At 46.6% G+C, this 70,602-nt stretch overlaps 3 protein-coding genes across 10 annotated transcripts; all 3 read left to right on the top strand.

Annotated features, from left to right (window-relative positions):
* Positions 1-6,534: 6,534 nt before the first annotated feature.
* On the top strand, positions 6,535-30,061 carry LOC114776065 (microtubule-associated serine/threonine-protein kinase 1-like). Of its 6 annotated transcripts, none has more exons than XM_028966675.1 (27): positions 9,778-9,984; positions 10,103-10,117; positions 11,536-11,624; positions 11,718-11,793; positions 12,187-12,259; positions 13,599-13,756; positions 13,855-13,930; positions 14,051-14,260; positions 14,338-14,439; positions 15,462-15,594; positions 17,088-17,155; positions 17,629-17,705; positions 19,354-19,562; positions 21,162-21,300; positions 21,373-21,505; positions 21,606-21,771; positions 21,850-21,951; positions 22,052-22,174; positions 22,266-22,375; positions 23,079-23,242; positions 23,562-23,782; positions 23,888-24,118; positions 25,336-25,565; positions 25,648-25,770; positions 25,844-25,980; positions 26,150-26,253; positions 27,032-30,061. In XM_028966675.1, exons 1-27 carry the CDS (start codon positions 9,815-9,817, stop codon positions 28,678-28,680), a joined length of 5,088 nt encoding a protein of 1,695 aa, XP_028822508.1. In that variant the 5' UTR covers positions 9,778-9,814; the 3' UTR covers positions 28,681-30,061. The 6 variants fall into 6 exon arrangements, with proteins under 6 accessions (XP_028822511.1, XP_028822509.1, XP_028822512.1 ...); XM_028966677.1 differs by having other exon boundaries at positions 23,888-24,031; XM_028966678.1 differs by lacking the exons at positions 9,778-9,984; positions 10,103-10,117 and adding an exon at positions 6,535-6,662.
* A 395-nt stretch (positions 30,062-30,456) lies between these two features.
* LOC114776067 (cysteine protease ATG4D-like) lies at positions 30,457-39,419 on the top strand. Of its 2 annotated transcripts, XM_028966681.1 has the most exons (11): positions 30,457-30,595; positions 33,085-33,326; positions 33,409-33,492; positions 34,476-34,649; positions 35,301-35,646; positions 36,041-36,105; positions 36,199-36,320; positions 36,401-36,479; positions 37,412-37,488; positions 37,866-37,985; positions 38,756-39,419. In XM_028966681.1, exons 2-11 carry the CDS (start codon positions 33,122-33,124, stop codon positions 38,903-38,905), a joined length of 1,422 nt encoding a protein of 473 aa, XP_028822514.1. In that variant the 5' UTR covers positions 30,457-30,595; positions 33,085-33,121; the 3' UTR covers positions 38,906-39,419. The 2 variants fall into 2 exon arrangements, with proteins under 2 accessions (XP_028822514.1, XP_028822515.1); XM_028966682.1 differs by lacking the exon at positions 30,457-30,595 and having other exon boundaries at positions 33,188-33,326; positions 34,531-34,649.
* A 787-nt stretch (positions 39,420-40,206) lies between these two features.
* LOC114776068 (trafficking protein particle complex subunit 5-like) lies at positions 40,207-42,099 on the top strand. 2 transcript variants are annotated; one of them, XM_028966683.1, is made up of 3 exons: positions 40,207-40,341; positions 40,870-41,146; positions 41,661-42,099. In XM_028966683.1, exons 2-3 carry the CDS (start codon positions 40,877-40,879, stop codon positions 41,955-41,957), a joined length of 567 nt encoding a protein of 188 aa, XP_028822516.1. In that variant the 5' UTR covers positions 40,207-40,341; positions 40,870-40,876; the 3' UTR covers positions 41,958-42,099. The 2 variants fall into 2 exon arrangements, with proteins under 2 accessions (XP_028822516.1, XP_028822517.1); XM_028966684.1 differs by having other exon boundaries at positions 40,246-40,341; positions 40,809-41,146.
* The last annotated feature ends 28,503 nt before the right edge of the window (positions 42,100-70,602 follow it).

Here is a 70,602-nt window from a genome sequence, read left to right on the forward strand (position 1 = left end):
AACCAAGGAGTAGATGTATGTAGATCTGATCCGCCCGCTTGTTATCCGCAGTCTGGTGGACTTCTGGTCTTCCGGTGGCAGGTCCATCCTTCACATGGGTATTTCCGCTCGTCTACTCCATGCTACACTTCTGAATGTTGATTATGACCTTTAACCTTGGTCACCCCGTATTTTTATAGTGAAAGGAGTAGTACCAGGGACGTTGGTTGTAGGTTCTCGGCTGGTTGTTAACTGTAATAGTAGTTTGGCGTGACAGTGCGGTTCAGTAAAAGTCTCCGTCCCGGTGTCGGGGGAGCTTATGTAAGTTGATTACTCGAACGGTTTATTAAGTTAGGCGGCTTGTGTAATAAACCCTTCCTGGAAGACTGCAGCCTCGAGACCTTCACTGAGAAGGTTCTTCCCACATAGTTTCCTCGGATGGGGCCTAGCGGTTAAGGAAGCGGCCCCGCAATCAGAAGCAAAGCACCGTCCCCACACGCTGCTCCCCGGGCGCCTGTCATGGTGCCCACTGCTCACTCAGGGTGATGGTTAAATACAGAGGACACGTTTCACTGTGTGCACCGTGTGCTGTGCTGCTGTGTATCACATGTGACAATCACTTCACTTCACTTTACTTTATTATTTATTCCTTAAAAAATGGAAAAGCAACCTGCTGCAAAATTCGAGAAGGAACTTGACAGGACTTCACAGCCTCAAATGTGAAAGTTTTCCCAACCAGTACAGCAGCTCTCACTGAATCCTGGGACACTTTCACCAAAGTTCGTCTTTCGTCTGAACTCTCGTGATTCAGTCTGAAGTCTGCTTTGGAACGTCACATATCCAGCCTTGAAAATACTAGTCCTCTCGTAACGGTGACACGATCCAACTCCGTCTGGACACGATTGACATGTTTTATTTTAGAACGAGTTCCTCTGTCTGATGCTCGGACGCCCGGTATTATCTACCACGGAAGCCGCTGAACGTGGAGATGAAAATGCTCTCCACCATCCCACTCATCCACCCGACAGACCTCCTCCCTTCTCTGCAGGAAATGGACCTGATGCATTATTGAACACTATTGATTCGAGGGTCTCGGGGGATTATATATAATTTTATTTTTCATGTCTCTGTGTTAACGCCCTCCACGGTTCCCAACGTGAGTTTGAGAAGAGCCCGGAATGGACGTTTCCTCCTGTCACCCCGCCCGGGGCATGACCTCGCCACCATGACCTCATCCGCCACCGCCCCCCCGTCTGGCGTCCATTCTGATGGTGACGGAATAATGAGGAAATATGGAATAAAAAGGTTGATTTGCCCAGAGTTTTCATTGCAGCAGAGCAATACGATGTTCTTCTCCACCTCTGGTTTGTGGGAGATCGTTCATTAGTTTGCAGAGTTGGGTGAGACCGACACCCAGTTCTTCTAGGGGGTCACCAACCCTGGTCCTGGAGGACACTTGTCCTGCACATGTTAGATCTTGCATGTTCCACACCTCGACTTCTAGGACTGGGTGGTAATGAGTACGACGTTGAGTCAGGTGTGCTAAATAAAGGTGAAGACAGAAGAAATGAGCTCTTCATGTCAATATGAACATTACTGCCACTCTTACTTTTATTTCAGAATTATTGGTGGGTTTTACACATTTGGACAGATGAAGCAGTGCTGTATATTTGTCTCAATGAAGTCACCAGGTGACCTTCTCTGAAGACTCCTGATTCAGCACCATAAGAAGATTAGGTCATTCTTGCTGCGGTTCTTTAGCCGCAGTCAGTGGTGAACCGGCCTGGTTCATCTACAACCTTCTGATCTGGCCTTTCCTGAGAAGACTTCATTTACCGACTATTACCTGATGTATCAGACTGAACCAGTTCTCCCGTCAGGGTCGAAATGCGGTGTTTGTGGTGTATTTACACCCATAAACTGCAAACAGCAGGATAAATTCCCTTCTGGAGACCTTCAGATGTCTGGTGGGGTCTCTGCAGTGTGAGTACAGCGCTGAGGAGGAAGATGATGATGAAGAGGAGGGGGAGGAGCCGACTCCTCCCTCCTCCATCGATCGCGCTCAGCTGTACTACGCTGCAACTTATCCCGTGCTTCGATGCAGCCGCGGACAGGGGGGACGGAGCTGCGGGGACATGGACGAGTCGGGGACCATACACCACCGGAGGCTGCAGGTAACGTCGCATGTCATACAGCCAATGGCAGGAGAGAACAGTGGAGAGCAGATTTTACAATGAAATTACACACACACACACTACACACACTACACACTGCATACAGAGACTACACACACACTCACTTGATAAAATGGGATAGGGAATAATTAGATGTCTGTCTAATTTTACAGGATATTATTAGAAATGCTCTTCCGTACTTGTGGGTGTGGGTGGAAGTTGAGAATTTGTTGTTTTTTATTATAATTCTCCATCTGGGCTCAGTTTTCAGATAATAATACCATGAAAAATAAATAAAATCTCGTACAGTGTCCATATTCAGAGTAATGATAATGCTCCACTGTACACATCATGACGGGGTTTGAGAAGCACTATCATGATGGGTGGTAGTGGCCTAGTGGGTAACAACAACAACAACAACATTTATTTCTTATGTAGCCCAAAATCACATACAGTACGTCTCAATGGGCTTTGACAGGCCCTACAGTTGACACCCCCCACACTTGACCCTTCTGCACACAAGGAAAAAACTCCACAGAAAAAAACTCTAGGAGAGAGAAAAAAAGGTGGGAAGAAATGTTGGGAAGGAGTGATACAGAGAGGGACCCCCTTCCAGGGTAGAGTGAGCCTGCAAATGGTGTCAGTGCAGGGTTGGATATGATATAATAATAAGTCCTACAGTTGTAGGGTTGGAGAAGTCCAGGATGTAGTCAGTGTCATGGTCTAGATTACGTGTCCATAATGATGTTACTGGTCCATTTGAAGATCCCTATAGCTGTAGTTGTAACGGTGGCTGTGGTGACCCTCTGGTTCGTTTCATGGTATGTCCTTGTTAAGCAGTTGTCAGGAACCAGGATTTATTTGCTGGTCTCTTCACTGGGGTCTGCCAGTAGTCTGGGTTAGCTGTAAATGCTGTAAATGTAAATGTATTTTATTAAAAGTGACCGCAAGAATAAAATCCAGACTCCAGGGTCTCGCCGTTCATCACGGTTAATATTAAAGTGTAGTGATTGTCACATGTGATACACAGCAGCACAGCACACGGTGCATTTAACCATCACCCTTGGTGAGCAGTGGGCACCATGACAGGCGCCTGGGGAGCAGTGTGTTGGGACGGTGCTTTGCTCAGTGGCACCTTGGCGGATCGGGATTCGAACCAGCAACCTTCTTAACCGCTAGGCCACCACTGTCCCTATTATTAGTAATAATAATGTTGGTTTGACCCATGTATGGATTTTTTCATTTTTCTAAAGACAAAGTAAATCTGATTTGTTCTGATGTGTGGATTTGGTGAAAGCCAGGACGTTGATGGCCAACAAGAATCCATTAAAGGCTTTACTAACCTGTGTGTGTGTGTGTGTGTGTGTGTGTGTGTGTGTGTGTGGTTGGTTGGTTGGTGAGGTCTATCCAAGTTGTGCATGTTCCATTAGCAAAGTAACGGTTCTTTTAGACCTGAGGGACCTGGGGTCTGCATACAGACAGACCAATGGAGAGTCCATTACAGCATCCCAGGAGACAGTGTGAGGATGTGTGTCTCACTGTGGTTTTAACAGGGACCTAATGTCCCCACAAGGACGTGAAAACCTGAACTGGAGCAGCTACTTTATAATAAATAAAACCTTCTCTTAGATCCTGATGTTGGAAGTAAGTTGATGGTTCGAGAAGTCGTGTTGTGTGTGTGTGTGTGATTCTGGTGGAATTGTGGTGAGTTTGTTTTTGCCAGTGGAACATGTCGGGTTTGTGTGGGAGTTTCTAATTATCCCATCTTAGCGAGGTGCGTCATGAAGAAGAAACAAGACAGCTAATTGCGTGGGGTCAATACGCCCACATCAGCCTTCTCAAAATCCAGAGATCCTGGTGGAGTGGTTCCTCTAACCTCCCGAAGAGCAGCGGATCTTCTCACCGAGTAATGATGCATTCAGTGAGCAACGACTTTAGAATAGAATTGTAGAATAACATTGATGGATATAATCATCACATTTGGGAACCATAAACCAGGCCGTATTTCCTTTATATGGTGTATGTAGCACGTGGGTCACGTTCACTGGGCAGTGGTGAGTTGTGTGGATTGCAGGCAGATGATTGGCTAGAAGCTACTGGGGGGTGAAAGTGATTTCACACTGCAGCACACAGTGACACGGGTGAAACGTGTCCTCTGTATTTAACCATCACCCTTGGTGAGCAGTGGGCACCATGACAGGCGCCCGGGGAGCAGCGTGTGGGGACGGAACCTTCATCAAGGGGACCTTAGTGGCACCTTGATGGTTCGGGATTCGAACCATCCAATTACGGGGCTGCTTCCTTACCCCCTAGCCCAGGGGGGGTGTGGTTATCTATCTGATATGACATCATTTCTGGGATTTCATGCTCTTTTTAGTCTGACCAGGCGGCTATTAACTGCTTAATGGGGTTTAGAGTATCCACACAGCCACACCCACTCCACCATCAACACACAGCCACACCACACCAACCTGGTAACACCCACCCACACACTAGACACTAACCTGCCCCCAACCCACTAATACAGACACATTAAACCACCCCACCCACAAAACACACGCTCACAATCCTATCACCACCCACTAATACAGACACTAACCCGCCCCCACCCACTAACACACCCACAATCCTGTCCCCACCACCAAATGACAGAACACAATAACCTGCCCCCAACCCTACTAAACACACCCACAATCCTGTCCCCACCCACCAAAATACAGACACACCCCACAAGCAGAGCACACCACTATACAGACCAACTAACCGACCCCCACCTACTAACACACCCACAACTGTCCCCACCAACAACTCCAGGACACAAAACCCGCCCCCAACCTACTAACACACACCCACAATCTCTATTAACCATTAGACTCCTGAAATCCAGACGCACACAAACACAGATGAACACAAAACACATCCCATCTGGATGAGCTGAGATGCTGTAGATGGTCGACTGTGTGAGATTAGGAGGATTTCTCCAGGGCAGTGTGTGTTGTGTGTGTGTGTTGTGTGTATTGTGCTCAGAGTTTATTCCCACCTGAATGGGTTAATGACCGTTCAAAATGTGTCAGAGAAGTAACCATACACCAACCACACACATCAATAGTTGATAGGTGGAGCCGGTGCTCCTCAGATGTGTGACAACATGAAACCTAACGTCTCCTTACAGATGACCAGTGGACTTAACTGTGGGATCCCACCACCGTTTACAGCGTCCTCTCTGCTCTTCTTCTTTCCAGAAGGATCTTCCCCTGCCCAGGAAGAGCCGCAGGTGAGCATCATCACTTCGGGTGAAACTGCTAAAACCCTGGACCTATGGGACCTTCTTGCAGTCATGCTCAGCTGCACTAGGGGGTGCTGTGGTGTGTTGAGAAGCATAAAATGGTTTAAATAGAGTCTCCAGTGGTTCGTACACGTAGAAGATCATGCAGAGGACCAGCGTTTGCATCCTCACCACTTCTTTCTGTCACTGGAGGGACATTAGGACGGTGATAATCTGATGGCGTCCCAGACGATGAAGAACTCTCATCTTCCTCCTGAGACACCAGTTCCTCCTCATCCGTGCCGCTCTCCATGGTGCTGGAGCTCAAGCCTGCGTTCCCTACGTTCCGGATCATTCTCCCTCCTTATTTTCCGTTCACATTTACTCTCTGTAATTTATAGGAAATCACGAACACACTCACACACACACACACATACCAGGTTTCTTGGGTTTTTATTTACTTTGTTAGTGGATTTACATTTACGGCATTTGGCAGATGTTTGGATCGGTGAAGATCTTCAGAACCATTTACCATTCTGCTGTTATGTCTCGTTCATGACACACAGAGATAGAGTGTGATGTCAGACTCGTTTACAACGCTCATGGTGCCCAGCTGTCTGTGTGTGTGTGTGGTGTGTGTGTGTGTGTGTGTGTGTGTGTGTCATTCAGCACTGATCCTCTGTCTTCAGGGCCAAAAAGATGATGTCATGTCCAATATGGCATTCAAAGGAAATGCCACCGTTTTATCTTGCATCAGTGAACGCTGTGTGTGTGTGTGTGTGTGTGTGTGTGAGAGAGAGAGAGAGAGAGAGAGAGAGAGTAAAATCTAAACTAAATGCTCATCTGACCAATATGTGATCAGCCCTCAACTACAGCCCCGTCATTCACATTTTTACTTCAGCCTGTAACAGCTGTGCACACACACACACACACACACACACACACACTCAGTTATTCCCATTCTTATTCTTTTTCTCTCTTCACATCCTGCCATGCCATGTTACTCTTGAGATCGGCCACTCCTGTCCACCCCCCCCCCCCCCCCCCTCTCTCTCTCACACACACATATGGCTTGTTCCCTCTGTGTGTGTGTTGTCATCTGATGTGTGTGTATATGTGGAAGAGAGAGCGAGAGAGAGAGAGTGAGGGAGGGAGGGAGAGAGGAGCCGCTGCACAGTCTCTCATTCTCATCTCTCCGAGTGCCAGATTGTTGCCGCTAGCAACATGTTCCGCCGGACGAAAAGGTAAAACGATGATGATGATGATGATAATGATGATGATGCAGGAATCGGCGTGTGTGGTGCTGTGATGATGATGTGATGGGTGAAGATGGGGATCAGAATGGGTCTGGACCGGTAGTGGTTGTCATGGTAACAGTAGTTGGGGTCTCTGCTGGTTGTTGTGCAGGTGACGGTGCGGCCGGTGACGTTGGTGTCATTGTTGAAGTTAACGAAGGGAGCTGAAGTCACCGCCACGTCCGCACTACCTAGTTTACAAACCAAACCAACCAAAGTTGGTTAATTGTCCAACTAGTTCCTGCTCAACGTTGCATTATGGGACACGGTGTCTTTCTTAAACGTTATATATTCTGAGTTTAATAGTGTTTTTTTGCTGCGGGACTCATCTTGGTTACGGAGATTATGCCATCATCTCGCTCTCTCTGTTAAATCCTCGTCGCTAATCTCATTGTCCCCCTGCCCTCTGTCCCCTCCTCTCCCATTGGTCGCTGTGGACTGGGCGTGGCATCTCATTACTGCTGAGGTGGGCGGGGCGGAAAGTTTGTAGATTATATACATCTATATATCATGCGGCGACATCCGTGCGAGTTTCCTCCCGCCATCGGTATTATGGGAAGTTTCTGCACGTTTGCTGCTCCTGGAATCAGTGAGGAACAAGGGAGGTGTGAAGTTCCACCTCCTGCAGCAGCATGCATTTTGCTGGAGACCAGATGGATTTCTCCGAGATGCCAACTGTTGTGTGTTTAATGTGTGTCGTGTGGTTTTACTGTAAATTGTGTGTGTTTGGTGTGTTCTATGTTACTGCTGACGAGACCATCTAGCTCCTGGAAGATTGCTGAGCGTTGAGAAAAGTGTGAAAAAGTAGGATTAACAGAGCAAAGACGGTGTGAAAAGGCTGCACGCGCACACACACACACACACACACTCACACACAGACACACACACACAGTTCTTAGCCATCATTGGTTTAAATAAACCTGTTTTCACACTGCTGCTGAGTGTGTGAATGAATTGCTGAATGGTCTTTTGTGTGTGTGTGTGTGTGCGTGTGTGTGTGTGTGTGTGTGGGTCTCACTTTGCCTCCACCCATAACTGAAAATCCACAACTTCTATTTGTGTCGTCCTCACCCTTCATTGCTTAGCAACAAGACACCATGTGACCTGAGCCCGTCACCGTCCCTTTTAACCACGTTTAACCAGAATCTGTTGTTCACTAGAGACACACACACACACACACACACACACACACACTTTTTCTTCTCTTCCGCCTGTGCCACTTTCAGACAAGTGCTTTTGTTGTGTCCTGGCCTTTTAAGGTGACAGTTCAAGGTCATGTGACATGCTGTGGGGTGACCCCCTGCCGGGCAGCCGATCGACAGCAGTGCGGGAGAGAGGGAGAAGAAAGAAGCTCGTCAATAGTCCTGATCAGAAAGGCCAGCGTGACTCAGCTTAGCTCTAAACTCAGCAGTGTGTGTGTCTGTGTGTTGTCTGACTGACTCTGTAGCAGAATCCTATTTTAATATTTGAAAATGAATTCAAGATAAGAAGCATGTGTGTGTGTTCGTGTTCTCACGTTTCAGAAGAAGAAGAAGAAGATCCTCAGTGGGGGGTATTAAGTGACATTTGCACTTGAGTCAAAGTGACCTCACCATATATCTCTCTCTCATACACACACACACACACACACACACACACATATATATATATATACACAAACACACACACACACACCAATATTTCTCCTCTGTAATTAAATGGAACCTTTGGTCCTTCTGCCTCATTCATTGAATGTTAATGAAGATACTTTTTTAAGACCCTTTACATTTACAGCATTTACCAGACGTCCTTATCCAGAGCACCTTACAGTCAGTAGTTACAGGGACAGTCCCCCCCTGGAGACACTCAGGGTTAAGTGTCCTGCTCAGGGACACGATGGTATGAAGTGGGATTTTAAATTATTTGAAGAGAACCAGTCCAACAAGCAAAACAACAAAGTTGTACATAAAACAGCATCTGTCCATGTTTGGACGTACTGGACAGTGCAGATGTAGGTTTAGTCCAGAGTGTCATGGTCTACACTGCATGTCCATGATGCTACTGGTCCATCTGAAGATCCCTGAAGCTGTAGTTGTTACGATGGTGCCAGGAACCAGGATCTGGGGCCCCTCAGAGAGAGACAGATTCAACTCGGGTGGCCCCGGGGGTCTATCTGGTGCAGTAGTTCCCTGATGCCCCCCTGCCTGAAAAGCCAGGACCCCCCAACACCGGTTCCTTCCCGCGTTCACACGTATTTGTACGTGAGAATTTAAAAACTCCAGTTTATATACCGTACAAGATAGTTTTCATCATCCCATCATTTTGTTAACCTGCTTCAGTGGTTTAGACCTTTTTGTCAGAACTTGACCACAAGTTCTCAGTTGGATTAAGTTCCGGGGAGATTTTTGGGGCGAGGTTCTAACTTTGTTTGGATTGAGGTCATTGAGGGCGTTGTGGCGCTGTGATTTTTGGGGCGGGGGCTCTAATTCTGTTTGGATTGAGGTCACTGAGGGCGTCGTGGCGCTGTGATTTTTGGGGCGGGGCTCTAACTCTGTTTGGATTGAGGTCACTGAGGGCGTCGTGGCGCTGTGATTTTTGGGGCGGGGCTCTAACTCTGTTTGGATTGAGGTCACTGAGGGCGTCGTGGCGCTGTGATTTTTGGGGCGGGGCTCTAATTCTGTTTGGATTGAGGTCACTGAGGGCGTCGTGGCGCTTGTGATTTTTGGGGCGGGGCTCTAACTCTGTTTGGATTGAGGGTCACTGAGGGCGTCGTGGCGCTGTGATTTTTGGGGCGGGGCTCTAGTTTTGATTGTGATAGTCACTGAGGTTGTCACAGCGCTGTGGTTTTTGGGGCGGGGCTCTGATTCTGTTTAGGTTAGGCCCGCCTTGTTTTAAGGGTCAGATTTGAAAGCAACCAGGCAGGGATATTAACTCTGGTTGCTATAGTACTGTTGACGTTTTTGTCGATCAATACATGGTTGGTTGCTACTGTTGCGTGCACACACGCACACACATACACACCACACACACACACACATACACATAGTCTCCAAGTGTTTTAATGTTAAATGTCTGTAATATTTTGAGTGTGTGTCTGTTCAGGACCAGCCGTGTGACTGTTGATGGAGATGATGATGATGATGAAGATAACAGCCGCCCACATTTCTGTCATAGAGGGAGGCGGGTGGAGGGAACACTGGTCCCCTGAGGCCCCCAACTCCGTTTACTGCCACATTACAGCTTCATCATTTACTTATCACAAGGGTTCTGGACTTTGTGTGTGGGTGTGTGTGTGAGTACTGCCTCTTTAGGTTGGTGAAGTTATGCTCATTAGTATTCAGTTGTGCATCAGAGTTATGTTACTTATTGGTCTAAATCTACACAAAACTGTGTGTTCTCCAAACTGGCAGACTGAATGAGGGAAGGTATGATTTCAGTTTCTCTCTCTCTCTCTGGACTCAGTGTGTGCATTAGTGTGTCATGTCACTGAGATCACACACACACACACACACACTCTCTGTGCTTAATGCACTCTCACTAAATATTTCAGCATCCTCGCTGCCGTCCGTGTTTTTTCATGCTGCTGTTTCCTCTGCTGGTTTCTGTAATACACAGATGGCAGAAGAGCTGTGTGTGTGTGTGTGTGTGTGTGTGTGTGTGTGTTTTAGAGGGTTCATTAGGAAGGTTAAGCACTCATTCATATTATAATCTCAGTACATCATTAACGTTGCAGCATCATCATCATCATCATCTCTCCCTCCCTCTCACTCACTCTCTCTCATCCCCTCTCTGTGGATTCGCCTCCTCAGGCTTCCACTTCACATCTCATGTGTTTTCTCACAGTGTCCTTACGAAACTCCTCATGTGTGTGTGTGTGTGTGTGTGTGTGTCATGGTCCCAGATGTGAATGTGGCACGTTGGTAGAACAACCTGAGCAATGTGAGCAGAGACTCACATGACATTCCAAATGCTGCTGAGCTGCAAGTTCCCAGAATGCCTTGCTCAGTCCACCTGAGGGCGGAGTCAGAGCGGGTGTGGCTCAGTAGAGCATCAGTGCTGTGTTTATTGGTATGGGTCAGTTCATGGGGACCACGCCCATGTCCCAGCTGGTTTGCAACATACAGGACCTATTTAAGGCGGAGTTAGGTGGACCCCGCCCCTGCTGCACAGTACTGCACCTTTAATACAAAATGGTGTAAATGGCCCAGAATTCCAGACAACATATGCTGTTCATATTCGTATTAATAACACACACACACACACACACACACACACACACACACTGGCAGGAAGGTCTGTCCTGTTGTGAGGTGGGTAACGCAGTTAGAGCTCAGTGTCTCAGGGCAAATAATCAAATCAATTTCTGAAACTCATATCAGTCCCGTTTCATTACGCTGTGGTTGGGTTAACTGTCTCTCTCTCTCGACCCTCCCCTCTATCTCGTACCCTCCCTCGCTTTCTCTCCCCCTCCGACTCTCATCTGCCTATTTCTCTCTTGCCCCCCCTCTCTTTCTTGCTTTTTTTCTCTCTCTCCCTGTCTCTCCCTTGCTTTATCCCTATCTCAATCTCTCTGTCCCTCTCTCACCTTCCTTTCTCACCCCATTTCTCCCTCTCTCACCTGCCTCTCTCATCCTTGCTTTCTCTCTCTCTCTCTCCCTCTCTCACCGCTCTCTCACCTGACTCTCTCGTCCTTTCTTTTTCTCTCGCTCTCTCGCTCTCTCACCTCTCTCTTTCCCTCTCACTCCTTCTCACCCCCTCCCTCTCTCTCTCCCTCTCTCACCTCTCTCTCCCTCTCCCTCTCTTTTTTCTGTGTGTGTATTTTACGTGTCTCTGTGTGTTGCAGCTGTCGCACCAGTAACAGGAAAAGTCTCATCCTGACCAGCACGTCCCCCACGCTGCCCCGCCCACACTCCCCTTTACCTGGACATATAGGTACACACACGACACACACACACTTACACTTTCTCACACAGACACACGCGCTGATATTTGTGTACGGTGTGTATTATCTGTGTGTGTTTGTAGGCAGCAGTCCACTGGACAGTCCTCGTAACTTCTCTCCTAGCGCTCCTGCTCACTTCTGCTTTGCCTCATCCAGAAGGTACACACACACACACACACACACACACACTCCACCCTCTCCCGTGTTGTTTGTTTATTTGGGGCTCATGATTAATTTGATATATTTCTGTTTATTTTTACATAAGAGGGAGAAAAATGTTCCTCGGAATTTATGAGTCTCGAGGTCTACAAGGTTCAGGCGTGTTTACAAGCACACACACACACACACACACACACACACACATTTACAGCCTCTATCTCTATCTGTTCTGTCTTCCATCTCTCTCTCTCTCCCTCCCTCTCTCACACACTTCCAGTTATGTTAGGGAAGCTGTGAGCCGTGGCCCAGAACAGACTCCTCCTCCTCCTCTTCCTCTCTCAGTTTAGTCCGGGAAGCTTCACCGGCGTTGATATCTGCTTCTCTCCTCTGCAGGTCGGACGGCCGCCGCTGGTCTCTGGCCTCTCTCCCCTCCTCCGGATATGGCACCAACACGCCCAGCTCCACGGTGCGTTCCCAGATCTGCCGGGCTCCTCCCACTGGGCCATCTGTCACCGTCCCTGTCGGCGTGGCTTTCTCTGGCCCACGGGGCCTGCAGGAGATCTTCTCTGATTACTGGTCTGGGACCAGAACCTTCCGCCCGGCGTCCAGGTTAAAGTAACGCTGCAGTGAGGGCTGAATATTTCAGGAGCAGAGGGAGGGTCACTTTTTATTCCGGTAATAAGATATCCAGATATGAGACTTTGCTCTTCTGGAATCGGCCCAGAGTCGGTAAAGTGTGGGTTCGCCAAATGAATATCAATGTTGTTGCATACATTTACATGTTGAATATGAGAGGCATTGTGGGATTGTGGGGCGGGCGTGTCTATCTCCAGCACCACAGCATTGCAGGTTTTTTGACCCTCTATTTAGTCATGGTCCTGTACACTAATTACCACTTCATTAGTAATATGAAAGTTATTGATAATGTATTGGTTTATATTACATGATTACTTCAGGTTGTATTTAATTACTGAATCTTGTCATGAACATTTTGAGATCAGACTTTTTCAAATCAAATAAGGTCAGATAAATCTTTATTGTTATTGTCACTTTTCAAGGAACAAAAAAAATTAAGGTGCAGTCAACTCAGTGAGGCATATAATTAAAAACAAGAATAGAATATGGAGAGCACAATACATTTATATGTGACACAAATAGACAAGCAGACAAGAATTAAAAGCAATGGGTTTTCGTGGTTGGGTTGGATTAGGTTTGGTTCCTTGCTGGGTTGGTTTGGATTGGGTTTGGTTCCTGGTTGGGTTGGATTGGGTTTGGTTCCTTGCTGGGTTGGGTGGGTTTGGTTCCTTGCTGGGTTGGTTCGGATTGGGTTTGGTTCCGAGTTGGGTTGGATTGGGTTTGGTTCCTTGTTGGGTAGGATTGGGTTTGGTTCCTTGCTGGGTTGGGTGGATTTGGCTCCTTGCTGGGTTGGGTTTGGTTCCGGGTTGGTTTGGATTGGGTTTGGTTCCTTGTTGGGTTGGATTGGGTTTGGTTCCTTGCTGGGTTGGGTGGGTTTGGCTCCTTGCTGGGTTGGGTTTGGTTCTGGGTTGGTTTGGATTGGGTTTGGTTCCGGGTTGGGTTGGGTGGGTTTTGTTCCGGGTTGGGTTAGATTGGGTTTGGTTCCTTGCCGGATTGGATTGGGTTTGGTTCAGTGTTGGGTTGGTTGGGTTTGGTTCCGGATTGGATTTGGTTCCTTGTTGAGTCGGATTGGGTTTGGTTCCTTGCCGGATTGGATTGGGTTTGGTTCAGTGTTGGGTTCGGTGTTTTGGGTCAATGGTGAACGCTTGAGTTCTTCTTCCCTCCCTCAGTCCTCCAGCTCCTCTCAGGAGCGGCTACATCAGCTGCCATTCCAGCCCACAGCAGATGAGCTGCACTTCCTGTCCAAACACTTCGGCAGCAGCGAGAGCGTCACTGACGACGATGGCCGGCGCTCACCACACATCCGGCCACGCTCACGCAGCCTTAGGTGACCACGAACAGTAAAAACTACAGCATGTTTTCTGATTGGTGGATGGCCACTAGATGAACGAATGGCCGTAACGGGACTCTGTTTCTGCTCTCTAGTCCTGGGCGCTCACCATCCTGCTACGACAATGAAATCGTCATGATGAACCATGTGTACAAGGAGCGCTTTCCTAAGGTCGGTCAATGTAAAAAAGTCAATCATCTATAGATGTTCTGCTCAGACACAGAATCGTCTGAAGCAGAATGCCCGTTTGGGAAATATATAAATTCTGAAAATGTTCCCGTTTGCATGCAGGCTACCGCGCAGATGGAGGAGCGGCTGGCGGACTTCATCCAGACCAACGCTCCAGAAAGCCTCCCTCAACTGGCTGACGGGGTCCTGAGCTTCATCCACCACCAGATCGCAGGGCTGTCCAGAGACTGCCTGACCAAATCCCACCAGGGGCTCATCACCTCCGACTACTTCTGTGAGCTGCAGGAGAACCTGGAGAAACTGCTGCATGACGTACGTTGCTGCTTGTACTTTTATGTTTTTGAGCTTTATGGACTGATAGTGCAGAGCTTCTCCTTTCTCCTTCCCAGGCATATGAACGATCAGAAAGTTCAGAGTTGACCTTCGTCACGGAATTAGTGAAGAAACTTTTCATCATCATCTCACGCCCAGCTAGACTACTGGAATGCCTGGTATAACACACACACACACACACACACTGCCAAGGAGACAGCTTGTGCTGTACGATGATATTAGTATTCAACAGCTGCGCTTGTGTCCATGTTCCCTTTCAATGAGCCCGGAGGGGGGACAGGGAGAGACGTCTGACTTTGTCCCTGTCAGATGGGTTCATTACCTTCACCCAGAACTGAGAAAAGATTCTCCAAATTCTTCACGTTACCCCGTCAGACAATATATTCACACCAACTCGCTTGATCAGAGAGCTAAAAAATCGCCCTGCAAACGTGTAAATGAAACCACGGAAACAGACATTTCAGAGTCAGTCACACCAAACTATCCGGCAAGTATGAAATATAAAGCTGTGTATGCATGTATATATATATAATATCAGGGAGTCAAACCCCAGTCTCCCATTAACATGGATTCTAGGGTGGTAGTAGCCTAGTGGGTAAGACACTTGCCTATGAACCAGGAGACCCAGGTTCAAACCCCACTTACTACCATTGTGTCCCTGAGCAGGACACTTAACCCTGAGTGTCTCCAGGGGGGACTGTCCCTGTAACTACTGACTGTAAGTCTGGCTAAGGGCGTCTGGTAAATGCTCTAAATGTAAATGGATTCTCACCACTACACTGACAAGGAGGTGATAGGCTGGTAGTAGCCTGGAGGGTGAAGCACTCGCCTATAAACCAGAACACCTCAAACTCACAGGTTCAGACCCCACTTACTACCACTGTGTCCCCCTGACCCCGAGTTTCTCCAAAGGGGACTGGCCCTGTCACTACGGAATGTAAGGCCATACACGTTTAAACTATTTCTTATTACAATTATTACAATATTTCTGCCAAACCTTCATGAACATGTTACAGTTAATTCTGAACGTTAATTCTGAAAATCCCTGATCAGAGCAGCCTGCTGTATATGTATATATATAAAATGCAGTAACCACAAGGACCGGACCCATGTCTGGATGCATGGATCAGTAACGTGGACCAGGAGCCAGGGTCGTGTTTATATCTGTCCCCTCTCTCAGGAGTTTAACCCGGAGGAGTTCTACCACCTGCTGGAAGCAGCAGAGGACCATGCTAAAGAAGGCCAGCTGATGAAGACAGACATCCCTCGCTACATCATCAACCAGCTGGGTCTCACCAGGGACCCGCTGGAGGGTAAGGTCCAGCTGTGAGACGGAGAGCTGTGTACTGTTATAAGGTGTGATAAGAACGTCCAGACGAGTTGTAGGCACACGCAGGGCTTCTGGTCCTAATAATATAAAAACAAACAGGACAGGAAATAAAACCCCGCAATATGAGAAGAGGACAGTCCGCTCTGTAACGCCTTCCAGAGGCCAGCAGCTCAGATAGGTAGTGGGTGGGATGGTGGTCTTCTCAGAGGAGGTTCTACTGAGGTAGCGAGATGTACAGGATCTTCTGCGTTGCCTTGGGGCCATGGTGGCATTGCGGGGAGGAAGCAGAATCGTAAGCAGAAGGTTACTGGTTAGAATCTCGAACCGCCAAGGTGCTACTGAGGTCCCTTACCGTCCCCACACACTGCTCGCCGGGCGCCTGTTAAATACAGAGGACTCATTTCACCGTGTCACTGTGTGCTGTGTTGCTGTGTTTCACAATGACAGTCACTTCCACTCTTCTGGAGACGTTGTAGATCTATAGAGGAACGATAGAAGGTAACCAGCAGGTTTTGGATGATGTTATTCCTCTTCCGCAATCTCAGGAAGTGCAGGTGCTGCTGTGCCTTCTTGTCTACAGCTCTGGTGTTAGCAGACCAGGACAGGTCATCAGAGATACTGGTGCCAAGGAAGGTGAAGGTACAGGCGCTCTCACTGGGCTGCTGTAGATGGAGAGAGAATATGGATCTGCCCTGTGTTTCCTGAAGTCCAGGATGGTCTCTTATGTCTTTTGGTGTTTAAAGCCAGAGCTTGAGTTTGACTGTCTGTGATCAGTTAGTGAGACGTAAGACCAAGGCTAGACAGGGATGATGGTATTAAAGTGGATGAAGTTCTGACAACGTTCTGCTAATTTTCCAGGAGACACGGCGCATTGTAAAGGTGGATGTCTATGGTCTTCTCTGTTGATCTGTTTACCGTATATCTGGTGGGGATCAGGCAGGCTTGAATGTGTTGGAGGACCAACCGCTCCAGGCACTTGGGGAAGATGGGCGTAAGGACGAGTGACAGGGCGGTGGTCGTTGAGGCTGGTGGCGGGTGTGTTTGTAGGACTGGGGATGATGGTGGAAGACTTCAGGCAGGACGGGATGGAGGCCTGAGCCAGAGAGAGGTTTCCAGGTACACCACCAGGTCCAGTCGCTTTTATGGACTCAACTTTGCTGAGCTCCCATTTCTCATCCTTTATCTGCACAGTGAGTGATTAGGAGATGGGGTCAGATGTGGGTTTCGCGGGTCCAGACTGTTGGGTTGGGATCTCAAACGGTGCTCCGCTCCTCTGCCACATTGTTCTGGACCCTGAAGTTGGTGGCTTTAGCTCCTTCATGGCAACCTGATTGCTGGATCTCCTCTTTGTATTTTGAAGAACGTAACAAGGCCACGTTGGTTTTCCACTGTGAACAGGTTAGAACTGCAAACGTCCAGTTGTAGGGAAGATCTCCTGTAGAACTTGCATGTGTTTGTCTTTCCTTGTGTGCACAGAGATGGTGGCTCTGGAGAGCTACGACAGCGAGGGTCCACACACCCCGGAGACGGATGACTCCACTGAGGTGAGCTCGTCGCTTTAAAGCAGTGGGAACGTGGGAATATTTGGATCTGTATACCTTGATGATCTGGGGAGGGGATCTCCACACTCACGACCGCTCGTCCCTAATAGATAGACGGATAGATATGTAGATAGGTAGGAGGGTGGGTGAATGGATGGATGGATGAATTCTTTATTGATCCAGGCTCACCTCAGGCATCCCGATCACTTACCAGTGTGCTCCTGAGGAAGGACAGGACAGAACAGGAGAGGACAGGACTAGAATTACACAGAACGACGGAAACTCTGCAGACTTCCAGCTGGTGACCTTGTGTATTTCTATATTACATCTTCATGTTTCAGGCGCTGATCTATCAGCACAACTGGTCATAACAACAGGACATTTTGTCAAAAACAAGCATAAACGGATGAAAAAATGACACTGACTTACAATCTAGTCTTGTTATGCTCACTGTTTCTCTCTCTCTGTCTCTGTAGGGAAAAGGAAGGATGAAAAAGCCGCCATGTGAGTCAGACTTTCAGACCATCAAACTCATCAGCAACGGAGCCTACGGGTGAGGAGGCGTCACACTGCGGTCCACGGTCTCGGTTCCCACTCTGGAAAAAATGGAACACATTTCAGTTGTATATGGACAAGTGGGCCAGTGGTGACCTAGCCGTTAAGGACGCGGCCCCGTAATCAGAAGGTTGCCAGTTCGAATCCCGATCCGCCAAGGTGCCAGTGAGCAAAGCACCGTCCCCACACACTGCTCCTGTCATGGTGCCCACTGTCACCAAGGGTGATGGTTAAATACAGAGGACACGTTTCACCTGCAGTGTCTCACAATGACGGATCACTTCACTTTCACTTGAAATCAATTTAATCATGTTTGATCAATGTTGGCTACCACTGAAAGGAAGTGTCATTGGATGGGAACAGTGCCAGTTCATTTGCATGTGCCCACCTACTGTGGACCTGCGCCACTGTTGGTGATGTTGTGGGGACAGTAGAACCCTTTACCGCATCGGTTGTATTGGAGAAAGGGAGGAGGCTTCCAGCGGCGTGCACTGTTTGGGCGATTGCTGTTTTGCAAGTTCGATGTCACTGCCGCAAAAAAAACCCCCCAAAAACCCCACTCTCACATCCACCCGTCAGGAACTATTCATACTGGACCGCCACTGCACAGCAGCCAAAGTCACTACCGCACTGTGTAGTACCGCATTCACTATGTTAATTCGCCTTTTATCGCGAGATTCTGGAGGGACCGGCTCATTGTAACTCATACGGTGGAATATGGGCTTTTACGTAGCACAGTACCTTTGAGGGATGTTAGCATTAATAAACTGACCTGACAAATTTCAAATTCTAATTTTATTTGTCACATACACGGTCATAGACGGTATGATATGTGGTGAATTGCTTTAGCGACTGTTATAGACCACAGTATTGCAAATATTGCAAGTAAACAGTGAACCAATATGCAAATATTGCAAACATAACCAAATATTACACTTTTATGTCTTTAACATAAAATATGTGTAACTGGTAGGGTGAAGGTGTGCAAATGAGTGAAAGACAATGTTAATGATAAAAGAGTGAAAAGAGCAGAGGTCTGGTGCAAAATGTCTTGGTGCAAAGAGTCCAGAGTGATTGGAGGTGAAAGTGCTGGAGTTCTATGTACTGTTGATGTTGAGAACTCGGACAGCCTGCGGGAAGAAGCTCCTCCTCATCCTCTCTGTGTTGGACCTCCCTGATCGCAGCAGAGAGAAGAGTCCATTGTTGGGGTGGGTGAGGTCCTTCACTATCTTCCTGGCCCTGGTGCAGCACCGTTTGCTGTAGATAGATTGAAGGTCAGGGAGCTTGGTACAGATGATTCGTTCAGCTGATGGAACCACCCTCTGTAGGGCTCGCCTGTCCTGCATGGTGCTGTTCCTGAACCAGGTTGAGATGTTTCCCGTCAGGATGTTCTCCATGGTGCAGTTGAACATCTCATACTCTGGTTATTAGTTATTAATTCTTCATTGAGAAAAAGGGAATAATTCATGTCAGTTGGCTGCATTTCGATCAGAGCTCTTTATTTCACTGTTCCGGTGAGGAACGTGTTAGATGTGCTGAGTTGATGCATGATCAGCAGCACGAGAAACAGAGACCTTCCCCCCCGGACATGGACCTCCTGTCCCCTTCCTGGGATCTCATTGCCGCCCTCTCTCTCCCTGTGCCAGGGCGGTGTATTTGGTGCGGCACAGAGACACTCGTCAGCGCTTCGCCATGAAGAAGATCAATAAGCAGAACCTGCTGCTGCGGAACCAGATCCGGCAGGCGTTCGTGGAGCGAGACATCCTCACCTTCGCCGAGAACCCCTTCGTCGTCAGCATGTTCTGCTCGTTCGAGACGCGCAGACACCTCTGCATGGTGATGGAGTACGTGGAGGGTGAGACACACACACACGTCCACCCAGGATGTCCCCGTAAAAGGATCTGCGGTGTGGCTTCAGTGTCCATTTACATTAGAAGGTCATCGCCGGATCATCAACCTAATCAGCACTAATACAGCCTCATTCCACCAAAAAATCTAGAATTACTATTTATTATAAAATGGTGAACGTAAGCAGGTCCGGTTCATATTTTGTATGGATGGTAGTGGAACACAGGGAGTGGGGTAGTGCGGTACAGACAGCCTAGTGGGGTAACACACTCGCCTATGAACCAGAAGACCCAGGTTCAAATCCCACCTACTACCATCGTGTCCCTGAGCAGGACACTTAACCCTGAGTGTCTCCAGGGGGGGACTGTCCCTGTAACTACTGACTATGAACCAGAAGACCCAGGTTCAAACCCCACTTACTACCATCGTCCCTGAGCAGGACACTTAACCCTGAGTGTCTCCAGGGGGGGACTGTCCCTGGAACTACTTACTATGAACCAGAAGTCCCAGGTTCAAACCCCACTTACTACCATCGTGTCCCTGAGCAGGACACTTAACCCTGAGTGTCTCCAGGGGGGGACTGTCCCTGTAACTACTGACTATGAACCAGAAGACCCAGGTTCAAACCCCACTTACTACCATCGTCCCTGAGCAGGACACTTAACCCTGAGTGTCTCCAGGGGGGGACTGTCCCTGGAACTACTTACTATGAACCAGAAGTCCCAGGTTCAAACCCCACTTACTACCATTGTGTCCCTGAGCAGGACACTTAACCCTGAGTGTCTCCAGGGTGGGACTGTCCCTGTAACTACTGATGGTAAGTTGCTCTGGATAAGGGCGTCTGGTAATCTGGTAAATGCTGGAAATGAAGTATACACACATGCTCATTTCATCTCTCTCTCACACACACACACACACACACACACACTGCTGAGGAGGTCACACCGTGTCAGTCCACACGCTGTGAGTCAGCGCTGCTCCTGCCAGACAGCCAGAGAATCACATCCTGTCTGTCTCGCTCTTTTACTTTCCTTTTATCGGCCGGCTTTACAGGACTGTCCTCGTCTTACTGTTTTATTCACATTTACATTTACAGCATTTACCAGACGCCCTTATCCAGAGCGTCTTACAGACAGTAATTACAGGGACAGTCCCCCCCTGGAGACACTCAGGGTTAAGTGTCCTGCTCAGGGACACGATGGTAGTAAGTGGGGTTTGAACCTGGGTCTTCTGGTTCATAGGCCAGTGTGTTACCCGCTAGGCTACTACCACCCTTCACTGCTATTCATAAAAAGCATCAGATCTCCAGACAGCTGGACAGACCTCAGCGGCGCACAACGTTCTGACAGAAACGTAGACGTGCGTAAAACATCTTTAATCCATTTTTTAACGTTTTTCACCCACTGAAGGTGCCTGATTCAGACCAGTTACAGCAGCAGACACCTTCACTCAAACCGACATGTCATCACATCCAACAAATTCATTTATTACATGTTGTGTCGGGGCCTGTGGTGGCCTAGCGGGTTGCGGGTTCGAGGTGCCACTGAGGTCCCCACACACTGCTCCCACTGGGTTCCACAATGACAAGAACACTCCCTTTCCTCAGGCGGGGACTGCGCCACCCTGCTGAAGAGCATCGGGGCGTTGCCGCTGGAGATGGCGCGCATGTACTTCGCCGAGACCGTGCTGGCGCTGGAGTACCTGCACACGTACGGCATCGTTCACCGCGACCTGAAACCGGACAAGTGAGTGGCCATTTCTTAACCTCGCGGAGCCGGTCCTGGTGAGAACCGTACGAGTCCTGTTTCCGTCCACAGCTTGTTGATCACGTCCATGGGCCACATCAAGCTGACCGACTTTGGCCTGTCCAAGATGGGCCTGATGAGCCTCACCACCAACCTGTACGAGGGACACATCGAGAAGGACGCCCGCGAGTTCCTCGACAAACAGGCAGGTCTCCTGCTGCCTGTTAAAGCCCACTGTGACATGGTGGCCAGCGTGTAAGACGAAAGGAGACCAATGTCTCATGCCGGAACATTCCCTCTGCCAGGTGTGTGGGACTCCAGAGTACATCGCCCCGGAGGTGATTCTGAGGCAGGGCTACGGCAAGCCGGTGGACTGGTGGGCCATGGGCATCATTCTCTATGAGTTCTTGGTCGGCTGCGTGCCCTTCTTTGGGGACACGCCCGAGGAGCTGTTCGGACAAGTGATCTCAGGTGAGCTCAGGAGTCCACGCGTCCCTCTGGAACCGTGAACTCCACTTTTCCCCATCCCGCCTCCTCTGTCTCCACCAGATGACGTCGTGTGGCCTGAGGGGGACCAGGTTTTACCGGCGGACACTCAAAACCTCATTTCGGCACTGTTACAGACCAACCCGCTGCTGCGACTGGGCACAGGTACGCGATGACCATGAGGACCACCAGCTGGAACTTCATTAGCATTAAAATGACCCAGCACGCCTACAACCGAATCGCGTGTCCTCCTTGTGGTCCCTAGGGGGCGCTTTCGAGGTGAAGCAGCACACGTTCTTCGCCGAGCTGGACTGGAACAGCCTGCTGAGGCAGAAGGCCGAGTTCGTGCCCCACCTGGAGTCGGAGGAGGACACCAGCTACTTTGACAGTGAGATTTGACCCCAGTTGTCCACGTTCGGGCCACCGGTGTACGTGTGTGCGGTTACAGGACGCTGCCCTGTTTGTCCTTCCTCCCTCAGCGCGCTCCGAGCGCTACCGCCACATTAACTCATACGACGAAGAGGACACGAATGATGACGAGCCTGTAGAGATCAGCCAGTTCTCCTCCTGCTCCCCACGATTCAGCAAGGTGGGGCTTTCACGGTGAACCTCTCACCACCCTGCAGACGTGCAAATCTCCACTGCACGAGAGTAACGTTCATATCGGGCTTTTCTGTTTGTTATATTTTATAAGGAAATTGCTTCTCTGTATTTAACCGTCACCCTTGGCAGTGGTGGCCTAGCGGTTAAGGAAGCCGCCCCGTAATCAGGAGGTTGACGGTTCGAATCCCGATCTGCCAAGGTGCCACTGAGGTGCCACTGAGCAAGGCACCGTCCCCACACACTGCTCCCCGGGCGCCTGTCATGGTGCCCACTGCTCACTCAGGGTGATGGGTTAAATGCAGAGGACAAATTTCACTGTGTGCACCGTGTGCTGTGCTGCTGTGTATCACATGTGACAATCACTTCACTTTGAACTCACTTTGAATGGTGCTTTGCTCAGTGGCACCTTGGAGGCAACCTTCTGATTACGGGGCCACTTCCTTAACCGCCAGGCCACCACTGGCCCATGTTAAATATTTCTAATTCTCAAGGTTGCCGGTTCGAATCCCGATCCTGCCAAGGTGCCACTGAGCAAAGCACCGTCCCCACACACTGCTCCCCGGGTGCCTGTCATGGTGCCCACTGCTCACTCAGGGTGATGGGTTAAATGCAGAGGACACGTTTCACCGTGTCACCATGTGCTGTGTTTCACAATGACAATCACGTCACGTTCACTTTCTTCTCTCCAGGTCTACAGCAGCATGGAGCAGCTCTCCCAGCTGGAGCAGAAAACGCAGTCCGTGATACGAAGAGAGCCGAAGGGTCACCGCGATGACCGGGTGGTGAAGAGGGAGAGTCTGGGCAGCTTCAGCCTGAGAGAGAAGAGCTGGAGGACCTCAGGTTCACCTGAGATGTGAGTCCTGGAGCCCATAAAAAATCCTCCAGCACTTTTACCATCAACCTCTCATGGTGATATGGAAAAATGGTCAAAACCTGGTGAAACGTTTGATTCAAAGATTCGTTCCAAGGTCTGTAACAAGCGGACGATGTCATATGTTCCAAAATGGGTTAAGTTGTATTAAGTTGGAAATTTTGCATTAGACCTTTCTCCAAATCTTAAATAATAGAACTGTAAAATAAAATAAAACATTTAAAACAAGGATGGACTAATATAAAATTGTGTATTGAATCCCATGCGCCGTGGTGAGATGTTGTGACTGTGGTCCCCGCAGGAAGCGCCTGTCCTGCTCAGAGTCTTCGTACACGGACGGTGACGCCAGTCCTCCCCTGGGGGCCAGGCGCCGCTTTTCGGCTCTGATGGACACGCAGCGCTTCGCCTCCACCCTGGAAGTGGACGCCGAGCCTCCGTCCCTCCATCCGTCGTTCAGGGCTCGTGGGGTCTCTCTAGAGGGCGCTGTCACGGCCACGCTTCCTACAACTGCACTTAATGGAGGTGTGACGTACAGAGAGAAACAGAAAAAGGGCATAATCTGTACATACATAAGTTATTATAATTATGTCATTAACTTTGAGTTTAATTGGTTTGCCATATTTACAGATAAAGGACCCCGGTCAGGAGAGACCAATGCAGCTCCAGTAGCACCTTCTGTTCCAGTAGAGGGTGCAGTTTCTACCGACCCGCTGACACAGCGGGCCACCAACGACCTGGTCCTACGTCGGGCGTGGCACCAGCAGCTGACAGGTGATGGGGAGAAACGGAACTCGCGTCCTGGTAACAAGGTCATCAAATCCGCGTCTGCAACCACGCTGTCAGTCATGATTCCAGCAGGTACAGTACCACTGATCACCACCAGGGGAGCTCTTCTCATAGGTTCTCTGTTCCAGTCGCGAGCTGTCCTAGATGTCCCAGTTGAGGGGAATCTGGTCCATGGGGAGGGCTGGTGCAGGTGTTTCAGAAGAACTTTTAATCAGCTGGTTGAAGAGGCTCTTCACCCTCATTTACTTCATGGTCGGCGACGCCAAAATCCTGCACCCACTCTGGCCCTCGGTGGACCACGTTGCCTAACTGTGCTCTACGACCCGTGGGTTCATTTGAAATTCGTTTTGGGGTGTAATGTTTGTGAAATATTTGAACCTTTGAGATTGAGACCTGTTGTGCCTTGCTTGTGATACTGTACCTCTGGAACACATCAGCAATACCAAAAATCCAAAAAGCTGCCTACCAAACTGCTCAAACCTGATGTTTCCATTCACATACAACGTGCTTCCATGTCACCATGGATGAAGTGGTCAGTTCTGGTTCACTAGGACCCCCAACTATGAATACAATCTTTTTATTCACTCTGTTCTAGTTTCTATACACAGTCAGACAAGAAGAAGGTTACAAGTTCATCTAAATATTCTCTAATGAGGAAGGTCTTGAGCTGCCGTGTGAAGGTGCTCAGTGACTGAGCTGGAAGTTCATTCCACCACCGAGGGGCCAAGAAGGGGAAGAGTCTAGATGAATGTTTACCTTTTACCTTCAGAGATGGAGGGACCAGGCGAGCAGTACTGGAGGCTCGGAGTATACGAGGTGCAGTGCGAGGTGTAATAAGGGCTGTGAGGTAGGATGGTGCTACTCCATGTTTGGCTTTGTAGGCCAGCATCAGTATTTTGAACCTGGTGCGTGCAGCTACTGGGAGCCAGTGGAGGGAACGTAGCAGAGGGGTGGTGTGGGAGAACTTGGGAAGGTTGAAGATCAGTCGTGCTGCTGCGTTTTGTATGAGTTGTAGAGGTCGGATGGTACATAGTGGTAGACCAGCTAGAAGGGAGTTACAGTAGTCCAGTCGTGAGGTTACTAAGGACTGAACCAGGATCTGGGTGGCCTGGGTTGACCAGGGCGGATTCGTCTGATATTGTAGAGAAGGAATCTACATGTTGCGGGAAAGATGTGAGTGGAGAAGGAGAGTTGGTTGTCTATTTATAATAAATGGGTGCACACTGCTGGTAACCAGAGTGCAGAAACCATCGTCTCATTCGTTTCCGTTGGTTCTTTCTCACCTCCAGTGGAACAGCATGTCAGCTCTCCACTGGCCAGTCCCATGTCTCCACGCTCCATCTCCTCCAATCCTTCATCGCGAGACTCCTCCCCCGGCAGGGACTGCTGCCCCACCGTCACGCTTCTGCGCTCGCCAATCACGATCCAGCGCTCAGGCATGAAATATGGCTTCACGCTGCGAGCCATACGTGTGTACATGGGAGACAGTGACGTCTACAGCGTCCACCACATCGTTTGGGTGAGGAAGGGTGCGAGAGCCTTGTTGTGGTTTTTCAAACGTTCTAATTCCTAAATGAGCCGTTATTTCCCCGTCCACACAGCACGTGGAAGCGGGAGGGCCTGCCCATGAGGCGGGGCTGTGCGCTGGTGACCTCATCACTCACGTCAACGGGGAGTCTGTCCATGGGTTGGTCCACACCGAGGTGGTAGAGCTGATCCTGAAGGTGGGCTAAAACAGTACCGAAGCACTCCTTGTTGGACCAAAAACGATATTACCTTGATTTTTTTTTGGTGTAGAGCGGAAGTAAGGTGACGGTGACAACTACGCCCTTTGAGAACACGTCAATCAAAATTGGCCCGGCACGCAAGATCAACAACAAATGCAAGATGGCCCGACGCAACAAGAAGACCGCTGCTAAAGAAGGACAAGAAAGGTGCAGACGAGCATTTCTCTTTCCAAACAGCACGCCACAATTAAGCATTTTTCATCATGGTTTATTAATTAATGACCTTGGTATGACCTTGGTATACCATCCCGAAACCCGTACCAGGTCTGTCTCCAGGTCCGTTCTCTCCAATATTTCCTTCTCTCTTTCACTGCAGCAAGAGGCGAAATTCTTTATTCCATAAGATCACCAAACAGTCCAATCTTCTCCACACCAGCCGTAGTCTGTCATCCCTCAACCGCTCCGTGTCTTCTACTGAGAGTAAGTCCAATTCAAACTGGATTTGCCGCATACACGGTACGATATGCAGCGAAATGCTTTTAGCGACTGCCACAGTATTGCAAATGCTGCAAGTATACAATGAAAACCAATATTGCAAACATAACCAAATATTACACTTTTACGTCTTTAGCGGCATCACGGTAATTACCAACTGTACCGGTGTACCCATTGCACATGTGTAGATTTCAATTGTACATTTTTTGCTGCTATTACTTCGGTTTCTATCCACTTTCTGCCGTGACAAATGCAATTTCCCACTTGTGGGACTAATAAAGGTTGAACTTATCTTATCTTAACATAAAATATGTGTAACAAGTGGGGTGAAGGTGTGCAAATGAGAGAAAGCCAATGTATAAAGATAAAAAAGCAACAAAAAAAAAAAAAGAGCAGATATTTTGTGCAAAGAGTCCAGAGTGATTCTATGTAGTGTTGTTGTTGAGAGCTCGGACAGCTCATCTTTCATCTTTAGAAGTGATTTGTCACTTGTGATACACAGCAGCACAGCACACGGTGCACACAGTGAAATGTGTCCTCTGCATTTAACCATCACCCTGAGTGAGCAGTGGGCAGCCATGACAGGGGACGGTGCTTTGCTCAGTGGCACTTTGGCGGATCGGGATTGGAACTGGCAACCTTCTGATAACCGCTGAAGGCCGCTTCCATAACCGCTAGGCCACCGCTGAGAGTTTACCCTCACACTCAGATATCAGTTAACTATGACTGATGGTCTCTCTCTCTCTCTCTCTCTCTCTCTCAGGTTTCTCCTCTCAGAGTAGCTCTCCGGCCTCCAGCACGCCCAACTCTCCGGCCGCCTCCTCCCAGCAGCACATTCGTCCCAGTTCCCTCCACGGCCTCTCGCCCAAGCTCCACCGCCAGTACCGCTCTGCCCGTTGCAAGTCCGCGGGCAACATCCCCCTGTCGCCCCTCGCCCACACCCCTTCTCCGACGCAGTCGTCCCCGCCGCCCCTCCCTGGTCACACGGTGGGCAGCTCCCACACGACCCAGACCTTCCCCGCCAAGCACCACTCCTCGCCGCCAGTGATCCGGCCGCGGCCCAAGAGCGCAGAGCCCCCGCGGTCGCCCCTCCTGAAGCGCGTGCAGTCCGCCGAGAAGCTGGCCTCACCTCTGTCCTCGTCCTCGCCCGTTTCGTCCTCGTCCTTGGCCGAGAAGAAAGTGGGCTTACGGAAGCACAGTCTTGAAGTTGTGGGCGGCCTTTTGGACTATCGCAAGGACTCCTTCCACTGTGAGACGGGCCTTCAGAGCCTCCTGGAGACCGAAGGAGAGAACCTGGCGTCGGCCTCCACCACCTCCCCTTCTCCAACCACTGTCAATACCATCACGATGCTTACTGCCCCATTGTCCCCAAGGACAGGCAGACTGGTCAAACCAGTGAGGAAGATTGGCCGGCAAGAGTCGCCCCGAAGTCAAGAAGCACTGCTCGCAAGCCGAGAGAGGGACATAGAGAGAGAGAAAGGGAACGGGCGGGGTTCTCCGAGATCCGGAGGTCTCTTCACAGCCGTGAAGAGTTCCATGCTGCCTGGATCTCCCGTTCCTGAGCCACAGCCGGGAGCAACTGGTGAGATTGCCCACGAAACTGAGACGGCTTCAAGCAAAGGTGCATCTGTTCCCAGCGCGGGCTCTACAACGTCCGTCGTGTCTTCGCAGTCTAGCGCCATCTACAGGACTTCAGGTGCCACAATCGTGCCTTGCGGTGCTAGGCCGACACAGTCGGAGAGAACCGCCAAGCCGGCGAGCCTCCAAACTCCACAGAGACCCAGATGCAGAGAGACTCCGGAGACAGAGAGCAGAGGAAACCGAGATGAAGCGAGACCTGACGAAGTCCAACAGAGTCCCCTGCTTGGGAAAGGTGCCTCAGCATTGCAACTAGAGCAAGTTAAAGAACCATCCAAAGCCCTCAAATGCAGTGTAGATGCAGGGGAAACCCTGAGAATGGGTGCAGCTGATGTTCAGAGCAGATCTTCAGAGACCAGACTGAAAAGAACTATAACTGGTTCTTCCAAAGGTGCCGGTCTGGGTCTCGTGCCGGTCCTGGGTAAGATGAGACAGGAGAAGAGCCTTGGGGTGAACTGCTATCGGGGAATGCTAGACTGGGAAGAGAAGCATCTTTTAGAGGTCGTTGAAGAACATTCACCCTCCCCTTCTCCCACACCTTCTCCAACAGCTCCATGTCCTGGACGGTTACAACCCACGAGTGGCCTTATCCCACAGCCAGGTAGCACCACTGAGGTCGTGCCTGTCAAGGACCAATCCCAGCCAAGTAGCACGAAGAAGGAGATTCCCAGAGCAGAAGAGTCACGGGCTGGAATTCTGACAGGAAGCCAGTCGAGAAGCCTCGCGGTTCCTCCTCAAGCTGGGAAGATGAGCAGCTCAGGCGGGGGCACGTAAAGAACATTCCAGCTTACTTTTGGAGTGGATATCAAATCGTGCAGAATGCAAAGCTTTAGTCCTCCTCTGTTCTTGAACGTGGCAAAGTTGTTAAAATATGCGGCTGTATGGTTCCGTCATTTCTCGACAGAAGCTTGTTGGTGTCTGCTCAGTGTTTGCAAATGTGCACACGAACTCCAAGACGAGAAGGTAACACGACAGGAGAAAACCACAGAACATGTACAGAACGTGATGAACTTCTTCTCACAAGCTTGCAGGAGTGTCCTTCCGCCTTTACTGCGTGTAGAGGAAGGGAAGGACGGGTTGGGCTCGGATCTGAGTCTGCCTCCTGGTGTTCCCACATTCAGGGAGTTCTGCACTTCTACTGATACCGTGGCCACCATTTGGGGACATTTTTTTATTATGTACACTGGCACACATTAGAACAGTAGTGAGCAGCCAAAACTGACACACAGAATAGATGACAGCGTAGACCACCGAGGGATGGACATGGCTGTCCAGAGCGCCACCTGGTGGATCGTATCGGCCTGCACACTGAGAAACCCGAGCGGTCTGGCCGGCCCGGTTCAGTATTTCAGTGGTCATATAATATATTCACTTATATATATGCATTCCACACGTATCCTAGATGTACGTAATGGGCAGAGAGTTGTTGTTTTGCAGCATGCTCACATGAACGGAGAGGGAGGGGGGTCACCATTCCTCATTTCAGTATTTATTCAAATACTCCAAAGTGTCTTATGGGAGCAGCTACTAATACAGAACTTGCTAAACATATTCACTCGCCATAGTCCTTCCAGGTCATCTTGATCATAGTTACAGGTGAAATAAATGTATATTATAAACCGGTAGTTTGTAAGATCCAGGTTATGTTCCCTCTGACAGACTGTTATTAGTAGACGAAAAAAATGAAAGTCTATTTTTATTTTTGCTATATCAGAACAATGAGACCCAAAGTGTTGCTCTGTACTTGATATAAAAATAGGAGAATACATTCAGTGGGAATGGAAATGATGATTTCCCTCTTGTGTCTCTGTGGTGTTAATATGAATACTATTTATAATAAAATGTTTTCTGTCGTTTTATTCCCTATAGCACACATTGTAGTATGTTGGCGTGTCTCCTTTTTTTTTTGATGATGCACTTTATATATTTTTTATTTCTAACAATGTAATATTCACGTGCATTTATGTGCACACACAAGCTGTGGGAAATCTCAGCAGAAACTGAATTTTAAAAATGTAGAAATATCGGTTTGTAACTATATGTGCACTTGCATTTTTAAATGTGTTTAAATGTACGATTTGCTTTGTGTTGTGTTCTATGACACCATACTACACCTTACATGGACACATGTATTAAAATGACCTAAAGCCTACAATATTTGTGTCTAAATCACATTTCTGTTCAACAGTATTAACATTAATCGCGATGGATGAATTGAAAACCTTTATAAATGTTATCCTGATACTTGCTGGGATATAAAAACCTAAAAGCAGGTTTGCTTCAGTAACTAATTTCTTCATGGATTAATGGTGCCCGTTCTAACGTAACTTTGGTTCTTTAAGAAATAAACGTTATTTAAATGTTAAACTATGCGAGCGGAAGCTCTTTTTAAACCTTTAATCCCGTAAATTGGCTCGTTTGTATTGTTTTATCGCGTGCGCGACCCACCCCGTACGTCAGAGTCGACGTCACCGTCGTCGTCCAATCAGCGGGCAGCAGGCCGGGCGCTCGTCCAATCGGCTTCCTTGAGCCGAGACCTGGCCCGTCGTGACATAAACAGGAAGTGTTGCCGCAGTTCCCGGGCGGCTGGGTTCCGTGTCGGTTCTGCTGGGCCGCGGGGAGAACCTCGGCCCCGCTTCTCTCCGTCGGACACGCTGCACCGCGGGAAGATGGCAGAAGTGACGCTGAGGTGAGGCGAGCGAGTTGCCGCTAACTTGCCGGGGACCCGGCGACCCGGCCCGGCCTCCAGCTCGCAGGTACCGGCTGGTTTCCACCAGGTTCGCCCACACGGAGGCAGCAGCAGATAATTCGGCTCGTCCGCTAATTTGGCAGAGAAATTAGATTTAGGACGAGACTCGAGCTACTCATCTTCCAACAATGACGTGTGTGTGTGTGTGTGTGTGTGTGTGTGTGTGTGTGTGTGTGTGTGTGTGTGTGTGTGAGAGAGAGAGAGAGAGTGTGTGGTGTTTCTTGGTGTGTGTGTGTGTGAGTGTGTGTGAGAGAGTGTGGTGTTTCTTGGTGTGTGTGTGTGTGTGTGTGTGTGTGTGAGTGTGTCTCCTTTCTCTCGGGTCACAGGCTGCCTGAAAGCAGATTCCCAGAGGTGCAGCTGAATGGGACTTTTTGCAGAAAGACAAAAAAAGGAGAGAAGCGCCGTTTCCTGCTTCTCTGCTTTTTCGGTCACATTTTCCTGCTCCTGACCGCAGTGAAGCGGCGTCTTCTGTAATTCAGCCAAGTTTCTGACCTCGCAGATCATCACGTGATCAACAGCGCACCTGCCAGCAGTTTCACTCACGTCATGTCCCTCGTACACAATAACTTGTGTACATTAACGTTACGTCTGTCACAGTCACTCGTGTACAATAACTCGTGTACAATAACTCGTACACAATAACTTGTGTACATTAACGTTACGTCTGTCACAGTCACTCGTGTACAATAACTCGTGTACAATAACTCGTGTACAATAACTCGTACACAATAACTCGTGTACAATAACTCGTACACAATAACTCGTGTACAATAACTCGTGTACATTAACGTTACGTCTGTCACAGTCACTCGTGTACAATAACTTGTGTACAATAACTTGTGTACAATAACTCGTGTACAATAACTCGTGTACATTAACGTTACGTCTGTCACAGTCACTCGTGTACAATAACTCGTGTACAATAACTCGTACACAATAACTCGTGTACAATAACATTACATCTGTTATAATAACTCGTACACAATAACTCGTGTACATTAACGTTACATCTGTTATAATAACTCGTATACAATAATGTCACTCGTGTACAATAACTGACAGGGTTTGGATTCAAACCGGCAACCTTCTGGTTACGGGGCCGCTTCCTTAACCGCTAGTATACAACAATGTCACGTCCGCCGCCGTCACTCGTATGTAACAACGTCACGTCCGTCACTCGTGTATAGTGAGGAGGAGCTCAAGGTGTGTAACATCCACCAGCTCCGTCATGGAGGATGGCAGCCTAGTGAACTGGAGAGTTAATGCAGTGCTGGTGAATAATGGCGGCATAATATTGACCCATTTTGTATTTGGATATTTTCACTTAGGGGGGGTGTACTCACTTTTGTGAGACTGAGAATAATTTCTTCTCATACAACAAAATATGACATCGCATACACCACCGTTCAGGAAGTATTATTATTTTATTGATCTCCAGTGGGGTCACCGTGGTCCCCAGTGTGGGCGCCAGCGAACCGCCGCAGCCCCCGTGTCACATGAGAGGCTCGTTTCTGAGGCGGGTAAAAGTGAAACCACTGTTGAAGTGGTCATGGGTTCCGCGTGTGGCCCTGGGGCAACAGGGAGGCTTTTACTGGGCTTCCTAACACAGAAATATTAATATGCTGGTATACACAAATTCAATAACCACGTTTATCTGATTTTATTGCGGTAATGTTAAAATAATTACGTTGAATTTCGTGTTTAGGGGTGTTACCAAAAAATCCCTACAGTAATATATTGTGTTATTTTACATGGTAATATTGTATCGATAAAGGGACACCAAATATCAATATTTGTATACAAATTTAGTCCACTGGGTGGCGCTGCCGAGCGTTTTCGTTAGTAAGGTCCACTGCTGTAGATGGCGCTGTACAGCTGGGGAATTACTGCCTGAAGTATCCTTGCCAATACACACCCCTTGTTGAATCCCGACCCGCCAAGGTGCCACCGATGTCCCCTTGATGAAGGTCCCGTCCCCACACACTGCTCCCCGGGCGCCTGTCATGGTGCCCACTGCTCACTCAGGGTGATGGTTAAATACAGAGGACACGTGTCACCGTGTGCATTATGATGACAATCACGTCACTTGTGATACACAGCAGCACAGCACACGGTGCACACAACAAAACGTGTCCTCTGCATTTTAACCATCACCCTTGGTGAGCCGTGGACACCATGACAGGCGCCCGGGGAGCAGTGTGTGGGGACGGTGCTTTGCTCAGTGGCACCTTGGCGGACCGGGATTCGAACCGGCAACCTTCTGATTATGGGACCCGGGGGACGTCCTTAACCGCTAGGCCACCGCCGCCCCCCAATAGAAATGATTATTGTGTTTGATTAAGCAAAAGAAAGAAACGTACGTTTTCTACACCCCCCCATTTTATAATCCCGGCCACGTCCTCGGTTCTGTTCTTTTTTGTCCCCTTCAGCCGTGATTGTCGCTGATGTTCCGGTTACACCTGAGGGATGAACTCCGTGTCCCCCAGCTCCGCTCAGTATGTCCAACCAGCCGACAGCCCGGAGGGCCGGAGGAGGCGGGACCTGCACAGCGGACACTTCGGCCACGGCCCAGCAGGCGGCGCTGATGGGGGGCGCGAAGGCTCTGGGGAGATGGACGAAGTCGACCGTCTCAAGACCAAACTGATGTCGGCCTGGAACAACGTGAAATATGGTTGGTCTCAGAAGAAGAATCCGGTTCTTGTGTGGGACGGATCTGTTTGATGATTGTTTAATCTGGTCTTGTTCTCCGTCAGGATGGTCAGTAAAATCCAAAACAGTCTTCAACAAGACGTCCCCTCTCTACCTGCTGGGCCAGTCCTACGTCTTCAACAACGAAGGTCAGTGTGTGTCTCCGAGCGACTGGCCAGTCCCCATATACACATCATGTGGTCCATGCGGTGTCTTCATAAACACTAGAAAAATTACTACAAATTTACAGCATTTACCAGACGCCCTTACAGTCAGTAGTTACAGGGACAGTCAGGGTTAAGTGTCCTGCTCAGGGACATGATGGTAGTAGGTGGGGTTTGGACCTCGGTCTTCTGGTTTATAGTAAGTAGTTACAGGGACAGTCCCCCCCTGGAGACACTCAGGGTTAAGTGTCCTGCTCAGGGACATGATGGTAGTAAGTGGGGTTTGGACCTCGGTCTTCTGGTTTATAGTAAGTAGTTACAGGGACAGTCCCCCCCTGGAGACACTCAGGGTTAAGTGTCCTGCTCAGGGACATGATGGTAGTAAGTGGGGTTTGGACCTCGGTCTTCTGGTTTATAGTAAGTAGTTAAAGGGACAGTCCCCCCCTGGAGACACTCAGGGTAAGTGTCCTGCTCAGGGACATGATGGTAGTAAGTGGGGTTTGAACCTGGGTCTTCTGGTTCAGGTGTGTGTGGTTCCCACCAGAGAAAGAAAGTGAAGTGATTGTGATACACTGCAGCGCAGCACACGGTGTCACAGTGAAATGTGTCCTCTTTATCTAACCAACACCCATGACAGGCGCCCAGGGAGCAGTGTGTGGGGACGGTACCTTCATCAAGGGAACCCCAGTGGCAACCTTCTGATTACGGGGCCACTTCTTTAACCGCTAGGCCACCACTGACCCAGGCAGGTAAAGAAGTGGAAGGTTGTGGGTTTGAATACCGATCCCCCCTTGATGAAGACGCTGCTCCCCGGGCGCCTGTCATGGTGGCCACTGCTCACCAAGGGTGACGGTTAAATACAGAGGACACGTTTCACCGTGTCACCGTGTGCTGCGCTGCTGTGTATCACAATGACAATGACTTCACTTTGTCACTTTGGCCTGCTGTACGTATATTTCTGTGTGTAGATGAGGTGGAGCGCTTCTCGCTGGCCTTTGCCTCTCGTCTCTGGTTGACCTACAGGAAAGACTTCCCCCCGCTGGGCGGCTCGGCGCTGACCTCGGACTGTGGGTGGGGCTGCATGCTGCGCAGCGGCCAGATGCTGCTGGCGCAGGGACTCCTGACCCACCTGCTGCCGCCAGGTGTGTGTGTGTGTGTTGTTAGACTCGCGTGTGTGTGTCTGTGTGGTCCAGTTAACAGATGTGTGTGTGTGTGTGTGTGTTTTGACTCATGCGTGTGTGTCTGTGGTCCAGTTAATGGGTGTGTGTGTGTGTTGTTAGACTCGCGTGTGTGTGTCTGTGGTCCAGTTAACAGGTGTGTGTGTGTGTGTGTGTGTGTGTGTGTGTGTGTGTGTGTTTTGACTCGTGCGTGTGTGTCTGTGGTCCAGTTAATGGGTGTGTGTGTGTGTGTGTTGTTAGACTCGCGTGTGTGTGTCTGTGTGGTCCAGTTAACGGGGGTGTGTGTGTGTGTGTGTGTGTGTGTTTTGACTCGCGTGTGTGTGTCTGTGTGGTCCAGTTAACGGGGGTGTGTGTGTGTGTGTGTGTGTGTGTTTTGACTCGCGTGTGTGTGTCTGTGTGGTCCAGTTAACGGGGGTGTGTGTGTGTGTGTGTGTGTGTGTGTGTGTGTGTGTGTGTGTGTGTGTTGTTAGACTCGTGCGTGTGTGTCTGTGTGGTCCAGTTAACAGGTGTGTGTGTGTGTGTGTGTGTGTGTGTGTTTTGACTCGTGCGTGTGTGTCTGTGGTCCAGTTAACAGGTGTGTGTGTGTGTGTGTGTGTGTGTGTGTGTGTTGTACAGGTTGGCACTGGGCAGAATCCCCGCACCTAACAGATGTCGATTTTGAGATCTTGCACCCGCGCTCGCCTTCCCGTACAGTAGGCGGAGTCACCATCCCGACGTGGGGCTCCAGCCCAGTCTCTCGTGGGTCCCAGACCCCGCCCCCCGTCGGCCACGCCCTACAGAGGAGATCTGTCCAGGAAGGCGGGGACTCGCCGGCAGAGGCCCTCCACAGGAGGCTGGTGGGCTGGTTTGGGGACGACCCCGCCTCCCCGTTTGGGCTGCACCGGTTGGTGGAATTGGGCCGGAGTTCTGGGAAGAGGGCGGGGGACTGGTACGGCCCGTCTGTGGTGGCCCACATTCTCAGGTGAGGGTGGAGGTGTGCCCACGGGCCACATCCCGCACGATCCATTTATATAGATTTTTAATACACAAACTACAGATCCCATAATGCAGTGCTTCAGTCGCCTTGCTGAAGGTGAACTTCACACTGTAGATGAGGAGCAGTTTCCATGTTGACTGTTGTGAAGCAGCTGAAAAAAGCAAAATTCTGTTTTTTTTTGCGCTTCAAAGTCACCAAAGTTTGTCAGCAAAGTGTGCACTGCATTATGGGATCTGTAGTTTGTGTGTTATATATGCCGGGACAGAATATTAGATCCATATAAAGTCACCTCGCGGGAGATCCGTGAGTTTGGACACGTGGTCTACAGGACCGTTGGTCCTGATTTCTGCCCGGTCTGGTTCCTGGGGTGTTTCTGTAGGAAGGCAGTTGCCGTGACGACAGAAGTGGAAGACATGGCTGTGTACGTGGCCCAGGACTGTACTGGTGAGTAGCGTCCAGCACAACGTCCAGTCCAAGCTACAGGGGTTTTTATCATTGTGTGTGTGTGTGTGTGTGTGTGTGTGTGCGCGCGTGCAGTGTATAAGGAGGACGTGGTGCGTTTGTGTGAGTCCAGCCCTCGCTGGAAGTCCGTCATTATCCTGGTGCCGGTCCGCCTCGGGGGTGAATCTCTCAACCCGTCATATGTCCAGTGTGTGAAGGTGAGTCCAGACTCGACCTTCTCTGCAGCTTGGAGACCAGGACAGACAGGACATGGTGTGACTCTCTTTTTCATCTCCAGAACATTCTGAAACTGCAGTGCTGTATTGGGATCATCGGTGGAAAACCCAAACATTCCCTGTTCTTCATCGGGTTCCAAGGTAAGACAATCACGCATCTTGCCACAAGTCAAAGTCAACTTAATAAACGAGTACGAGAGACGAAATGCGAAGCTTCGTGGATTCACTGTGTGCAAAAGGACAAATAACACACAATATAACAAAGGACATTGTGCACAGACCCATAATACCGTGCAGGAAGAGACAAACTAGACCTCCAAGCAGCAGCAATATGTACAGTACAGGTTAAGAGTCTGGACACCTTCTCATTCAGCGTGTTTTCTTTATCTTCATGACCATTTACGTTGGTAGATTCTCACTGAAGGCATCAAAACTATGAATGAACACATGTGGAGTTCTGTACTTAACAAAAAAAGGTGAAATAAGTGAAAACATGTTTTATATTCTAGTTTCTTTGCTCTGATTCCTGCTTTGTACACTCTTGGCATTCTCTCGATGAGCTTCAAGAGGTCGTCACCTGAAATGCTTCTCCAACAGTCTTGAAGGAGTTCAACACCAGAGGTGTTTAGTACTTGTTGGTCCAGCTCACCCCAAACCATCTGGACTGGGTTCAGGTCCGGTGACTGTGGAGGTCAGGTCTCCACTTTTTGTTAAGTCCATAACTCCACATGTGTTCATTCATAGTTTTGATGCCTTCAGTGAGGATCTACCAACGTAAATGGTCATGAAGATAAAGAAGACACGTTGAATGAGAAGGTGTGAATGTGAGGGGGCCTGTACTGTGTATATATAGCAGTATATGGGTATATATACAGTATATAGTATGACAGTATTATGATGTCAGTCTTTTTGCTCATGTTGCTGGTATAATTAGTGTTGAGGTACAGGACCTTTTTAAGTCATTTTTTTTTATCTTGACACCTGGTCACTTCATTTTTCTGGATTATACATCTAAAAATGAACTGCAAACGCCTGTGTATCTGGATCAGTCAAATCTGACCTCTGACCTGCAGATGAGCAGCTGCTGTATTTGGACCCACACTACTGTCAACCCGCGGTGGACGTCACCCAGGGCAACTTCTCGCTGGAGGTGAAGCGCCAGCTCCGCGCCACTCGTCGTTCTGGTCCACTACGGTTCTGCTGTAGAGAGCGGTGTCAAGCTCTTCATCCGTGGTCCAGAACCACAATGTATTGTGCAGAATACAATCGGCAGTAAATAATAGGCTGTGTTTGGATTGGTCGCTGCACGACAGACACGCCCCGTTAATGATTTCATATGAACTGATTAACGCATGAATACAGCTGTAGTCAGTAATACTTGTTTTAGGAGTAAAATGGCTTCTTGGTGTGTGTACATATACACATATATAGTGTGTGTGTATATATATGTAGTTAAAATGCTGTTATTACTGTATTGTCATATCATACGTGGGAAATGTCCGGTTTATTTAAGATGTATTTTTACAGTCGTTCCACTGTAACTCCCCCCGGAAGATGGGCGTAGGTCGGATGGACCCCAGCTGTACCATCGGCTTCTACGCCCGCAGCAAGAAGGACTTTGAGACCCTGTGTTCTGCAGTGGGAGGGGTGAGTGCTGGACGAACACCCCGTCCCGGTCCCGGCTCGAGTTGTACGACCGGATCGCAGGCAGTAAAGGGGAGAAGCTCGCGGCTTGTGTACGCTGGACGGTCCGATGTTCACGCCGCACGAGCCGTCTGCATTCAGTCCGGCAGTAATTGGGGGTTTACGAAGTCCGGCTTGTTTGGTAGCCTGTGTGAGAGACGTTATCATTTGTAATGAAACAGCCCACAAAGCGACAGGAAGGTTTTTTTTTATTATTTATTACTTTTTTTTAATTGGAATTAGAGCAATAAAAAGAAGGTTACAAAAGAAAACAGAGCCCGATAATAAAAAACAGAACCAAACAAAAGTAAAACTACACATATATATATATATATATATACACACACACACACACACAGATATAATAAACGAACTGTCCCACCCAGGAACAGAAGGGAGATTCTTACTCTTAACCAGATCGAGAAAAGGACCCCAAATCTTTTTAAATGTCTTAAGGGAACCTCGAAGGGAAAATCTTATCCTTTCCAGTTTTGGGGCAGTGGTGGCCTAGCGGTTAAGGAAGCGGCCCCGTAATCAGAAGGTGCCACTGAGCAAAGCACCGTCCCCACACACTGCTCCCCGGGTGCCTGTCATGGTGCCCACTGCTCACTCAGGGTGATGGTTAAATGCAGAGGACACATTTCACTGTGTGCACCGTGTCGTGCGTTGATTGGCTCTGAAGGCAATACTCAGAAGTCAGGTGACCTGTCACTTTCTCTCTGTCTGTCCCCCAGGCCCTGTCCTCCTCTAAAGAGAAATACCCAATCTTCACCTTTGTTGAGGGCGGGGCCCACGACTACGGCCAGGAGGACGCCCCGCCCCAAATCCTCCCGTCCAGCCACCGCCTCGGCCACAGCGGCGCCGACGAGTTCGTGCTGCTGTGAGGCCGTCCGGGCAGCTTTCTGACTCTACTACTGACCAAGGAGAGGAGGATGATGGGTAATAGGAAGTACAGACTGAATGTGAGGCATCTCTCTTCTGATTCCGCCGGGATCTTCCACTACGTCGCCACGCCTTGTAAAGTCTGAACCCGTCTGTAAGTAGTTCCCTCCACGGCTGCAGCTATTTTTCTGAGCGCCGGTGGAACCGGGTAGAACCCCGTGGAACCGTGTGGGACCGCATGGGACCCCATGTTTTTTCGCTCTGTGTATCCAGTCCCGCCCCGTTTGCTCTGTTCGGTCCCCCTTTTTTCAGGGCTGAGTGGCCTGCGTCCCTGTCACTTCCCCATAATGCATTTACGTTGGTCAGCAGAGGAGCTTGAGGTGAATAAAATGTCCGCGTTTGGTCTTTTTTTTTCGACATTTTAATGTGTGAGGGGACACGTCTGTTCTCTGTTTATTTATGTATATATTTTGGGCAAAAATGATGTCAAACAAAATAAAAAATGAGAGGAAAATACGAATCCTTTCCTGTCATCACACGCCTGTTCAACACAATGAAAACGACATGTAAATGCATATACACCCCTCCAAAAAACAAGAAAAGGAACAGGGTGGTAGTAGCCTAGTGGGTAACACACTCGCCTATGGACCAGAAGACCCAGGTTCAAACCCCACTTACTACCATCGTGTCCCTGAGCAGGACACTTAACCCTGAGTGTCTCCAGGGGGGGAACTGTCCCTGTAACTACTGACTGTAGGTCGCTCTGGATAAGGACGTCTGATAAACGCTGTAAAATGTAAATGAACAGTTAATCAGTTAATCAGTCACACTTAGGAAGCAACAATGATTAATAATCAATTTCACCTCCGCCTAGTAATAATTCGCCGAATATCGTATATAAGAATAATGGAGGATATTGCAACAAGAGTGTGGCAATGTTAAGCCCATGAAAGGGAGTTTTACACGAGGAAATAAAAGTGGTTATTACACAGGAAATGTTGGGATATTGATGACGGGTTAAAGTATCGATCTGTTCTTGTTGGAAAGAGTTTCCATCTGTATGAATGAGCAAAACAATTCATTACGTAGTTGGTTTAGAATATTCTCATTATGATTCTTATGGTCGATATGATGGCGCGTGAAATGCATGGAATATGAATAAATGTAGTTTACACCACTGACCTTTGGGTGGCGCCACCCGCAGAGCAGCGTTTTCTCACCAGTTCCTTGACGAAACGGAGGAAAAGAGATCTGATCTGTCGTGATATATCGTGCCGGCGTTTAAATGTAGAAGTAAAGTGCAGAAATCAACAAAAAAAAGCGCACAAATTAACAGGCTGCTGTCAATCACGTGACGATGACGTAGCAGCCCGGAACCGGAAGTGTTGCTCGGCTGAAGCCTGTGGATGTAAACAGCAGCTTCCTTCAAAGACAACAAGTAAGAGCGACTTTTTACGCTGTAAATGTGACCGTCGCTGATTTTAACAACCAAGAGCTGCATTTAACGCTGTAAATGTGACCGTCGCTGATTTTAACAACCAAGAGCTGTTTTTAACGCCGTAAATGTGACCGTCGCTGATTTTAACAACCAAGAGCTGCATTTAACGCTGTAAATGTGACCGTCGCTGATATTAACAACCAAGAGCTGTTTTTAACGCCGTAAATGTGACGTCCAGCGTTTTATTTTACAGCATTTGGCGCGCAATTCGCTGCGTTGCATGAATGATGTACTTATATGAAATAAATCTGTACGCTGTACATTATCATCATTACTCTGAAATACATATTTATTCTTTCCATGTTTATATAGCGCCGTAATTGTGAAATTTCTGGCACCTTATTGCATTATTTTTTGGCAATGTTTTCTGAAGGAGCTGCTTGTAGTCACATTGTGCATGCGTATAGGTCAGTGAGGGCATCACATGACCCTACACCTTCCGTAGCTGACTGGGATCTGCTCCCACAGAGCGAAGATGGAGACGCGCTTCACCAGGGGCAAGTCCGCCATCCTGGAGCGCGCCCTGACCCGGCCCAAGACGGAGGTGGGCGCCGGCGCCTTCGCCCTGCTCTTCTCCGAGATGGTGCAGTACTGCCAGAGCCGCGTCTACTCGGTGTCCGAGCTGCAGGCGCGCCTGGCCGACATGGGCCACAGCGTGGGCGCCAGTCTGCTGGACGTGCTGGTGCTGCGCGAGAAGAACGGCAAGAGGGAGACCAAGGTGCTCAACATACTGCTCTTCATCAAGGTGAGGCTGGGGCTGTCGGTCACCATGAGCAAAGCACCGTCCCCACGCGCTGTCATGGCCGCGTACTGCTCACCAAGGGTGATGGTTAAATACAGAGGACACGTTTCACCGTGTCACCGTGTGCTGCGCTGCCGTGACAATCACTTCACTTTGGGTGGCTAGTGGCAAAGATCATGATGTATTGTGGTACTGTACATATTGCGATTAATACAATCTGGCTGGATCGTTTCGAAAGTGAAGTGATGGTGAAACACTGCAGCACAGCACACGGTGACACAGTGAAACGTGTCCTCTGTATTTACCCGTCAGCGTGGGGGGACGGTGCTTTGCTCAGAGCCACCACTGCTCCTCATATGCAACATATACAACATAACTCAGAGCTGAATTTTGGACTATATATTGGTATTTGGTGTCCCTGTATCAGTACAATATCACACATATTGCTGCATCGGTGTTAATAGTCATGTGTTATTAATAATTACATTATGGCACGTCTGTTGCCACCTGTCTGCAGGTCTCCGTGTGGAAGGCCCTGTTTGGGAAGGAGGCTGACAAGCTGGAGCAGGCCAACGACGACGACAAGACCTACTACATCATCGAGAAGGAGCCGCTGGTCAACGCCTTCATCTCCGTACCCAAGGAGAACAGCACGCTGAACTGCGCCGCCTTCACCGGGGGCATCGTGGAGGCCATCCTCACCCACAGCGGCTTCCCGGCCAAGGTCACGGTGCACTGGCACAAGGGCACCACGTTCATGATCAAGTTCGACGAGTCGGTCATCGCCCGCGACAAGGCGCTGGACGGCAGATAGAACCCCTTTCCTGGCTGTTTGTTCCTTCCGAGGTAGAACATTGCGCTCGTATTTATTCTGTGGGACCAGTGCAGTCTACGTTGCAGACCAGCTCCAGAGTTTTTTGTTTTGGAATGATTAAAAGTCATTGAGGATTATTGGATTTTGTAATTGTCTGATTTCTTTACTCTCCCTGTTTCATATATCTCGCACCACATCCACGTACTTCTGAAAACAGGCTGTGCATCGGCTGATCAAAAGTTGAAAGGCTATAAATTCCTAAGGAGGCCTGTTTTTTTATTTTTTGATCAGCTGATGAACAGCCTGCCTGAGTTTCATGCTTTTTTTTTATAAATTGCCTCCTCTCTAGGCCATTAGTCTCCAGAACCGTTTCCTCCCAACATATAATAATGCAAATCAGGAAAGAAAACCAACGGTGCCTCGTTTTAAGTTGCTAGACGGCCAGCCCCGCCCACTCGTTCTTGATTGGCTAGAAAGTACCTTCTCTCAGATCCTGGTTTTAATTGGCTGAATGAAAAATGACATCAACAGCCAATCGCGTTGAAGCAGTTCAGAGACCAGCGCTTTGTTCTTAAAACACTCGCTCCTCCAGGTCGGACGTTGTCCAAAAAGCGTGCTCAGTTGGTGGATTGGCGAACAGATCGTAAGTGCGAGAGTGTAACAGGACTAAGAGGTTCGGGAAGGTGACTGAGGGTGGGTACTAATGTGACTATAAATAATAAATGCGCCATCGGTTTCACGCAGTGACAGATTGTTAATACTTTACAATCATTTATTACAATTCTGAACACATGGAGCATTTTGCAGGCACCATCTAGAGAGCTACCACTTAGCCAAGGAGATCCTTCAAGTTCTTCCACCGCTCATATGTGTGCCAGTGGAAGGACATGAACTTGTCTCTTCTCAGGACCACGCAGTTTCAGGCTGTAGACACGTCCTGCTTCACGTGGAGTGTTGCAGGCTACAAGACAGCCTGATGTCAAACCTGGTGTTTCAGATGTGTGATGTTCAAGAAGGGCAAGGAGACTTCATTCAATTTTTTCTTTATTTATTCTTTATTTTTTATACATTTTTAATCATCCCGGAAGAGGATGGCTCTTCCACGGCCAACCCGCCCATTATATCTGTTCACCAATGAAAAACTTTGACCATTTTAAACACGTCAGGACCCCCGGCCAGAGTCCTGACATTTGATTTTCTGATTTTCAATGTAAAAATACATACAGGCTCCGCCCTCCCTATAGGATACCCACCAATCCCATGCTAGCATACTGAGGGAAAAAATGCTTTTCTTCTTAGCTCTTCTTCTTTATTATGACGAGCTGCTTGAAACCAGCCAATCACATTGTTTCTTAGCTTTTCTTCTTTAGTATAATGAGCTGCATGAAACCAGCCAATCACATTGTTTCTTAGCTTTTCTTCTTTAGTATAATGAGCTGCATGAAACCAGCCAATCACATTGTTTCTTAGCTTTTCTTCTTTAGTATAATGAGCTGCATGAAACCAGCCAATCACATTGTTTCTTTGCTTTTCTTCTTTACTATAATCTGCTGCATTTTCTCTATTTAAGCGGCGAGTTGACAAGAATTAAATCATTTGAGATTTACGAGACTTGACTACAAAGCTACAGAAATGACGTTGTGGGAGAAGTTCATTAATTGGATCAAGTTTCCCCACCGCAATATGGATGTTGCTGTTGAGCCCAACATGACCGACCTGATATCCGTTCAGTCGAGGCAGATCGAGGAATTGAGACAACAGATCCACAGGCGAGAGTTAGTGGAGCAGATGTTGAGGGACTCTAATGATAAACTAAGGACGGCTCTTTTTGAGGCATGTGACAAAAATCTGGCTCTTGTTGGAGACATGAAGCGAATGGAAGACAGACACGTTTCCATTGATGTCCTTCAGAGACAAAAAACAGAACAACTGGAAGCGGGCCACGGCCCTGAAACACTGAGAAATGAACTGGAGAAAAGTTTCCAGGCCATAAATAACTCAACTGAGAGTAAGGAGATTGAGGAAACCCTGAAGCTCCTCCTCAAAAGGGAAGGCGAACTGTATGGGCAAAGGGAGAACCTATCAGAGATGAAATTCAAACTAAAAAGTCTTCTATTAACTTCACAAAGAGGCACGAAGAGAAGAAATCCATACAGGAAAGCGGCTGGGCAGAGAGTAAAAAATGGAAGGAAGCGCTGTCAAAAACCCAAGATGCCGGTTATCCTGGAGGAGGAAGAGCCGGACGATGCTATGTGAACGTGACGGGAGGGAGAAGGATGATTAAAAAATAAAGAATAAATTAAGAAGAAATTGAATGAAGTCTCCTTGTTTTCCTTGTAAAAAGACTGTGGGGAGAGAACAGAGTGTAGAAAAACTCTTTCTCTACACCCAAAAGCACTGTAATCAAACCACTCCAACCTGATGTTACCTGGCAGAAAGAGGCGTGGCACAAAAGAGGTTAAAAAATGAACAGTTTCTAATTTATTAAGACCGGTAAATAATTATTGCAGTTACATGTGAATATTGTATGTAAAAAGGTACCAATGTTACAGAGAAAACAAAAATAAGAAGAAAAAGAGAGAGAGAGAGGGAGAGAAAAAGCCATGGGGAAAAATGAGAAAAAGACTCGGAAGCCAGAAGGCTTCCGATGGAAAAAACACTGAGCAAGAAAGCCCAGTCCCTTTTCCACATGTGAACAGATCTTTTATACCCCTGGCCTACAGGAAGTTGTCACAGACCAATCAGAACCTGTTGTTTCTGACGTCACGCCCCCGGTGCCTCCCGTCTGGGGAAGACAAAGAGAGTGGGCATTCCCGACGGCCGAAACCTCACACGTTTGGCTCGGGGGAGGCAAATGTTGCACTGCTGTCCGACAAGAGACATGTAAAACGGAGGTGTTGAATCTTCATGCGCAACAAAGGCTCAGGAATGTCACATTTCTTCTTACAGACGGCCACTATGCAAAATAAAAGCATGGTCCTGCGACGCCCCATCTTACACCTTGAGCATCACACATCTGAAACACCATCAGAGAACCATTAAAATCATTTATTAATGCAATAAAATGAATAAACAACAGCAAAGATAAAACTTGCACTTGCACTGTCCTCTTTCTAGTGTACGGGACAAGACAGGACGCAAAACAGGACACATTTACATCATTTACATTTATGGCATTTGGCAGACGCCCTTATCCAGAGCGACTTACGACGTGCTTAAGTTACCATCGATGAAGAGATCAATTCCGGTTCACTAGGACCCCAACTATGAATACATCTATTTAATTCACTCTGTTGTAGATTCTGTACACAAAGTTCGACAACAAGAAAATTACAGTTTAATCTAAATATTCTTTAAAGAGGAAGGTCTTGAGCTGTCGTGTGAAGGTGCTCAGTGACTGAGCTGTTCTGACCTCGAGGGGAAGTTCATTCCACCACCGAGGGGCCAAGACGGAGAAGAGTCTAGATGAGCGTCTTCCTTTTACCTTCAGAGATGGAGGGACCAGGCGAGCAGAACTGGAGGCTCGGAGTAAACGAGGTGCAGTGCGAGGTGTAATAAGGGCTGTGAGGTAGGATGGTGCTGCTCCATGTTTGGCTTTGTAGGCCAGCATCAGTATTTTGAACCTGATGCGTGCAGCTACTGGGAGCCAGTGGAGGGAACGTAGCAGAGGGGTGGTATGGGAGAATTTGGGAAGGTTGAAGATCAGTCGTGCTGCTGCATTTTGTATTAGTTGTAGAGGTCGGATGGTACATAGTGGTAGACCAGCTAGAAGGTAGTTACAGTAGTCCAGTCGTGAGATTACTAGGGACTGAACCAGTAGTTGGGTGGCCTGGGTTGACAGATAAGGGCGGATTCGTCTGATATTGTAGAGAAGGAATCTACATGAGCGGGAAAGATTGCTGATGTGAGTTGAGAAGGAGAGCTGGTTGTCTATTGTTACGCCAAGGTTGCGGGCTGTTGCAGAAGGAGAGAGCTGCGAGTTGTCTAGGTAAATAGCAAGATCCTGATGTGGTGAAGAATCTGCTGGAATGAATATTAGTTCAGTTTTGGTGGGATTGAGTTGGAGGTGATGGGCTGCCATCCAAGACGAGATGTCTGTTAGACATGCAGAGATTTTGGAAGCAGCATGAAGATCAGAGGGAGGAAAGGAGAAGAGCAGTTGTGTGTCGTCAGCATAGCAGTGGTAGGATAATCCATGTGAGGAAATGACCTCACCAAGTGATCTCGTGTAGAGGGAGAAAAGGAGAGGACCTAGCACCGAGCCTTGAGGGACACCAGTGGAGAGTCTACGTGAGGTAGAGGTGGATCCTTTCCAAGTCACTTGGTAAGATCGCTCATCAAGGTAGGAAGCAAACCACTGCCATGCTGAGCCCCGAATTCCAAGCCTCTTCAGGATTGACAAGAGAGTCTTGTGGTTAACGGTGTCAAATGCAGCAGATAGGTCGAGGAGAATAAGAACTGATGACAGTTTTGCCAATCTGGCTGCATGTAGCTGCTCGGTAACCGCCAAAAGGGCAGTCTCGGTGGAATGAGCTGTTCTGAAGCCAGACTGGTTAGGATCCAGGAGGTTGTTCTGTGATAGATGGAGTGATAGCTGGTTGTAGATACAGCGCTCAAGGATTTTGGATAGAAATGAGAGGAGGGAAACTGGTCTGTAATTGTTAATGTCTGTAGGATCAGCAGTGGGTTTCTTTAGGATTGGAAGAACCCTGGCTGTTTTGAAGGCGGATGGTATGTGGCCAGATGAGATTGAGCTGTTTATGATATAAGAAATGAAAGGGATGAGGTCAGGGGAGATAGTTTGAAACATTGCAGAAGGTATTGGATCTAGTGGACAGGTGGTTGGGTTGCCTGTGGATATAATCTGAATGATTTCATCAGATGTGATCTTAGAAAATTGATTTAGAGTAGTTGTTGAATTTTCAGAAGGAAGAGTAGGATTAGTGGTGGAGAATGTCTCACAGATTTTTTCAAGCTTCCCTGTGAAGAAGTTGGCAAAATCATCAGCTGTTAATGAAGTTGGGGCAGGGGGAGTCGGGGGGTTGAGTAGGGATAAGAAGATGTTGTGGAGTTTTTGAGGGTTGTGGGCAGAGGCTTCTAGTTTTGCTTTGTAGAAAGCAGTTTTAGTAGTAGTGAGGTTAGTAGAAAATTTGCGCAGAAGATTCTGGTAATCCAGTAGGTCTGAGTCAATTTGAGATTTCTTGTATTTTCTCTCCGCTGCTCGAAGAACTTTTCGATTGCTACGCAATGTATCGGAGAGCCAGGGCGCAGGGGGAGAAGTCCTTTTGGGTTTAGTTGATAGAGGACAGAGTTGATCAATGGAAAGGGAAAGTGAGGTGAGGAGAGAGTTAGTACACCTCAACTCATCCAACAACAACACCAACATTTATTTCTTATATAACCCATAATCACATACAGTACGTCTCAATGGCCTTTGACAGGCCCTACAGTTGACACCTGCACTGACACGATTGGTGTCACTGCAGGGTTGGTCCAAGAAGAGAAAAAGTCCTACAGATGTAGAGGTGGAAGAGTCCAAAGTCTAGTATAGAACATCTGTCATCTGTCTGTTTGGAGGTGCTGGACAGGGCAGAGTAGGTTTTAGTCCAGTGTCATGGTGGACATTATGTGTCCATTATAATGCTACTGGTCTAATTGAAGATCCCTGAAGCTCTAGTTGTTACGTTGGTGGTGGCTGCGGTGACCTTCTGGTTAGTTTCATGCTAAGTCGTCTTGTTAGCAGTTCATTGCCAGGAACCAGGATTCATCTGCTGGTCTCTTCATTGGACTCTGGAGGTGGTCTGCAGGCTTGATTCTGTGTCTCGGAGAGAACAAACAGAAGCAGCGGCAGACGGTGGCATCGTACGCCTGGTACTGAAATATGTGGTTATGGTGGTATATTGTGGCTACAGTGGCCCGGTACTCTAACTAGGGTGAATTTAATAATGTCTCTGTCTAACAGGGGGACTGAGTGATAAAGTGGACTTAATAATTCACGCTGTGTCTGGGACTTTAACAGAAGACCAGAAAAAACAGATGTGTTTTTAGTTTGGATTTAAACACTGAGACTGTGTCTGAGTCCCGGACACTGACAGGCAAGCTGCTCCACAACTGCGGAGCTCTATAGTTAGAACTCTGGCTGCAGCATTCTGAACTAGCTGGAGTTTCCTCATGCACCTACTAGAACATCCAGACAGTAATGGGTTGCAGTAATCTAACCTTGATGTAATAAATGCATGGACCAACTTTTCTGCATCGTGCATTGAGATGATGGTTCTTATCTTTGCAATATTTCTAAGGTGAAAGAATGCTGTTCTAGTGATATTATCTTCATGAGAATCGAATGAGAGTCCTGCGTCGATGAGGACACCTAGATCCTTTACTTCTACAGTATTTACCAGACGCCCTTGTAGGGACATCCCCCCCCTGGAGACACTCAGGGTTTAGTGTCCTGCTCAGGGACACGATGGTAGTAAGTGGGGTTTGAACCTGGGTCTTCTGGTCCATAGGGGAGTGTGTTACCCACCAGGCTACTACCACCCCCTGTACTTGGTGAGATAGAAAGTCTATCCAGAGTTATGATGTAGTGGGGCAGCTTACGTCTGGCTGCTTGAGGCCCAAGTACGAGATCTTCTGTCTTATCAGGGTTTAACAGAAGAACGTTGGTGAGCATCCACTGTCTAATGTCCTTCAGACAATTCTCTATTCTGTTCAGCTGCTGCCTCTCGGCTGGCATTGCTGACAGATACAACTGTGTGTCGTCAGCATAGCAGTGAAAGTTAATACCGTGTTTATGCATGACGTGACCTGAAGGTGACACGTAAGGAAAATAATTTTCTGATTTTCAATGTAAAAATACATATAACTGAATATTTCAGTTCTATATTGAACAGGTTCCGCCCTCCCTATTGGATACCCTCCAATCCCAAGCTAGCGTACTGAGGTAAAAATGCTCTTCTTCTTATCTCTTCTTCTTTAGTATAATGGCCTGCATGAAACCAGCCAATCGCATTGTTTCTTTGCTTTTCTTCTTTATTATAACGAGCTGCTTGAAACCAGCCAATCACATTGTTTCTTAGCTTATCTTCTTTAGTATAATGAGCTGCAAAAAAACAGCCAATCACATTGTTTCTTAGCTTTTCTTCTTTAGTATAATGAGCTGCATAAAACCAGCCAATCACGTTGTTTCGTAGCATTTGTCCTTTAGTATAATGAGCGGCATGAAATCAGCCAATCATAATGTTTCTTAGATTTTCTGCTTACGTTTAATGAGCTGCATAAAACCAGCCAATCACATTGTTTCTTATATTTTCTTCTTTAGTGCAATGAGCTGCATGAAACCAGCCAATCACATTGTTTCTTAGCTTCTCTTCTTTAGTGTAATAAGCTGCACGAAATCAGCCAATCACATTGTTTCTTAGCTTATCTTCTTTAGTATAATGAGCTGCAAAAAAAACAGCCAATCACATTGTTTCGTAGCTTCTCTTCTTTAGTGTAATAAGCTGCACGAAATCAGCCAATCACATTGTTTCTTATCTTTTCTTCTGTAGTGTAATGAGCTGCATGATACCAGCCAATCACATTGTTTCTTATCTTTTCTTCTGTAGTGTAATGAGCTGCACAAAACCAGCCAATCACATTGTTTCTTAGATTTATTCTTAAGTTTATGGAGCTGCATAAAACCAGCCAATCACATTTTTCTTAGATTTTCTTCTTAAGTTTAATGAGCTGCATAAAAGCAGCCAATCACATTGTTTCTTAGATTTTCTTATTAAGTGTAATGAGCTGCATGAAATCAGCCAATCACATTGTTTCTTAGCTTTTCTTCTTTATTGCAATGAGCTGCCTGAAACCAGCCAATCACATTGTTTCAAAGCTTTTGTTCTTTAGTGTAATGAACGGCATGAAACCAACCAAACACATTGTTTGATAGCTTTTGTTCTTTAGTATAATGAGGTGATTGAAACCAGCCAATCACATTGTTTCTTAGCTTTTCATCTTAAGTATATTGAGCTGCATGAAACCAGCCAATCACATTGTTTCTTAGCTTTTCATCTTAAGTATAATGAGCTGCCTGAAACCAGCCAATCACATTGTTTCTTAGCTTTTCATCTTAAGTATAATGAGCTGCATAAAACCAGCCAATCATAATGTTTCTTAGATTATCTTCTTAAGTGTAATGAGCAGCATAAAACCAGCCAATCACATTGTTTCTTAGCTGTTCTTCTTTAGTGTAATGAGCTGCATGAAACCAGCCAATCACATTTTTTCTTAGCTTTTCATCTTAAGTTTAATGAGCTGCATAAAACCAGCCAATCACATTGTTTCTTAGCTTTTCTTCTTTAGTGTAATGAGCTGCATGAAAGCAGCCAATCACATTGTTTCTTAGCTTTTCATCTTAAGTATAATGAGCTGCATGAAACCAGCCAATCACATTGTTTCTTAGCTTTTCATCTTAAGTATAATGAGCTGCATGAAACCAGCCAATCACATTGTTTCTTAGCTTTTCATCTTAAGTATAATGAGCTGCATGAAACCAGCCAATCACATTGTTTCTTAGCTTTTCATCTTAAGTATAATGAGCTGCATGAAACCAGCCAATCACATTGTTTCTTAGCTTTTCATCTTAAGTATAATGAGCTGCATGAAACCAGCCAATCACATTGTTTCTTAGCTTTTCATCTTAAGTATAATGAGCTGCATGAAACCAGCCAATCACAATGTTTCTTAGATTTTCTTCTTAATTTTAATGAGCTGCATAAAACCAGCCAATCACATTGTTTCTTAGCTTATCTTCTTTAGTGTAATAAGCTGCATGATACCAGCCAATCACATTGTTTCGTAGCGGCAGGACAGGACCTTTGAAAGAATTTTATAATCGCATGGAAGGAGACTTATTGGCCGGTATGAACCACATTTACGTGGGTCCTTATCTTTTTTTAGTAAAACCACTATGACTGCCTGGGTCATTGTACAGGGCAGTTTCTTTTGGGAGAGAATTTTGTTTAAAAGAGGGGTCAGCTTGGCTGAAAAAACTTTATAAAACTCATATCTGGAGGGGGGACCCCAAAAATAGAAATGTATGGTGTAGGTTCAATCGTTCTATTACATAAAGATGACAAGACTATGCAAATATTTTCCCAGAAAATGGACAATGACTGGCAGTTCCAGAACATGTGGACAAACACAAAACACAACACAAAACTTCTAAACTGTAGGAATCTATAGAAATGAGATTTGGGAATATTGTAACTTTTTTGCAATGTTTCGAATGTCTTAAGAGTTCCTTCAACGAAGAGGTCTTTGATAAAGATCAAGCTATTGTTGTGCCAGGTTTGAAATGCTGCATCCGTTTGGGACGGTAAGAAAAGATGGTTATTCAAAAGGGGAGAAAATAAGCTTAGTTTCTTTATACGAAAATGTTTCCTAAACTTGAGCCAAATCTTAAGTGAGTGTTTTACTACAGGATTAAGGAGGCGTGAGTACGGCTGCATAGATGTAGGAGCGCTCATTAAGGAGATAGGACCAAGCCCTGAATCACCTCGCAATTCCATGTCTGCCCAAGCAGGGCCAGGATTATCACGCATGCAAAGATCCAGTATATTAATTTACTTGTGATTGCTGCCCAATAGTAATACATGAAGTTTGGCAAACCCATACCACCTGGTACTTTAGGCATTTCAAGGAAAATATTCCTCATCCGCGGGACAGATTTATTCCACACAAATGAAGAAATCAAAGAACCTAACTCCTTGAAGACAGACTTGGGTAGGAAAATAGGAATCATTTGGAATAAATACAGAAAGCGTGGTAGGACTACCATCTTAATGGTATTCACTCTTCCAGCCAAAGAAATGGGCAATGAAGACCATCGTGAGAAATCGTTTTTTTTGTACGCTCAAGTAGAGTTTTAAAAATTGCGCGCATTAAGGTCCTTATAAGAACGGGGGACATTAATTCCCAGATTCCCAACCTGCTTAAATGGAAAAGTGTCATTGCCAACTGATTAACCTGCAAAATGGTGCTTTTAGAAAAATTCAGTTTATAGCCTGAAATTAAACTATATGACCGTAATAGTTCCATGAGGACTGGTATAGATTCTAAAGGGTTAAACAAATATATTAGAAGGTCATCTGCATAAAGACACCTTGTGAGTTTTATTGAACCTGGTTACACCTGTAATCCTCTCCTCTTTCCTAAGGGCAATCGCCAAAGGCTCTATAGCTAAGTCAAAAAGGAAAGGTGACAGACAGCAACCCTGTCTTGTACCACGATGCAAAGCAAAATAATCTGATATTACAGAGTTAGTTCGTACAGAGGCCAGTGGTGAATTATACATTATTTTAACCCATGATATAAATGTCGGACCAAAACCAAATCTTTCCAAGACCTCAAATAAATAGTCCCACTCAACCCGGTCAAACGCCTTTTCAGCATCTAAAGAGATAACAATTTCAGGCTGGACAGTAGAGTGTGAACAATATAATATATTGAACAAATAGCGCATATTAAAGAATGATTGCCTGCCTGGTATAAAACCTGTTTGGTCCAAGTCAATTATTTTAGATATCACTGAATCCAGGCGGCAGGACAGGATCTTTGAAAGAATTTTATAATCGCATGGAAGGAGACTTATTGGCCGGTATGAACCACATTTACGTGGGTCCTTATCTTTTTTTAGTAAAACCGCTATGATTGCCTGGGTCATTGTACAGGGCAGTTTCTTTTGGGAGAGAATTTTGTTTAAAAGAGGGGTCAGCTTGGCTGAAAAAACTTTATAAAACTCAACTGGGAATCCATCTGGGCCGTTGGAATTCCATTTTGCATGGAATTTATAGCTTGTGCTATATCTTGCAAGATATTCCAAGGTCTAAACGTGACCGATCTTCACAGGTCTTAGGAATTTCTAACTGATCAAAAAATGTATGTATTTCAGATGGACTGACATGGACCTGAGAAGTGTATAGTTTTGTATAACATTCCTTGAATTGTTCGTTTATGTTGTTGGCTGATTTGATACAGTGCCATGCATCATGTGGATCTCAGATATCATGTGGCTAGCCTGAATTTGCTTAAGCTGATGAGATAATAACCTGCCGACTTTATCACTGTGTTCATAGTATGTGCATCTAGTCTTCAAAAGCAGCCTTTCAGTCTCAGCAATAGAAAGATTGTTAAATTCTGCTTGCAGAAGCAGCCTGTCCTTGTACAACATTTTTTTTAATCTATTTCCAGAATTTTTTTGGACAGGTCCACTAGCTGGCGATTATGCATTTGGGCTGCATATGAAAATATTTGTCCCCTAAGAAATGCTTTAAGAGCCTCCCAAATAGTGATGAATGACATACCAGGCGTGAGATTGACATCAAGAAAGAAGTCAATTTGCTCCGAAATATGGTCTCGAAATGATTTATGAGAAAGCAAGTAATGGGTCGAGGCGCCACATTCGACGAGTTGCGATGTTGCTAGGAAAGCACATGTCGACTTGCACAGGGGAGTGATCCGAGATCACGATAGGGTGGTATTGACTATTGTGATGCAAGAGAGAAACCTACTATCAATCAAAAAAAGTCTATTCTTGAGTATGAATGATGGACAGATGAGAGAAAAGGAGTAGTGGCTGGGAGGTGGGGGTTAGTATACCTCAAGGGGTCAAACCAATTTGTAGGATTCCATAAATGACAAAACAGCTGATGCAGACTTGGACACAATCTTGGACAGTGTGGGATTCGATCTGTCTAGATTTGGCTGCAGGACCAGGTTGAAAGTCCCCCCCAGAATTAAGTGATATGTGTCTAGGTGTGGGAGCTTTGCAAAAAAGGTGTAAAAGAACTGTGGGTCGTCCAGTTGTGGCTGTAGACATTTGTTTAAACTACATTAAATCCACACAGCTACCCTATAACTATGACAAACCATGCCTTTGGTATCTGATATTACAGACTCATTTACAAACGGAACCCCCTTTCTTATCAATATCGCTGCGCCTCTTGATCTGTCCCCATATTCAGAGTGGAAGATGTGATCTACCCAGCCTCTCTTAATTTTGAGTGTTTCATTAACTCGAAGATGAGTCTCCTGTAGAAATAGAATCTCAGGGGCCAGGGCTTTCAGATGGGAAAAAATCCTGCAACGTTTTATAGGGTGGTGCAACCCTTTAATATTCCATCTTACAGAACGCAGTGAGCCCAGCCCTGACCTGTTAAGACCAGCCATATCGTAGATAGCCTAAGCAGTCCCATACACTGAGAAGGAGAAAGGGAGGGAGAAAAAGAAAGTATATAAATAAATAATGATAAAAAATAAATGAATTCTGAAAGCAAACTTAAAACCCCAAACCTATGATGGCCCACCATAAAGCGGGGGACCGCATCAACACTCCTAGTGAGCGATAAACATAGCACAACAGTGCTCAGGGTGAACTACCACGCTGTAATAAGCAGAAACATCAAAACAAAAAAATTATGGCAATTATGGTAACGTCATCGATAACAATAAACAGTCAGTAAACAGTAATAACTGAGCACACCAATAAATCAGCTCAAATTGAACATGTACTGAAACTGTGATATTTTAACCAGAATTTTTTTCAATCATGAATCAGACCAGTTTTACAGAAATACCAAATAGGAGAATACTGTACTTCCTATATGTACAAGATGAATAACTTACAGTCTTCAAAGGATTAGCTGACTTTATCATTCAAAACAGGCGAAAAGAAAAGTCATTCACCACCTGAATGTCCCTCAAAGGCGTCGAGAGATGAAGGCTCAGGCCTCCTCTGGAGAGGAGAACGTTTCTCGGTATTCCAGATGGGTGATTCTGAGTCGAGCAGGATACAGGATGGCAAACTGAGCTGCCTTCTGATGTCATTAAATGCAGCCCGAGCCTTAGCTACTTTAGCCGTAAAGTCTGGGAAGACCGAGATGGACATGTCGTTTATCTGGATACGATGCTTCTCTCTGGCAAGACACAGGATATTTGCACAGTCCTGGTGGACACGGGCCACGATGACGTGGGTGGATTCCCCTGCCTGGGCCCTTGAAGAAAAGATTGCCCTGTCCAGCAGTGGCGCTTCTTTCAACTCAAAAGCCTGCTGAAGTAGTGCCGAGATGAAGGTTGTGGAGCACATCTGAGCCTCAGGAACTCCTATTATTCTGACGTTGTTCCTCCGCGATCAGGCCTCCGCGTCTTCGCACTTATTTTGCACCATTTCAGTCAGTGTTGTAAGGCGACCTACTTCTTTCTGCAGACGTGTAATATCGTCAGTGCATGTCGAGATGCTTTCTTCCATGTTGTTCACTTTAACGCTGAGGTCCAGACAGCTCCGTAGTAACAGTCTCCCTGTATTCCTTCAGGCTCGGACCGGACCGCTCTTATGTCTGATTTAATAGGAGCCAGCTCCCTCTTCCAACACCAACGGTTCAGCTATGAAAAATGCCTAAAATGATACTATTTAAATCAAGCTCGGCGGAGCTCCACACATATGCGTCTACTCCATAACACGCTCAGCAGCGCCCCCCCTTAAAAAGTTTTAAACGAGTCTACAGTACACACATGCACACACACTCACAAAAACCTACGTCTAGCACTTAACAATTCCCCTGCAGGTTCTATTCTTGACAAGTTAGGCCTTATCAGGACTGCTGGTTTTTAACTCTATGGAAACCGAATGAGATTTGCTGGTGTTTTCCTATTGTAAGTCGCTTTGGATAAAAGTGTCCTGCAACGTAAAGAACTTAACCCTGAGTGTCTCCAGGGGGTGACTGTAACTACTGATTGTAAATCACTCTTGATAAGCTTGTCTGGTAATGCTGTAAATGTAAATGGTGGCATGGAACCAGCCAATCACATTGTTTCTTAGCTTTTCTTCTTTAGTATAATGAGCTGCATGAAACCAGCCAATCACATTGTTTCTTAGCTTTTCTTCTTTAGTATAATGAGCTGCATGAAACCAGCCAATCACATTGTTTCTTAGCTTTCTTCTTTAGTATAATGAGCTGCTTGAAACCTGCCAATCACATTGTTTCTTTGCTTTTCTTCTTACTATAATCTGCTGCATTTTCTCTAGTTTAAGTGGGCGAGTTGACAAGTATTAAATCATTTGAGATTTACGAGACTTGACTACAAAGCTACAGAAATGACGTTGTGGGAGAAGTTCGTTAATTGGATCAAGTGTCCCCACTGCAATATGGGATGTTGCTGTTGAGCCCAACATGACCGACCTGATATCCGTTCTGACGAGGCAGATCGAGGAATTGAACACAAACAGATCCACAGGCGAGAGTTAGTGGAGCAGATGTTGAGGGACTCTAATGATAACTAAAGACTGCTCTTCATGAGGCGAGTGAGAAAAATCTGGCTCTTGTTGGAGACATGAAGCGAATGGAAGACAGACACGTTTCCATTGATGTCCTTCAGAGACAAAAACCAGAACAACTGGAAGCGGGCCACGGCCCTGAAACACTGAGAAATGAACTGGAGAAAAAGTTTCCAGGCCATAATAACTCAACTGAGAGTAAGGAGATTGAGGAACCCTGGAGCTCGTCCTCAAAAAGGGAAGGCGAACTGTATGGGCAAGGGAGAACCTATCAGAGATGAAATTCAAACTAAAAAAGTCTTCTATTAACTTCACAAAGAGGCACGAAGAAGAAGAAATCCATACAGGAAAGCGGCCTGGGCAGAGAGTAAAAAAACGGAAGGAAGCGCTGTCAAAAACCCAAGATGCCGGTTATCCTGGAGGAGGAAGAGGAGGAAGAGTCGGAACGATGCTATGTGAACGGGAAGGGAGGGAGAAAGGATGATTAAAAAATAAAGAATAAATTAAGAAGAAATTGAATGAAGTCTCCTTGTTTTCCTTGTAAAAAGACTGTGGGGAGAGAACAGAGTGTAGAAAAACTCTTTCTCTACACCCAAAAGCACTGTAATCAAACCACTCCAACCTGATGTTACCTGGCAGAAAGAGGCGTGGCACAACAGAGGTTAAAAAATGAACAGTTTCTAATTTATTAAGACCGGTAAATAATTATTGCAGTTACATGTGAATATTGTATGTAAAAAGGTACCAATGTTACAGAGAAAACAAAAATAAGAAGAAAAAGTAAAGAGAGAGAGAGAGAGAGAGAGAGGGAGAGAAAAAGCCATGGGGAAAAATGAGAAAAAGACTCGGAAGCCAGAAGGCTTCCGATGGAAAAAACACTGAGCAAGAAAGCCCAGTCCCTTTCCCACATGTGAACAGATCTTTTATACCCCTGGCCTACAGGAAGTTGTCACAGACCAATCAGAACCTGTTGTTTCTGACGTCACGCCCCCGGTGCCTCCCGTCTGGGGAAGACAAAGAGAGTGGGCGTTCCCGACGGCCGAAACCTCACACGTTTGGCTCGGGGAGGCAAATGTTGCACTGCTGTCTGACAAAAGACGTAAAATGGAGGTGTTGAATCTTCATGCACAACAAAGGCTCAGGAATGTCACATTTCTTCTTACAGACGGCCACTATGCAAAATAAAGCATGGTCCTGCGACGCCCCATCTTACACCTTGAGCATCACACATCTGAAACACCATCAGAGAACCATTAAAATCATTTTTAATGCAATAAAATGAATAAACGACAGCAAAGATAAAACTTGCACTTGCACTGTCCTCTTTCTAGTGTACGGGACAAGACAGGACGCAAAACAGGACACCTACACTCATCCAACAACAACACCAACATTTATTCCTTATGTAACCCATAATCACATACAGTACGTCTCAATGGGCTTTGACAGGCCCTACAGTTGACACCTGCACTGACACGATTGGTGTCACTGCAGGGTTGGTCCAAGAAGAGAAAAAGTCCTACAGATGTAGAGGTGGAAGAGTCCAAAGTCTAGTATAGAACATCTGTCATCTGTCTGTTTGGAGGTGCTGGACAGGGCAGAGTAGGTTTTAGTCCAGTGTCATGGTGGACATTATGTGTCCATTATGATGCTACTGGTCCAATTGAAGATCCCTGAAGCTCTAGTTGTTACGGTGGTGGTGGCTGCGGTGACCTTCTGGTTAGTTTCATGCTAAGTCGTCTTGTTAGCAGTTCATTGCCAGGAACCAGGATTCATCTGCTGGTCTCTTCATTGGACTCTGGAGGTGGTCTGCAGGCTTGATTCTGTGTCTCGGAGAGAACAAACAGAAGCAGCGGCAGACGGTGGCATCGTACGCCTGGTACTGAAATATGTGGTTATGGTGGTATATTGGGGCTACAGTGGCCCGGTACTCTAACTAGGGTGAATTTAATAATGTCTCTGTCTAACAGGGGGACTGAGTGATGAAGTGGACTTAATAATTGACGCTGTGTCTGGGACTTTAACAGAAGACCAGAGAAAACAGATATGTTTTTAGTTTTAGATTTAAACACTGAGACTGTGTCTGAGTCCCGGACACTGACAGGCAAGCTGCTCCACAACTGCGGAGCTCTATAGTTAGAACTCTGGCTGCAGCATTCTGTACTAGCTGGAGTTTCCTCATGCACCTACTAGAACATCCAGACAGTAATGGGTTGCAGTAATCTAACCTTGATGTAATAAACGCATGAACCAACTTTTCTGCATCGTGCATTGAGACGATGGTTCTTATCTTTGCAATATTTCTAAGGTGAAGAATGCTGTTCTAGTGATATTATCTTCATGAGAATCGAATGAGAGTCCTGCATCGATGAGGACACCTAGATCCTTTACTTCAGTACTTGGTGAGATAGAAAGTCTATCCAGGGTTATGATGTAGTGGGGCAGCTTACGTCTGGCTGCTTGAGGCCCAAGTACGAGATCTTCTGTCTTGTCAGGGTTTAACAGAAGAACGTTGGTGAGCATCCACTGTCTAATGTCCTTCAGACAATTCTCTATTCTGTTCAGCTGCTGCCTCTCGGCTGGCATTGCTGACAGATACAACTGTGTGTCGTCAGCATAGCAGTGAAAGTTAATACCGTGTTTATGCATGACGTGACCTGAAGGTGACACGTAAGGAAAATAGTGACGGAACTAAGAGATTTATCACTGATTCCCCTTCTCTTCTGACCAAGCTGGACCTGGAATCAAAGGTTCAGTCACTTAAAGTTGCATTTAATTCATTCTGGAAATTTGAAATTCACTCAGTTTGGTCTTAAATTCGCGTTACAACAAAGCCTGTTTGAAAATGTTAATAATTATCATTTATTACAATTCTGAACATCTAGAGAGCTACCACTTAGCCAAAAAGATCCTTCAAGTTCTTCCACCGCTCATATGTGTGCCAGTGGAAGGACATGAACTTGTCTCTTCTCAGGACCACGCAGTTTCAGGCTGTAGACACGTCCTGCTTCACGTGGAGTGTTGCAGGCTACAAGACAGCCTGATGTCAAACCTGGTGTTTCAGATGTGTGATGTTCAAGAAGGGCAAGGAGACTTCATTCAATATTTTCTTTATTTATTCTTTATTTTTTATAAAATTTCTACAGATACATTTTTAATCATCTCTTCACACCCGCTGTGTGGGGCTCTTCCACGGCCAAACAGCCCGTTATATTTGTTCACCAATGAGAAACTTTGACACAATGAGAAACAAAATACATATAATTTTCTGATTTTCAATGTAAAAATACATATAACTGAATATTTCAGTTCTATATTGAACAGGTTCCGCCCTCCCTATTGGATACCCTCCAATCCCAACTAGCGTACTGAGGTAAAATGCTCTTCTTCTTATCTCTTCTTCTTTAGTATAATGGCCTGCATGAAACCAGCCAATCACATTGTTTCTTAGCTTTTCTTCTTTAGTATAATGAGCTGCTTGAAACCAGCCAATCGCATTGTTTCTTTGCTTTTCTTCTTTACTATAATCTGCTGCATTTTCTCTATTTAAGTGGCGAGTTGACAAGTATTAAATCATTTGAGATTTACGAGACTTGACTACAAAGCTACAGAAATGAAGTTGTGGGAGAAGTTCGTTAATTGGATCAAGTGTCCCCACTGCAATATGGATGTTGCTGTTGAGCCCAACATGACCGACCTGATATCCGTTCAGTCGAGGCAGATCGAGGAATTGAGACAACAGATCCACAGGCGAGAGTTAGTGGAGCAGATGTTGAGGGACTCTAATGATAAACTAAGCACGGCTCTTCATGAGGCGAGTGAGAAAAATCTGGCTCTTGTTGGAGACATGAAGCGAATGGAAGACAGACACGTTTCCATTGATGTCCTTCAGAGACAAAAACCAGAACAACTGGAAGCAGGCCACGGCCCTGAAACACTGAGAAATGAACTGGAGAAAAGTTTCCAGGCCATAAATAACTCAACTGAGAGTAAGGAGATTGAGGAAACCCTGAAGCTCCTCCTCAAAAGGGAAGGCGAACTGTATGGGCAAAGGGAGAACCTATCAGAGATGAAATTCAAACTAAAAAGTCTTCTATTTACTTCACAAAGAGGCACGAAGAGAAGAAATCCATACAGGAAAGCGGCTGGGCAGAGAGTAAAAAACGGAAGGAAGCGCTGTCAACAACCCAAGATGGCGGTTATCCTGGAGGAGGAAGAGCCGGACGATGCTATGTGAACGTGACGGGAGAGTGAAGGATGATTAAAAAATAAAGATTAAATGAAGAAAGAAATTGAATGAAGTCTCCTTGTTTTCCTTGTAAAAGACTGTGGGGAGAGAACAGAGTGTAGAAAAACTCTTTCTCTACACCCAAAAGCACTGTAATCAACCACTCCAACCTGATGTTACCTGGCAGAAAGAGGCGTGGCACAACAGAGGTTAAAAATGAACAGTTTCTAATTTATTAAGACCGGTAAATAATTATTGCAGTTACATGTGAATATTGTATGTAAAAAGGTACCAATGTTACAGAGAAAACAAAAATAAGAAGAAAAAGTAAAGAGAGAGAGAGAGAGAGAGAGGGAGAGAAAAAGCCATGGGGAAAAATGAGAAAAAGACTCGGAAGCCAGAAGGCTTCCGATGGAAAAAACACTGAGCAAGAAAGCCCAGTCCCTTTCCCACATGTGAACAGATCTTTTATACCCCTGGCCTACAGGAAGTTGTCACAGACCAATCAGAACCTGTTGTTTCTGACGTCACGCCCCCGGTGCCTCCCGTCTGGGGAAGACAAAGAGAGTGGGCGTTCCCGACGGCCGAAACCTCACACGTTTGGCTCGGGGGAGGCAAATGTTGCACTGCTGTCTGACAAAAGACGTAAAATGGAGGTGTTGAATCTTCATGCACAACAAAGGCTCAGGAATGTCACATTTCTTCTTACAGACGGCCACTATGCAAAATAAAGCATGGTCCTGCGACGCCCCATCTTACACCTTGAGCATCACACATCTGAAACACCATCAGAGAACCATTAAAATCATTTATTAATGCAATAAAATGAATAAACGACAGCAAAGATAAAACTTGCACTTGCACTGTCCTCTTTCTAGTGTACGGGACAAGACAGGACGCAAAACAGGACACCTACACTCATCCAACAACAACACCAACATTTATTCCTTATGTAACCCATAATCACATACAGTACGTCTCAATGGGCTTTGACAGGCCCTACAGTTGACACCTGCACTGACACGATTGGTGTCACTGCAGGGTTGGTCCAAGAAGAGAAAAAGTCCTACAGATGTAGAGGTGGAAGAGTCCAAAGTCTAGTATAGAACATCTGTCATCTGTCTGTTTGGAGGTGCTGGACAGGGCAGAGTAGGTTTTAGTCCAGTGTCATGGTGGACATTATGTGTCCATTATGATGCTACTGGTCCAATTGAAGATCCCTGAAGCTCTAGTTGTTACGGTGGTGGTGGCTGCGGTGACCTTGTGGTTAGTTTCATGCTAAGTCGTCTTGTTAGCAGTTCATTGCCAGGAACCAGGATTCATCTGCTGGTCTCTTCATTGGACTCTGGAGGTGGTCTGCAGGCTTGATTCTGTGTCTCGGAGAGAACAAACAGAAGCAGCGGCAGACGGTGGCATCGTACGCCTGGTACTGAAATATGTGGTTATGGTGGTATATTGGGGCTACAGTGGCCCGGTACTCTAACTAGGGTGAATTTAATAATGTCTCTGTCTAACAGGGGGACTGAGTGATGAAGTGGACTTAATAATTGACGCTGTGTCTGGGACTTAACAGAAGACCAGAGAAAACAGATATGTTTTTAGTTTTAGATTTAAACACTGAGACTGTGTCTGAGTCCCGGACACTGACAGGCAAGCTGCTCCACAACTGCGGAGCTCTATAGTTAGAACTCTGGCTGCAGCATTCTGTACTAGCTGGAGTTTCCTCATGCACCTACTAGAACATCCAGACAGTAATGGGTTGCAGTAATCTAACCTTGATGTAATAAACGCATGAACCAACTTTTCTGCATCGTGCATTGAGACGATGGTTCTTATCTTTGCAATATTTCTAAGGTGAAAGAATGCTGTTCTAGTGATATTATCTTCATGAGAATCGAATGAGAGTCCTGCATCGATGAGGACACCTAGATCCTTTACTTCAGTACTTGGTGAGATAGAAAGTCTATCCAGGGTTATGATGTAGTGGGGCAGCTTACGTCTGGCTGCTTGAGGCCCAAGTACGAGATCTTCTGTCTTGTCAGGGTTTAACAGAAGAACGTTGGTGAGCATCCACTGTCTAATGTCCTTCAGACAATTCTCTATTCTGTTCAGCTGCTGCCTCTCGGCTGGCATTGCTGACAGATACAACTGTGTGTCGTCAGCATAGCAGTGAAAGTTAATACCGTGTTTTATGCATGACGTGACCTGAAGGTGACACGTAAGGAAAATAGTGACGGAACTAAGAGATTTATCACTGATTCCCCTTCTCTTCTGACCAAGCTGGACCTGGAATCAAAGGTTCAGTCACTTAAAGTTGCATTTAATTCATTCTGGAAATTTGAAATTCACTCAGTTTGGTCTTAAATTCGCGTTACAACAAAGCCTGTTTGAAAATGTTAATAATTATCATTTATTACAATTCTGAACATCTAGAGAGCTACCACTTAGCCAAAAAGATCCTTCAAGTTCTTCCACCGCTCATATGTGTGCCAGTGGAAGGACATGAACTTGTCTCTTCTCAGGACCACGCAGTTTCAGGCTGTAGACACGTCCTGCTTCACGTGGAGTGTTGCAGGCTACAAGACAGCCTGATGTCAAACCTGGTGTTTCAGATGTGTGATGTCAAGAAGGGGCAAGGACTTCATTCAATATTTTCTTTATTTATTCTTTATTTTTTATAAAATTTCTACAGATACATTTTTAATCATCTCTTCACACCCGCTGTGTGGGGCTCTTCCACGGCCAAACAGCCCGTTATATTTGTTCACCAATGAGAAACTTTGACACAATGAGAAAAAAATACATATAATTTTCTGATTTTCAATGTAAAAATACATATAACTGAATATTTCAGTTCTATATTGAACAGGTTCCGCCCTCCCTATTGGATACCCTCCAATCCCAAGCTAGCGTACTGAGGTAAAAATGCTCTTCTTCTTATCTCTTCTTCTTTAGTATAATGGCCTGCATGAAACCAGCCAATCACATTGTTTCTTAGCTTTTCTTCTTAGTATAATGAGCTGCTTGAAACCAGCCAATCGCATTGTTTCTTTGCTTTTCTCTTTACTATAATCTGCTGCATTTTCTCTATTTAAGTGGCGAGTTGACAAGTATTAAATCATTTGAGATTTACGAGACTTGACTACAAAGCTACAGAATGAAGTTGTGGGAGAGTTCGTTAATTGGATCAAGTGTCCCCACTGCATATGGATGTTGCTGTTGAGCCCAACATGACCGACCTGATATCCGTTCAGTCGAGGCAGATCGAGGAATTGAGACAACAGATCCACAGGCGAGAGTTAGTGGAGCAGATGTTGAGGGACTCTAATGATAAACTAAGCACGGCTCTTCATGAGGCGAGTGAGAAAAATCTGGCTCTTGTTGGAGACATGAAGCGAATGGAAGACAGACACGTTTCCATTGATGTCCTTCAGAGACAAAACCAGAACAACTGGAAGCAGGCCACGGCCCTGAAACACTGAGAAATGAACTGGAGAAAAGTTTCCAGGCCATAAATAACTCAACTGAGAGTAAGGAGATTGAGGAAACCCGAAGCTCCTCCTCAAAAGGGAAGGCGAACTGTATGGGCAAAGGGAGAACCTATCAGAGATGAAATTCAAACTAAAAAGTCTTCTATTTACTTCACAAGAGGCACGAAGAGAAGAAATCCATACAGGAAAGCGGGGGCAGAGAGTAAAAAACGGAAGGAAGCGCTGTCAACAACCCAAGATGGCGGTTATCCTGAGGAGGAAGAGCCGGACGATGCTATGTGAACGTGACGGGAGAGTGAAGGATGATTAAAAAATAAAGATTAAATGAAGAAGAATTGAATGAAGTCTCCTTGTTTTCCTTGTAAAAACTGTGGGGGAGAACAGAGTGTAGAAAAACTCTTTCTCTACACCCAAAAGCACTGTAATCAAACCACTCCAACCTGATGTTACCTGGCAGAAAGAGGCGTGGCACAACAGAGGTTAAAAAATGAACAGTTTCTAATTTATTAAGACCGGTAAATAATTATTGCAGTTACATGTGAATATTGTATGTAAAAAGGTACCAATGTTACAGAGAAAACAAAATAAAAGAAAAATAAAGAGAGAGAGAGAGAGAGAGGGAGAGAAAAAGCCATGGGGAAAAATGAGAAAAAGACTCGGAAGCCAGAAGGCTTCCGATGGAAAAAACACTGAGCAAGAAAGCCCAGTCCCTTTCCCACATGTGAACAGATCTTTTATACCCCTGGCCTACAGGAAGTTGTCACAGACCAATCAGAACCTGTTGTTTCTGACGTCACGCCCCCGGCCTCCCGTCTGGGGAAGACAAAAGATGGGCGTTCCCGACGGCCGAAACCTCACACGTTTGGCTCGGGGGAGGCAAATGTTGCACTGCTGTCCGACAAGAGACATGTAAAACGGAGGTGTTGAATCTTCATGCACAACAAAGGCTCAGGAATCACATTTCTTCTTACAGACGGCCACTATGCAAAATAAAAGCATGGTCCTGCGACGCCCAATCTTACACCTTGAGCATCACACATCTGAAACACCATCAGAGAACCATTAAAATCATTTATTAATGCAATAAAATGAATAAACAACAGCAAAGATAAAACTTGCACTTGCACTGTCCTCTTTCTAGTGTACGGGACAAGACAGGACGCAAAACAGGACACCTCAACTCATCCAACAACAACACCGACATTTATTTCTTATATAACCCATAATCACATACAGTACGTCTCAATGGGCTTTGACAGGCCCTACAGTTGACACCTGCACTGACACGATTGGTGTCACTGCAGGGTTGGTCCAAAGAGAAAAAGTCCTACAGATGTAGAGGTGGAAGTCTAAAGTCTATTATAGAACATCTGTCCATGTTTTGGAGGTGCTGGACAGGGCAGAGTAGGTTTTTCCAGTGTCATGGTGGACATTATGTGTCCATTATGATGCTACTGGTCCAATTGAAGATCCCTGAAGCTCTAGTTGTTACGGTGGTGGTGGCTGCGGTGACCTTCTGGTTAGTTTTCATGCTAAGTCGTCTTGTTAGCAGTTCATTGCCAGAACCAGGATTCATCTGCTGGTCTCTTCATTGGACTCTGGAGGTGGTCTGCAGGCTTGATTCTGTGTCTCGGAGAGAACAAACAGAAGCAGCGGCAGACGGTGGCATCGTACGCCTGGTACTGAATATGTGGTTATGGTGGTTATGGGGCTACAGTGGCCCGGTACTCTAACTAGGGTGAATTTAATAATGTCTCTGTCTAACAGGGGGACTGAGTGATGAAGTGGACTTAATAATTGACGCTGTGTCTGGGACTTTAACAGAAGACCAGAGAAAACAGATATGTTTTTAGTTTTAGATTTAAACACTGAGACTGTGTCTGAGTCCCGGACACTGACAGGCAAGCTGCTCCACAACTGCGGAGCTCTATAGTTAGAACTCTGGCTGCAGCATTCTGTACTAGCTGGAGTTTCCTCTCATGCACCTACTAGAACATCCAGACAGTAATGGGTTGCAGTAATCTAACCTTGATGTATAAACGCATGAACCAACTTTTTCTTCTGCATCGTGCATTGAGACGATGGTTCTTATCTTGGCAATATTTCTAAGGTGAAAGAATTCTGTTCTAGTGATATTATCTACGTGAGAATCGAATGAGAGACCTGCGTCGATGAGGACACCTAGATCCTTTTTATTCAGTACTTGGTGAGATAGAAAGTCTATCCCGGGTTATGATGTAGTGGGGCAGCTTACGTCTGGCTGCTTGAGGCCCAAGTACGAGATCTTCTTCTTGTCAGGGTTTAACAGAAGAACGTTGTGAGCATCCCCCTGTCTAATGTCCTTCAGACAATTCTCTATTCTGTTCAGCTGCTGCTCTCGGCTGGCATTGCTGACAGATACAACTGTGTGTCGTCAGCATAGCAGTGAAAGTTTAATACCGTGTTTATGCATGACGTGACCTGAAGGTGACACGTAGGAAAATAGTGACGGAACTAAGAGATTTATCACTGATTCCCCTTCTCTTCTGACCAAGCTGGACCTGGAATCAAAGGTTCAGTCACTTAAAGTTGCATTTAATTCATTCTGGAAATTTGAAATTCACTCAGTTTGGTCTTAAATTCGCGTTACAACAAGCCTGTTTGAAAATGTTAATAATTATCATTTATTACAATTCTGAACATCTAGAGAGCTACCACTTAGCCAAAAAGATCCTTCAGTTCTTCCACCGCTCATATGTGTGCCAGTGGAAGGACATGAACTTGTCTCTTCTCAGGACCACGCAGTTTCAGGCTGTAGACACGTCCTGCTTCACGTGGAGTGTTGCAGGCTACAAGACAGCCTGATGTCAAACCTGGTGTTTCAGATGTGTGATGTTCAAGAAGGGCAAGGAGACTTCATTCCATTTTTCTTTTTTTATTCTTTATTTTTTATAAAATTTCTACAGATACATTTTTAATCATCTCTTCACACCCGCTGTGTGGGGCTCTTCCAACGGCCAAACAGCCCGTTATATTTGTTCACCAATGAGAAACTTTGACACAATGAGAAACAAAATACTAATTTTCTGATTTTCAATGTAAAAATACATAACTGAATATTTCAGTTCTATATTGAACAGGTTCCGCCCTCCCTATTGGATACCCTCCAATCCCAAGCTAGCGTACTGAGGTAAAAATGCTTCTCTCTTAGTGTAATCAGCTGCATGAAACCAGCCAATCACATTGTTTCTTAGCTTTTCTTCTTTAGTATAATGACCTGCATGAAACCAGCCAATCACATTGTTTCTTAGCTTTTCTTCTTTAGTATAATGACCTACATGAAACCAGCCAATCGCATTGTTTCTTTGCTTTTCTTCCTTACTATAATAAGCTGCATTTTCTCTATTTAAGTGGCGAGTTGACAAGAATTAAACCATTTGAGATTTACGAGACTTGATTACAAAGCTACAGAAATGAAGTTGTGGAAGAAGTTCATTAAATGGATCAAGCATCCCTTCTGCAGGAAGGTTGTTCCTGTCAATCCCAACATGACCGACCTGATATCTGTTCTGACGAGGCAGATCGAGGCATTGAGACAACAGATCCACAGGCGAGAGTTAGTGGAGCAGATGTTGAGGGACTCTAATGATAAACTAAGGACGGCTCTTTTTGAGGCAAGTGACAAAAATCTGGCTCTTGTTGAAGACATGAAGCGAATGGAAGACAGACACGTTTCCATTGATGTCCTTCAGAAACAAAAAATAGAGGAACTGGAAGCAGGCCGCGGCCCTGAAACACTGAAAAATGAACTGGAGAAAAGTTTCCAGGCCATAAATAACTCAACTGAGAGTAAGGAGATTGAGGAAACCCTGAAGCTCGTCCTCAAAAGGGAAACCGAACTGTATGGGCAAAGGGAGAACCTAGCAGAGATGAAATTCAAACTAAATATTCTTCTATTAACTTCACAAAGAGGCACGAAGAGAAGAAATCCATACAGGAAAGGGGCTGGGCAGAGAGTAGAAAATGGAAGGAATAGCTGTCAACAACCTGAGATGGCGGTTATCTTGGAGGAGGAAGAGCCGGATGATGCTATGTGAACGTGACGGGAGGGAGAAGGGATGATTAAAAAATGAACAAATTGAATGAAGTCTCCTTGTTTTCACTGAGCATCACACATCTGAAACACCAGGTCTGACATAAGAGAACAATTAAAATAATTTAATAATACAATAAAATATATACTGTTACGTCCCGTGATCAAGTGATGTGTGGTCTGTCCGTTCTGTCTGTTTGTGCTTTTCCTTTTTGTAGGAGGAGCCTGTAATTACGGAATTCCTCCCAGACCTGACGCTGATTTGCGCTCCCGTCGGAGTCAGGCAGTAAAGATGGCGTGCTGCGAAGGGGAAGAGGAGAGAGGGAAGGAAAGGGAGAATGGGAAAATATGCTAGAGAGATGCCCTTTTCCCATTAGTCTACCCAATGCTTTTTCATGGCCTGACTGTTTCAAGGCATGACTTTTTTATTAAAATTCACCTCGTTCAAACGTTTGTGGCGTTTCCCTCCCTCTTTCTAATTCCTGACTTAGACCAGGAAAAATGGGGAAAAATCGTTGTCATTGTTTACATGTTTCAGTGATATATGCTGCGGAAGGAAGACACGTCCTGCTGGGTCGTGCCGAGCGCCGATCCTTCCTTCGGGCGCTGTTTCATGTTTTTCTTTTGTTATTCTTATTTTTGGGGAAAACCCCGGGAGAGGTACGCGTCGGGCGTCTCTGGTCGGACAAGCCCAATAACATTCTCTAACCTGGCAAGGAGAATAGCGTGATCGATAGTGTCAAACGCTGCACTCAGATCAAGCAGGACAAGCAGCGAGATACGTCCCTGATCAGAGGCCAACAGCAGGTCATTAACCACTTTAACCAGCGCTGTCTCAGTGCTATGATGAGGTCTAAATCCCGATTGATATTTCAGTCTAGGTATGCGCTCAGCTGCTGGGCTACGACTTTTTCTAAGATTTTTGATATGAATGGAAGGTTGGATATCGGTCTATAATTTGAAAGCTGACTGCGATCAAGATCCAGCTTTTACCTCGGATGGAAGACTGCGTAGACAAGGTTGGAGCTGCCCGAGTTGTCACCAAATTAGACCTGTTTCGGGGTTACTGGCAGGTACCATTGACTCCTCGTGCTGCTGAGATCTCCGCCTTCGTTACACCTGACTATTTTCTGCAGTACTCAGTGATGCCATTGGTTTATGCAATGCGCCTGCTACCTTCCGGCGCTTAATATGTAAGGTGCTTGCTGGAGTCCCTTGCAGTGAAGCCTATCTAGACGACATTATAATCTACTCAGCCACCTGGACCCAGCACCTTGAGACTCTAGAGTATTTTTAAGCACCTTCAACAAGCGTCACTCACCTCAACCTCGCCAAATGTGAATTTGGGAAAGCGACTGTGACCTACCTAGGAAAAGAAGTAGGTCAGGGTCAAGTTCGGCCGTGGAGGCCAAAGTTCAGGGGGTCATGAATTTTCCTGTCCCCACTTCGAAACGGGGATTTTAGGGATGACTGGATTTTATCGGGGGTTTTGTAAGAACTTCTCAGACGTGGTCTGCCTGTTAACCAAGCTGCTTCGTGGCAGCTCATCCTTTGTTTGGTCTGCGGACTGCCAAAGTGCGTTTAAGGCTGTGAAATCTCTTCTTTGCAGTTCTCCAGTTCTTGCTGCCCCAGATTTCCAGTAGTAGTGACCCCGCACCCATTGATTGCAGGGGGGCGTGGCGGGTTGTAAAGAACTAAAAGTTCACTCAGGTATTGCAGGGTGAGACCATTTAGGGCTTTATAGGTCAAAAGTAGGATTTTGTAGTCAGTCCTAAATATCATGGGTAGCCAGTGCAGTGATTGTAAGACTGGGGTGATGTGGTCAGATTTCCTAGTTCTAGTTAGAACTCTGGCTGCAGCATTCTGAACTAGCTAGAGTTTACTCATGCACCTACTAGAACAATCAGACAGTAGTGCATTGCAGTGATCTAACTGTTCTAGTGACTTTATCTATGTGCGAATCGAATGAGAGACCCACGTCGATGAGGACACCTAGATCCTTTACTTCAGTACTTGGTGAAATAGAAAGACTATCCAGAGCTATGATGTAGTCTGGCTCTTATGTCGGGGCTGCTTGAGGCCCAAGTACAAGAGCTTCTGTTTTATCTGGGTTTAACAGAAGAAAGTTGGTAAGCATCCATGTCTAATGCCTTAAATGTAAATGTAAATGTAGTGCATGACATGACCTAAAGGTAACATGTAAGGAAAAGAGCGACGGAACTAAGAGATTCGTCAGTGATTTCTCCTTCTCTTTGACCAAGCTGGACCTGGAATCAAAGGTTCAGTCCCTTAATGTTGCTGTCGATTGCTGTCACTGGGAGTACGCCTTCCCAGCTCCGGTCGCTGACCTGCCTTCCCTCTGCCCGGACTGAATGGAGCGAGCACCAGCGTCCCCGCCTGCTGGAGAAGACGTCCACCACCCTCCATGCCACACACCACCTCCATCTCCAGCTACACTCCAGCCCTGTGTGGGACCTACAAAAATGTCCCTTCAGTGGGGCAGCAGGTTCATGCCAGTCTTTTCTAAAATCCTGTGG

This window comes from Denticeps clupeoides, unplaced genomic scaffold, assembly GCF_900700375.1.
Source record: "Denticeps clupeoides unplaced genomic scaffold, fDenClu1.1, whole genome shotgun sequence".
NCBI classification, from domain to species: Eukaryota; Metazoa; Chordata; class Actinopteri; order Clupeiformes; family Denticipitidae; genus Denticeps; species Denticeps clupeoides.

Coding starts and splice junctions, on each gene's coding strand:
- LOC114776068 (XM_028966683.1), top strand. CDS start 40,877: ATGGAGACGCGCTTCACCAGGGGCAAGTCCGCCATCCTGGAGCGCGCC. Junction 41,147..41,660: donor ACATACTGCTCTTCATCAAG/GTGAGGCTGGGG, acceptor ACCTGTCTGCAG/GTCTCCGTGTGGAAGGCCCT.
- LOC114776067 (XM_028966681.1), top strand. CDS start 33,122: ATGAACTCCGTGTCCCCCAGCTCCGCTCAGTATGTCCAACCAGCCGAC. Junction 36,106..36,198: donor CGTGGCCCAGGACTGTACTG/GTGAGTAGCGTC, acceptor GCGCGCGTGCAG/TGTATAAGGAGGACGTGGTG. Junction 37,489..37,865: donor AGGGCAACTTCTCGCTGGAG/GTGAAGCGCCAG, acceptor GTATTTTTACAG/TCGTTCCACTGTAACTCCCC.
- LOC114776065 (XM_028966674.1), top strand. CDS start 9,815: ATGGAGATGATGATGATGATGAAGATAACAGCCGCCCACATTTCTGTC. Junction 19,563..21,161: donor GGTGATGGAGTACGTGGAGG/GTGAGACACACA, acceptor CCCTTTCCTCAG/GCGGGGACTGCGCCACCCTG. Junction 22,376..23,078: donor GCTCCCCACGATTCAGCAAG/GTGGGGCTTTCA, acceptor TCTTCTCTCCAG/GTCTACAGCAGCATGGAGCA.